The sequence below is a fragment of the Lactuca sativa genome, chromosome 4 (assembly GCF_002870075.4).
Source record: "Lactuca sativa cultivar Salinas chromosome 4, Lsat_Salinas_v11, whole genome shotgun sequence".
NCBI lineage: Eukaryota > Viridiplantae > Streptophyta > Magnoliopsida > Asterales > Asteraceae > Lactuca > Lactuca sativa.
Window position 1 is genome coordinate 19,267,541 of NC_056626.2, and position 72,089 is coordinate 19,339,629.

General features: G+C 35.9%; 3 protein-coding genes and 1 long non-coding RNA gene across 4 annotated transcripts; 2 read left to right on the forward strand and 2 right to left on the reverse strand.

Annotated features, from left to right (window-relative positions):
- The first annotated feature begins 35,273 nt into the window (after positions 1 to 35,273).
- Positions 35,274 to 36,158, forward strand: LOC111880667 (uncharacterized). Its single transcript, XM_023877084.1, has 2 exons — positions 35,274 to 35,422; positions 35,612 to 36,158. Exons 1-2 carry the CDS (start codon positions 35,274 to 35,276, stop codon positions 36,156 to 36,158), a joined length of 696 nt encoding a protein of 231 aa, XP_023732852.1.
- A 1,701-nt stretch (positions 36,159 to 37,859) lies between these two features.
- Positions 37,860 to 38,712, reverse strand: LOC111880273 (uncharacterized). The gene is made up of 2 exons (XR_002846434.3): positions 38,427 to 38,712; positions 37,860 to 38,204 (listed from the first exon to the last, which is right to left on the reverse strand). It is a non-coding gene; the product is annotated as an uncharacterized LOC111880273 (long non-coding RNA).
- A 23,325-nt stretch (positions 38,713 to 62,037) lies between these two features.
- On the forward strand, positions 62,038 to 62,696 carry LOC111880281 (nodulin-related protein 2). Its single transcript, XM_023876698.2, has one exon. The coding sequence runs from the start codon at positions 62,105 to 62,107 to the stop codon at positions 62,564 to 62,566; it is 462 nt and encodes a 153-aa protein (XP_023732466.1). The 5' UTR covers positions 62,038 to 62,104; the 3' UTR covers positions 62,567 to 62,696.
- A 2,572-nt stretch (positions 62,697 to 65,268) lies between these two features.
- On the reverse strand, positions 65,269 to 68,649 carry LOC111880291 (uncharacterized). Its single transcript, XM_023876708.3, has 6 exons — positions 68,528 to 68,649; positions 68,186 to 68,283; positions 67,857 to 68,042; positions 66,869 to 67,127; positions 65,827 to 65,908; positions 65,269 to 65,732 (listed from the first exon to the last, which is right to left on the reverse strand). The coding sequence occupies exons 1-6, from the start codon at positions 68,551 to 68,553 to the stop codon at positions 65,532 to 65,534; spliced, it is 852 nt and encodes a 283-aa protein (XP_023732476.1). The 5' UTR covers positions 68,554 to 68,649; the 3' UTR covers positions 65,269 to 65,531.
- Positions 68,650 to 72,089: the final 3,440 nt, after the last annotated feature.

Below are 72,089 nucleotides of genomic sequence, written 5' to 3' on the forward strand. Positions count from 1 at the left end.
TCGCCCCCCTTCGCTTCACGCCTAGCTGCATTAGGGACCGAACCTCGGCCTAGGACCGAGAGGTCTCGCTGGAATGGCCTTTTTCTCCCGGTTTTCGACTAATTTCGCGTTTTAGGCCCGTTTTTAATTGTTTTAACATGGGGTTTTCACCCAAAACTTTATTTTAACATATAAGGACCTATAATTATTAAATTATCATTTTTTTTAAGGATAAAACCTTATCCAAAAGTGTGGGTGAAGTACAAAGGTGGAGTGTTGACTTTCCTTTATTCTATGACACAAGCAACCACTCCCATACCCACTTCATGTCACTATTCACCACCAGCCCATCCCTAGTCACTTCATAAGTCATTTCTCATTATTTTTAGCCATCCCCACGTTTTTAGGGCTGGTCACTCAACCTCTCACCTCATTTTTCTTTCAATTACTCTCATTTCACCAAAGATCCAACTCCAACTTTTTCCTCAAACTTTTCTCTCTAATTCGAGATCCCAAGGCTGATCATCAAGTGTTCTTCCACTCTTGGTAAGTATAATTCATCCTCCTTGTGATTATTGCACTTCATTCTACTCAAATCATTGATTGCTTACACAAACTCCATAACTATGATGCTAGATTCTCGAAAATCTTCAAGGCATCTCCAAGTGCTCTTGAGTTAAACACTTCCATTCTTCAACAATAATCTACTGAAATCACTTAAGGTGAGTTCATACCCCTACATTTTCATGTTTTCTCAAGTTTTTAAGAGGGGAATACAAGTAAAACACCAAGAACAAAACTAAACTTTTCTAACAACCTTCATCAGAAAAGTTCAACTCCATTCACGGACTGTTTTGGACAACTTAAACATTTTTGTTTGAAAAACTGTTTTAGGTGTAAGTAGTTCCAGTTATTATCTTTAAAATGACTACTTGCACATCTCCATACGATTTTTCTACAATTTATGGTGATTTTTACAAAACTGCCTATCATTTCAAACACCAATCCGGACCAGTCTGTGATTATGGACTATTTCAACCAAGTTGGAGGTTATTAAAAATCATGATAAAAACTATGAGTAAACTAGACACATTTTGGGAACTCTCAGAATTTACGGATTTAGTTTTCGACTTCGTATGATTTTTCTATGACTTTTCTAAAACAGTGCAGAAAGGTTTAATTTAGTTAACATCATATAACTTTCATAACACTTTGTATTATGTTGAGCAAAGTGTATAATAACAAGTTCTAAGTATTGAATGTGTTTCTTTGTTAATTTTATCATCATAAGCTGAAATTTTGTCATTCATAATAAGAACATTCATTCATTTGGAACATATATATTAAGCTATAACAAGCATAGTTTATGGATTCATAGCACAAATGCGTTTCATAAAAGAGTTCTTTTACATTACAAACGTTTTAGATCAAGTATAATAGGTATAGTTTATGTATCATTTACTTCTCAAACTTTTTACCAAAGGTTTTCAGTTTAGATCACGTAAATCTGTTAATGAATAAATTTGTGAGTCATTCGCTTCGGGTTACTTCCAAAGTAACCAAATCAAAAAGTCCTGTAAATTGTAACCAGAGTCTCTTGTAGGGAGAACGTGATAGTTGTGTATAGATCTATATTGGGTTTGACAAACCCACACCAGAGCTGCTTGCAACAGCTAGACCGACAGGTCTGTGGTGACAAGTGTCATTTTAGTTTCGCGACGCCTGAAGAACGTCGCAATTACGAGGCCGTCTAAGTCAAGTATGGTTATGATAGCTCACATGTGGTATTAACAAATCATAAGATTTACGGGTTCTAACTTTAAATTAGTGAGTTATGTCGATTTAGCTCTCAGAAATTACTTTAAGTATGAAAAAAAAATACTTGTACGTCTTCATATTAAAAAGGGTTTTATGTTCATTTAAAATCACTTTTTATATCAATTACAAATATCGCTGTATATTTTCAGTCTTAGTATTTAAGACTACACACCATTCATTACGAGAGTTTTTCTCAAATCAGAAAGGGTTTTACGCCAATTTGAAACCACTTTTATATCTTTAAGTATGACAAATACTAGTTCGATTTTGGTCCTGGTATTTAGGACCACATAACTTATGTAAGGAAAATATTGGTTTTTTTTGGTAACATACATCTCTTTACAAAGATCGATTTTCAAACTCTTACCTTCAAAAGCTTATGAACTCACCAACCTTTGTGTTGACACTTTTCAAAACTACTTGTATTCTCAGGAATTCAGTGAAACAGGAAATCAACCACGTTTTGAGGATGGGACGATAAATCGTCAAACAGTTCATTTTGTATCGTAATGTAATTGATTTGAAATCATGTAAACATATACTTTGGTGTAATTTTTTTTCAATTATATTTATGATGGTTGTATTTACTTTGAGCACTATTATACTCATTGGTGTGATACTCTACATGAAGTCCCCCACCCCCGGACGTTTCCGTCATCCTTGGTTTGGGGGTGTGACAGATTGGTATCAGAGCATTGTTTATAGTGAACTCAGTATATCGAACCACATAAGATATACAAACTATAAATGCATTGGGACTAAGGTCTCTGATTAAAGTTTTTAAAACAACTATACTTTTAGAAATAAATAATTACTTATTAAAAGTATACATGCATGCATACATACTAAGGTCAGCATCATTCTAGAACAAAACAAAAGTAATGATTGTTGGATATCACAGGTAAGCTTGGGGATGTATGGTCAGTCTTGGGAGTGGCATAGCCTGATCAACTATGCTAGTCCGAGGAGTGATTAGCACATGCCTAAGAATGGTTGTGATATGGCAACAAGTCTAAAAACTTACCAACACTACCACAATGAAATACCATAGGGGTATTTTGTGTTATTATAATTACTTATATGAAAACTAAATAGATCCTTAATAATAGATCTATAGTCCCTAAGTGGATACCCTAAGATATTATATAACTTAGAAATCAGAGACTTAGAATTTGTGGTCATTGCCTTACTTCCTTTTCCTTGTTTGGATGTGGATCTAGGGTAGGATCACTTATTCGAAGGTCTATCATATCTTGTTATATGTAATTAGTATGAACTATGTCATTATAGAAGTAACTAATAAGGATCACCCCTAGAAGTAATTAATTATAGAGTTAGACACCTAGTAATTATCTCTTCCACTCTTATTCTCGCAAGTACAACATAGCAAGATCCTACTTACCGGACGACCCCTACTTTCCCAATCCGAACCCGAGAAATGGTGAATGATTATGAGGAGAATCAGAAGCGGAACCGGAGGGAATCAATCCTCCATGCATAACAAGGGTTTCCGCGAACCGTTTCAACTACATCGAACCTGTGCCCCGTTGGGCAATCGTGATCGAGGGTTGAATGTCGACAGCAATGACAACAACCACCATGTGGAGATCAACGAGGGTGCTATGACCTCAACCACGGGGGACCGACTGAAAGAGCCCTCCCGCAAAGACCCGGCAGATCGCGAACATCGGGGATTAAAGCAGGTAGACTACAACCCGAGTTCGGAAACTACACACTACTACAGGCCCTACTGTCTCACGTACCCGAGACTCGGAAAAAGACTACTATTTCAGAGACCAACTCTCTGTTTAGGACCTTATCGCCACTCAGGCAGAGGCAAGAGAGTAATGGGGTAGACACACAACATTCAAAGAGAGGAGGATTGCAGCCAAGCATCGATTTGCAAGGTGCATCGACTTTGCCTCATGCATCGCAAGGGACAGATCGTCGTAAGTAGAGTTCATACCACTCACAAGACCTTGTAAACTAGGTTCGTGAGTATGCGTTGGTGCTACTCTATTCTAGGCGTAAGCATGACACTGTGATTTAAGCGGTTATACTAAACAAGAGATCTAGTTGCTATCAAAACTTTTCCATGCACAGATGTGAGGTAAACCTACATCTAGGTCAAAAATTTTCACCAAAACCCGAATTACTATAGTCATATTAACAAGATGGGCTTAGGACATACCTAACAGACTCGAAGGTCTACTTGGCCTTAATTATATAACTGAGCATACATCAATTGGTCATAATAAGGACCTAGCTTGGGTCAAGTATAAGGGTTCACTTGGATACATAACTACTAAAAATTCATGGGTTTACCATATAAAGACTCCCGTTATGAATTGTTTTCAGAACGCCCTTAACGACCGAATTACGTTACAAATCGATATAAGATAAAACTTAGTTAGAAACTCGCGACGTATAGCCATTCTAAAAACTCATTATCATCTCACCCTTAAACATTTTGTTGAGAAGTTCCTTCTTCATAGACTTATGGGTGCGATCATACCAACACTAATACACCGGGTCCCATCAAAACTCCTCAGCCAAGCGTGTTTGGACACACATGATTCTAAGATGAGTAAAGCTTAACGGCCGTATGAAACCTACTCCTACCCACTGCTGTAACTCCATTTCAAGAATGTTAGCGGAAACACTAGGAATAGTACAGTAATGTGCAAAAATTTATATGCGTAAATATAAATCGTAAGGATGCACTTAAAATAATCATTTCCACTAACGAAGACGTTTTTCATCGTGAAACAGAGCTATGTCTTCACCAAGAGGCAACCAACCAACTAGTAAGGCGCCAACTCTACAGATAGACGCTGCTACTTTTCAGGCTGCAGTCACGGCAGCCGTGACAGCCGTCATGGCGCAATTTGACGCTAACAACGCCAGCAGGAGTGGAAGCGGTACTGACAATAAAGATTGTGGTAACAATCAGGAACACCATGTAACGCTTGTGTTTCCGGGCTTGCCATTTTTAGCAATGTAATAGTCTAGGTTAACCTTTGTAACCCGTTTTGAAATAATAAGAGTGTATTATTTGAGTATTATGTGTTTTGTGCTTAATTGCTTAATTATGAGGTTTGATTAATTAAGAATAAAAATAAGCGTCAAAATTTAAGTGTAAAATAAACTTAATATCTTTGGTTAATGTTGTAGTAGTTGAAACGAGGTTTCCGAATATATATAGAACGCCCAAATCTGACTTCGTATGAGGAAGTTATGATTTATCGAAGTTTCGACTTAGCGGTATGCAACCTGAAATACTCGATTTGAGATCGAGCGGTTTTTAGCCGAAGCAATCTAAACGAGGATCGAAGGTCTCGTTTTTGGTATCGAAGCGATAAAAAGTTAGGCGAGAACGGACGTCAAACGAAGAAGTTATGAATTTATAACGAAAGTTTCTGTCCCGGCCTATTAATAATTAATAATAAAAATAAAGTTAAAATTAGCCGACGGAGTCTAAATGAAAGTTGTAGAGCGTAGTCTCACCTTCACGTGGATATAAAGAACGTCGAAAACGGAGTTCGTATGGAGAAGATATGAATTTCCGAAGTTTATTAAATATTGTGTATTTAAATTAAATCTTTAAATCCGGCATTATCCGAAGGGGAGTCAGCGATCCGATCCGAAGTACGTCCCGCGTACTCGTGTACGCCCCGCGTACTCCGAGGATGTCAACACTCGCACTCGAGGACTTCGGATACGTAAGCAATGACGAATTCGGACGCGTACGCCCCGCGTACGCCGAGGCTCCAGCCTCCTATAAATAGGATGCGAGGGAAGCCGATTCTTTTGTTCATTTTTCTCTTCTCTCTCCCGTTTTGCATCGTTTTGCGTGCCAAAAATACCCCGAAGCCCCGGTATTATTCTCGAGCCCCGAGGCAAGTCCCGAGATCCCGAGAAGTGCGGTTCCCGAGCCGAAGCTCTGCCCGCGAGAAGTTCGATTTTTGTAGAGATCTTCCAGATCTGCTGAGAATTACTACTTCTGCAAGTCGTAGTGCTGTCCGATCATCTTCTGATCAAGTGAGTGTATACTACCTTTCATAAACACGATAATAATACAAGTATGGTTCGAGTGTATTAAGTATATTGTTGTTTATATGTGTGAGTGTGTAGTTACTTTCTTCTAACGCATGATTATGAAGTATTTTATACGAAATACGTGTTATGTGTAGAATTTTTTGTTATGTGTGTGAATGTATGTTCACCCTCTTCCATCTCATAGATCTAAATTGCTTTCTGTGAAATACATGTTATGTGGGTATGCCTCATTTGTTATGTGGAATATATATTGAATGAAAATGCTATACAGGTTTTAAACTATGTATGAAAATATATATTTTATCTACTAATATGTTGGGTAGAACATGGGTAGATAGTTGGTGTGTAATAAACAGATGAGAGGCCTCGATGTTGTTGTTGTTGTTGATCTAGTTATTCAGCGGAGTATGGATAACGACCACAGACTCTTTCTAGACAGTCCAGTGGAACGCTAGCAGGTTCATAACCTGTAGGTGTTGTGAACGATGTGTTCACCGATGTACTCTATCCCCCTCATGGTTGCCTTTAGGATATCCATTGTTGAGGAAACCCCTTAGCAGTGATGTCCGTCCTGATGAAAATCCTAAATTAGGTCCCTTGAGATAGATGTTGTTTTAGGGACGTAAAGTGAGGATAACGGGAATGGGTAATCGGGATCGTGTTGGTTGGTGAAATTAAATATAACTTATTTGTTGTGGGTTGAAAACCCTATATGCTCACCAGGCTCCAAAGCCTGACCCACTCAGTTTTATTTGTATTACAGGTAGTGGCGCGAGGGCATAAGATGGTTGAATCATCAAGTTATTTTGTTTACAAGTCTGTATATGTACATATTTGTTGAATGACTTGTAATGTTATCGTTTATGCTTTATGGTCTGTATCTGAACATGACATCCCGAGTTTTGATTATATAATGAAAATGCATCTCTTGATGAAATGCTTTGATAAATATTATTTTATCATGTTTTGTTTTGGGAACAAATTCCGCAACTTTTTCAAATCAAAAGGATTTACTCTGAAATTATTTAAAAACGCAAATGAAAATCGGTCTTTTCTGGTCAAGATTTTGGGGATGTCACAGTTGGTATCAGAGCATTAGTTTAAGCGAACTAGGAATTTGTAGGATTTCTAGACTTAAACTTAGAATGCTAAGTGGAAATTGTGAGCTGTGTGTCTGTTGGATTTTAGACACGAGCACAAGTTTATTTTAGGAAAGTTGCCTAAAATGCTTTTATGTGCTAAATGTTATATGTTGCCATATATGATATTAATTGTTCGGATCAACGGTCTGTTGCCGACCGGATCTGGAAACCTTATGTGTGTAGGATTCTAAGCGTATGCCTACGTTATTAGAACTAGCATGTAAACGTTTCAAAGTAATAAGGATGAATTGAATATCTATCATGAATAAGGATCTAATTTCACCTTATTCTATGTGTAGATCAAAAATGGTGAGGACAAGGAGTGGTGTTGGAAACGCGGATGAAAACAGGAATCAACCGCCAGTTATTGAGTAAATACCTGTTGTAGCAGCAGCACCAGAACCAATAACAATGGCTGCGGCGCAAGCCATGATTCGAGCTATGTTAGCCGAACAAAGGGATGAGATGCGACATATGTTGCATGATAATAGGGATGAACCTATTATACCTATTGAGGAACCCGAATTGGTTCCCGAGCAATCGGAGGAAGGGAACAATAGTCGCATTATGAGTCAAGTTGGGACTCAAGGAGAACGAAGGAACGATCCGGAAAGGAGAAACAACAAGGATGGGCGAATGTACAAGAACTTCTTGGGCGCCAAACCGCCAAGTCTTTCTGGGAGCCCAAAGCCTGTTGAGATAATGGATTAGATCTCCGAGATGGAGATGGTATTTGAAAGTTGCGACTGTAGCAATAAACAGAAGACCGTCTTTGCAGTTAGACAACTGAAGACTGGAGTCTTGAGTTGGTGGAAGTTGTTGGCAGATACTATGCCATGAGGAGAAGCCCTGAAAATGTCATGGGAGGAGTTCTTGGAACAACTAAGGGTGCAGTATTGTTCAGAAATAGAGACCAAGAATAAGAGACCAAATTCCTCTGGAAGCCTCACTCTGGGCAGGCTTACTACGCTTTGGAAGGCATGGAAAGCCAAAACCCCAGATAATTATGCCTTTCGAGATTCTAGTAAGAATCAGCCCTGTAATCGCAACTTCAATCTACTCCGGCGAGCTTAGTAAAGTACATTCTACCTGACACATCCCGAACTTACAGAAGTATCTATCCGACGAGACTCTTGTAATTCCCCTCGACGAGATCGAGTTCCACAAGAGCCTCACCTTCGTGAAAGAACCATAGTGACCACGGACTGAGAGGTTAAGCAAACGCAGCAACGCTGGTTCCCATTAGCAGAAGTTCGTTGGAATACTAACCAAGGACATGGAGTCACTTGGGAGCGCGAGAATCAGTCGATTAGGAAGTATCCCCACTTCATGGCTCGATTGTTCATGCCCACTCCTTGCCTAAATTCAAAATTTCGGGACGAAATTCCTTCTAACGGGGGGATGATGTGACAACCGTCAATTTTCGGTCAAGTCAAAGTCAACTAAAGTCAACAAGTCAAACCGGTCAACTCGATTTTCCCATAGGTACTAGAGTTTACGTTATGTAATTTCTAAACAACTCGCTATTCTAATGAGAGATCATAAATCGAAAAGTGTGTACATCTAGATCTCCTTAACCTAAAACTGTGGTACGAGGCGAGCCAAACCGATAAAACAATGTTGCATACTCATCGGGAGTATGCAAGATCCTTAAACAACGCTTAACGGGGTTTACGAACCTTGCATTGCGAAGCCGGACACTCACATTCGTCACACACAGAACCGCTCTCAATCGTTTTCACTCCATCTCTTCTTATCGAGAATCTCTCCCAAATCTCTCCAAGAATGTCAAATCTCTCCCAAATCTCTCTAAGTATGTGAAATCTCTCCCAAATATCTCTTCGTATGAGAAATCTCTCCAAGAATGTCAAATCTCTCCCAAATCTCTCTAAGTATGTGAAATCTCTCCCAAATATCTCTTTGTATGAGAAAAATCTCCAAGAATGTCAAATCTCTCCCAAATATCTCTAAGTATGTGAAATCTCTCCCAAATATCTCTTTGTATGAGAAATCTCTCCAAGAATGTCAATTCTCTCCCAAATATCTCTTTGTATGAGAAATCTCTCCAAGAATGTCAAATCTCTCCCAAATCTCTCTAAGTATGTGAAATCTTTCCCAAATATCTCTTTATATGAGAAATCTCTCCAAGAATGTCAAATCTCTCCCAAATCTCTCTCGAAATCTCTCTCAACTTTCTATAATCATTCGGGGCATTCCGACCCTCGAATTTGGCGAAAACAGCCCAAAAACGGAAGTCTACGCGAAAAACGGACTTAAGAAGCCGAAACCCCTCTTAGGACCCGAAAGTCCTTTTAGGACCCGAACCCTTCTGAGTCAAAGGCTGCTGAAACGAACCTCACTTAGAGAACCGAACCCGAAGGTCCTCTCGGGCCCGAACCTCTCATGTCACACCCGAACCCGAACCTTCGGTCCATTTCGGATCATGGTACCCTCGGTCTAGTTCGCTTCTGACCCTTTGGACCGAGCCTTCGGACTGACCCTTCGCCTCTCGCTTCCTCGCCCTCCTTCGCTTCGCGCCTAGCTGCATTAGGGACCGAACCTCGGCCTAGGACCGAGAGGTCTCGCTGGAATGGCCATTTTCTCCCGGTTTTCGACTAATTTCGCGTTTTAGGCCCGTTTTTAATTGTTTTAACACGGGGTTTTCACCCAAAACTTTATTTTAACATATAAGGACCCATAATTATTAAATTATCATTTTTTTTAAGGATAAAACCTTATCCAAAAGAGTGGGTGAAGTACAAAGGTGGAGAGTTGACTTTCCTTTATTCTATGACACAAGCAACCACTCCCATACCCACTCCATGTCACTATTCACCACCAGTCCATCCCTAGTCACTTCATAAGTCATTTCTCATTATTTTCAGCCATCCCCACGTTTTTAGGGCTGGTCACTCAACCTCTCACCTCATTTTTCTTTCAATTACTCTCATTTCACCAAAGATCCAACTCCAACTTTTTCCTCAAACTTTTCTCTCTAATTCGAGATCCCAAGGCTGATCATCAAGTGTTCTTCCACTCTTGGTAAGTATAATTCATCCTCCTTGTGATTATTGCACTTCATTCTACTCAAATCATTGATTGCTTACACAAACTCCATAACTATGATGCTAGATTCTCGAAAATCTTCAAGGCATCTCCAAGTGTTCTTGAGTTAAACACTTCCATTCTTCAACAATAATCTACTGAAATCACTTAAGGTGAGTTCATACCCCTACATTTTCATGTTTTCTCAAGTTTTTAAGAGGGGAATACAAGTAAAACACCAAGAAGAAAACTAAACTTTTCTAACAACCTTCATCAGAAAAGTTCAACTCCATTCACGGACTGTTTTGGACAACTTAAACATTTTTGTTTGAAAAACTGTTTTAGGTGTAAGTAGTTCCAGTTATTATCTTTAAAATGACTACTTGCACATCTCCATACGATTTTTCTACAATTTATGGTGATTTTTACAAAACTGCCTATCATTTCAAACACCAATCCGGACCAGTCTGTGATTATGGACTATTTCAACCAAGTTGGAGGTTATTAAAAATCATGATAAAAACTATGAGTAAACTAGACACATTTTGGGAACTCTCAGAATTTACGGATTTAGTTTTCGACTTCGTATGATTTTTCTATGACTTTTCTAAAACAGTGCAGAAAGGTTTAATTTAGTTAACATCATATAACTTTCATAACACTTTGTATTATGTTGAGCAAAGTGTATAATAATAAGTTCTAAGTATTGAATGTGTTTCTTTGTTAATTTTATCATCTTAAACTGAAAATTTGTCATTTATAATAAGAACATTCATTCATTTGGAACACGTATATTAAGCTATAACAAGCATAGTTTATGGATTCATAGCACAAATGCGTTTCATAAAAGAGTTCTTATACATTACAAACGTTTTGGATAAAGTATAATAGGTATAGTTTATGTATCATTTACTTCTCAAACTTTTTACCAAAGGTTTTCAGTTTAGATCACGTAAATTTGTTAATGAATAAATTTGTGAGTCATTCGCTTCGGGTTACTTCCAAAGTAACCAAATCAAAAAGTCCTGTAAATTGTAACCAGAGTCTCTTGTAGGGAGAACGTGATAGTTGTGTATAGATCTATATTGGGTTTGACAAACCCACACCAGAGCTGCTTGCAACAGCTAGACCGGCAGGTCTGTGGTGACAAGTGTCATTTCAGTTTCGCGACGCCTGAAGAACGTCGCAATTACGAGGCCGTCTAAGTCAAGTATGGTTATGATAGCTCACATGTGGTATTAAAAAATCATAAGATTTACGGGTTCTAACTTTAAATTAGTGATTTATGTCGATTTAGCTCTCAGAAATTACTTTAAGTATGGAAAAAAAATACTTGTACGTCTTCATATTAAAAAGGGTTTTATGTTCATTTAAAATCACTTTTTATATCAATTACAAATATCGCTGTATATTTTCAGTCTTAGTATTTAAGACTACACACCATTCATTACGAGAGTTTTTCTCAAATCTGAAAGGGTTTTATGCCAATTTGAAACCACCATTCGCCGAGTCCCGCACATGAAACTCCAGATACTGGTTAACAGATTCCTGAACTGCCAACATCAAACAATACCCAATTAATAAGGGGATCTGCTGGGTTCTCATCCGATGATACCCTCTTTGCCACGAGGATTCCTTCTTCTATGCGATGTTTGATAAAATGATATTTTCTGTCAATGGGCCTGGATCTCCCGTGATCCCTTGGTTCCTTGGCTAAGGCAACCGCACTATTGCTGTCACAGAAAATCTCCATTGGCTCCTTTATAGCTGGTAAAACTCCAAGTTCTCCGATGAAGTTCTTTATCCATATAGCCTCCTTTGCTGCCTCGCTTGCTGCTATATACTCTGATTCACAAGTGGAATAAGCCACTGTCTCCTGCTTGGAATTTTCCAAGTAATTGCCCCTCCGTTTAGGGTAAAGACCCAGCCCGACTAAGAGCGGAAATTATCCCTATCAGTCTGGAAGCTAGCATCACTGTACCCTACAACTCTCAAGTTATCACTCCCACCAAGGGTAAGGACCCAGTCCTTAGTCCTTCGCAGGTACTTGAGGATATTCTTTACCGCAGTCCAGTGTGCCTTGCCAGGGTTCCCCTGATACATGCTAACCATGCTCAAAGCAAAAGCTACATCAGGTCGAGTACACGTCATAGCATACATGATCGATCCTACAGCTGAAGCATAAGGTAGTCGACTCATTTCTGCTATCTCAGCCTCAGTACTAGGGCTTTGTGTCTTACTCAGTCTGGCGTTACTCTGAATGGGTAACTCACCTTTCTTGGAGTTATGCATGTTGAATCTTTTCAACACTTTTTCCACATAGGTGCTTTGACTAAGTCCAATTAGTCTTTTACTCCTGTTTCTCAAAATCCTTATACCTAGGATATAGGCAGCTTCGCCAAGGTCCTTCATAGCGAAACACTTCCCAAGCCAGGACTTTACTTCCTGCAGGGTTGGGATGTCATTTCCTATGAGTAGTATGTCATCCACATATAGTACCAAAAAGCTGAATATGCTCCCACTAGCCTTGATATAGACACACGATTCATCTTCACTCCTTGAAAAGCCACATTCCTTGACTTTCTCATCAAAGCAAAGATTCCATCTGCGAGGTGCCTGTTTCAATCCATAAATGGATTTCTCGAGTTTACACACTCTATTGGGGTACTCTGTACTGACAAAACCCTCTGGCTGAACCATGTAAACATCTTCAGCCAACTTTCCATTAAGGAAAGCGGTTTTGACATCCATTTGCCATATTTCATAGTCATGAAATGCAGCAATGGCTAACAAAACCCTAATAGACTTTATCTTGGTCACTGGTGAAAAGGTCTCATCATAATCAACTCCCAGAGTTTGAGAATAACCTTTTGCAACCAGTCGTGCCTTATAAGTGTGTACATTACCATCCATGTCGGTCTTCTTCTTGAAGATCCATTTGCACCCTACAGTCTTGCGACCTGGTACATTCTCAACCAAGTTCCAAACTTGATTGTCATACATGGATTGTATCTTGTGACAACTGTCAATTTTCGGTCAAGTCAAAGTCAACTAAAGTCAACAAGTCAAACCGGTCAACCCAATTTGCCCGTAGGTACTAGAGTTTACGTTATGTAATTTCTAAACAACTCTCTATTCTAATGAGAGATCATAAATCGAAAAATGCGTACATCTAGATCTCCTTAACCTAAAACGGTGGTACGTGGAGAGCCAAACTGATAAAACAATGTTACATACTCATCGGGAGTATGCAAGATCCTTAAACAAGGCTTAACGGGGTTTACGGACCTTGCATTACGAAGCCGGACACTCAAAAAGGTCACCAATGAAACCTTTCTCAATCGTTTTCACTCCATCTCTTCTTATCAAAAATCTCTCCTAAATCTCTCTAAGTATGAGAAATCTCTCCCAAATCTCTCTTTATATGAGAAACCTCTCCAAGAATGTCAAATCTCTCCCAAATCTCTCTAAGTATGTGAAATCTCTCCCAAATCTCTCTTTGTATGAGAAATCTCTCCAAGAATGTCAAATCTCTCCCAAATCTCTCTAAGTATGTGAAATCTCTCCCAAATCTCTCTTTGTATGAGAAATCTCTCCAAGAATGTCAAATCTCTCCCAAATCTCTCTAAGTATGTGAAATCTCTCCCAAATATCTCTTTGTTTGTAAAAAAAAATCTCCAAGAATGTCAAATCTCTCCCAAATATCTCTAAGTATGTGAAATCTCTCCCAAATATCTCTTTGTATGAGAAATCTCTCCAAGAATGTCAATTCTCTCCCAAATATCTCTTTGTATGAGAAATCTCTCCAAGAATGTCAAATCTCTCCCAAATCTCTCTAAGTATGTGAAATCTTTCCCAAATATCTCTTTATATGAGAAATCTCTCCAAGAATGTCAAATCTCTCCCAAATCTCTCTCGAAATCTCTCTCAACTTTCTATAATCATTCGGGGCATTCCGACCCTCGAATTTGGCGAAAACAGCCCAAAAGCAGAAGTCTACACGAAAAACGGGCTTGAGGAACCGAAACCCCTCTTAGGACCCGAAAGTCCTCTTAGGAACCGAAACCCCTCTTAGGAACCGAACCCTCCTGATGAAGAAGGCTGCTGAACCGAACCGAACCTCACTCAAAGAACCGAACTGAACCTCACTCAAAGAACCGAACCGAACCTCACTCAATGAACTGAACCGAACCTCACTCAAAGAACCGAACCGAACCTTCGCTTCTGACCCTTCGGACCGAGCCTTCGGACTGAGCCCCTCGCCTTCGCCTTCTTCTTCTGGTTCGCACTTCGCTTCCGGCTCAGCACCAGCAAGGACCGAACCTCGGCCTAGGACCGAGAGGTCTCGCTGGGAACGCTTTTTCTCCCGGTTTTCGACTAAATTCGCATTTTAGGCCCGTTTTTAATTGTTTTAACACGGGATTTTCACCCAAAACTTTATTTTAACATATAAGGACCCTTAACTATTAATTAATCATGTTTTTAAGGATAAAACCTTATCCAAAAGAGAGTGGGTGAAGTACAAAGGTAGAGTGTTGACTTTACTTATTTCTATGACACAAGCAACCACTCCCATACCCACTCCATGTCACTATTCCCCATCAGCCCTTACCTAGTCATTTCATTGTACTTTTCCCACCTTTTTCCAACCACACAATTGGTCAAAGGTTAGAAAAGTCTCCTCTCTCCTCACTTCCCTCATTTTCTTTCTTTTCACCAAAAAGATCAAACTCTTTTCTCTCTCACTTCCTCTCTCTAGAATTCGAGATTCAAGAGCTGATCTTGGGTTTTTCCTCCACATTTGGTAAGCAAAATTCATTCTCCTTATGATTATTTCACTTCTTTCTACTCAAATCATGGATATCTTACACAAACTCCATCATAATTGTGTTAGATCTTCGAATCTTCAAGTGATTCTTCAAGTGTTCTTGGGTTGAACACTTCTCTTCTCCAACACTCATCTTCTGAAATCACTCAAGGTGAGTTCATACCCCTACATTTTCATGTTTTCTCAAGTTTTTAGGGGGGAATACAAGTTAAAACACCAAGAACATAACTAAACTTTTCTAACAGCCTTCATCAGAAAAGTTCAACTCCATTCACGGACTGTTTTGGACAACTTAAACATTTTAGTTTTCAAACTGTTTTAGGTGCATGTAGTTCCACTTCTTAGCTTTAAAATGACTACTTGCACATCTCCATACGATTTTTCTACAATTTATGGTGATTTTTACAAAACTGCCTATCATTTCAAACATCAATCCGGACCAATCTGTGATTATGGACTTTTTCACACAAGTAAGAGGTCATTAAAATTATAATAAAAATTATGAACAAACTAGACTCATTTTCCAAACTCTCAAAAGTTACAGAACTTGATTTGGACATTTTATGATTTTTCTACAAATTTTCCAATAACAGTTACAGAAAATGTTAGTAACAGAAAAACACTATAAATTTCATTTCACCTTGTAACATGTTGAGCAAGGTATACATCATTATGTGATTATGTGTTGTTGCAATATATGACAATTTTTTATTCTTATATAGACATACATCAGAAAACAAATGGATTTTTACCTCCACAAGTATGGTAAATATATAAATGATATTACAAGGCTATATCCATTAAAATACAAACATTGGTAAATTATGACAAGTAAGGCTTATGCTCACTACCCACACAAATATTTAATAAACTATAATAGTTATAGTTTAGGGTTATTTTACATAACAAACACATTATTAAAGGTTTTACACATACAAAAGAGTTATTACCACTATGGATAATTATGATAAACTATAATAAGTATAGTTAAGCCATTATACCCCCACAAACGAACACGCTAGTTATAATCGGTATAGTTATGGCATATATATATATATATATATATATATATATATATATATATATATATATATATATATATATATATATATATATATTACAAACAAAGTGATAAACTATAATAGGTATAGTTTATGTTTCGTCTACACTATGAACTTAATTACAAGAAAGGAATTCACCATCACCACCACTTTTGATAAGCTATAATATGCATAGTTCATGTTCACTACCACTATCACTATTTGATGAACTATGATATGTATAGGTTATATTCACCATCACCACCACTTTTGATAAGCTATAATATGCATAGTTCATGTTCACTAGTCACTTCACTATCCGATGAACTATGATATGTATAGTTTATGTTCACAGTCACTATTACTATTTCGTACACTACACTAGGATTGGTTCCGGTTATTGGGCTTAAGTCCACATTCACTTTCGCATTGTTAGTTTTCAGCTATAATTTCTAAGTGTATATGCTAGAGTTATATAGAATCTAGTTGTGATTGGCTTAGAATTGGTGGGCCCGCCTCATCTCCTGTTCCTTGTTTGGTTGTGGACCTAGGGCAGGCCCATTATATTCAACGTTTTATCAACTTAAATCTTATATAACTTATATACGTTGGACGATTATAGGAGAAGTCTACGGGTCATTCTAGGGTTCATTAATGTATCATATAGGAATATTCTATTCACACTTAACTAAGAAAATATTGGATTTTCTGGAAATCAACTCTATCGATTTTATAAGGAAAACGGTTTCTACTCCAAACAAAACTCTTATGAACTCACCAACTTAATTGTTGACACTCTTTCAAAACTACTTGTGTTCTCAGGAAATCAGTGAAACAGGAAAACTTCAGCGCTTTGAGGATGGGACGTTAAACCGTCAACAATTTATTTTTGTCATCATAATGTAATTGATTTTGAAACATGTAACTTTTTCAATTATATTTATGATGGTTGTATTTACTTTGAGCACTATTATACACGTTGTTGTGATACTGTACATGAAGTCCTCCACCCTCGGACGTTTCCGCCATCCTTGGTTTGGGGGTGTGACATATCTCGCTATCCATAGCCTCTTTCCATTTCGCAGACTCGGGGCATGCCATGGCTTCCGCGTAACTGTTAGGTTCATCTAGACCTACTAGTGTCTCACCTTCCGCGGTAATATGAAAACCATAATAATGCTCAGGTGCATTCCTAACTTTGGTGGAACGCCTCAGAGGTATAGATTCTTCAGTTGGCTCAACAGGAGTTTCCTCCTCAGGTTGAGGGCTAGGGTTTGAAGTTCCTTCACCACTTGACTCTTGAAGTTCTTCAAGGTCAATTTGCCTCCCACTGTCTCCTTGGCTTATAAACTCTCTCTCTCTCTCTCTCTCAAGACTCCTCTTCTTGCTACAAAGACCACATTATCACTAGGTCTGTAGAAGAGGTAACCAAAGGATCTTTGTGGGTAGCCGATGAAAATACACCTCTCGCTTCGGGGTTCTAGCTTATCATGAGTCTCGCGCCTCACAAAAGCCTCGCAACCCCAAATCTTGATGTGGTCTAGTTTAGGTACTTTACCAGTCCACATCTCGTGAGGAGTTTTGGTAACTCTCTTTGTAGGGACTAGATTAAGAATATGGGCGGCAGTCTATAAGGCATACCCCCAAAATGAGATTGGTAGCGAATCTCGACTCATCATGGAACGAACCATATCCAACAAGGTTCGATTACGCCTCTCAGCTACACCATTCAACTGTGGTGTCCTAGGAGGTGTCAATTGTGAGACAATCCCACATTCCCTAAGATAGTCGAGGAACTCTGAACTAAGATACTCACCACCTCGATCGGATCGAAGCATCTTAATGTTCCTTCCCAATTGATTATCGACTTCCTGTTTAAATTCTTTAAACCTTTCGAAAGTCTCTGACTTATGCTTGATTAGGTAGACATATCCATATCTACTGTAATCATCAGTAAAAGTCAAATAATAACGATTAGCATCCCTTGTGGCATGTCTGAATGGTTCACACACATCCGTGTGTACAAGATCCAACAAACCTTCACCCCTCTCACAAGAACCTGTGAAGGGTGACTTTGTCATTTTTCCAAGTAAGCATGATTCGCAACTATCGTTTGACTTTAGGTCAAATGACTCCAAGACTCCATCTTTTTGGAGTTGGCCTATGCGTTTCTTGCTTATATGTCCAAGTCGACAATTCCATAATGATGCTTTATCCAAGTTATTATTATTAATATAATCAATACACATCACATTATTTCCTAAGTTGTCTACAACAGACACAACTTCATACACACCATCACAAGGTAATGCTTTAAAATAAAGAACATTATTAAAGAAAGCATCAATAGAACCAACTTCATTATTAAATTTAAAGGTAAACCCTTGTTTATACAATGCATGAAAGGAAATAATATTTCTTGCCATTTCTGGCGAATAACAACACTTATTCAAATCTAAACTAAACCCACTACTTAGCGATAAAGTATAAACTCCAATCTTGGTGACAGGTGTAACTTTCCTATTCCCCATGATTAAGTTTATCATTCCATGCTCCACATTCTCACTTCTTCTTAGTCCCTGCAAGTCACAAAAAATATGAATACCATAACCGGTATCAAGAACCCAAGAGTTAGAATTGGGTGAGTTATTAGAAATGATAGTGTAAGTACCTGCATGGTTGGGTTTAATTTTCCCATCCTTCACATCTTGCTGGTACTTTGGGCAGTTTCGCTTCCAATGTGCCTTTTCATGACAATAGAAGCATTCAACCTCTTTGGGGTCTGATGAAGGAGTGATGAAACCTTTCTTGGTTCCACTTGAAGAAGATCCATCAAGGGCCCTAACCTTGGTAACCTTCGAAGAACTCTTTCTCTTCTTCCCTCGTCCTTTCCCGATTGCCAAGACAGGGGTGAAGTTTGTAGGAGTAGGAGTAACAACCGCCTTACCCTTAAGACCACTTTCTGCAGTCTTTAAGAATCCTTGAAGTTTGCTGAGTGTGACCTCTTCCTTGTTCATGTGGTATGTCATACGGAATTGATCATAACATGAAGGTAAGGAGTGCAAAATGATATCTATTGCAAGCTCCTCGGGGAAGTTCACATTAAGCTTCAGCAAACGGTCCACAAATCTTTGTATTTTCTGCATGTGGCCCGTGATGGGTTCACCATCCTTCATGCGAGTTGTTATCATGGAGGAGATGATTTCATACCTCTCTTGACGAGCACTTTGATGGTATCTTTCCATCAAGTCTTGGTGCATCTCATAGGGGTAGAAATCTTCATAGGATTTTTGGAGATCCGCGGTCATAGTGGCCATCATGATGCATGCCACCTTGGTGGCATCCCTTTCATGTGCCCTAAACTCAGCAATCTCTTGAGGAGTAGCAACTGTCTCATCAATCTCCTTAAGCTCCTTATCGAGGACATATTCCTTGTCCTCGTAGCGAGTAATCATTCTGATGTTTCTGATCCATTCATTAAAGTTGGATCCATCAAAAGTGACTCTCCTACACAAGTTCATAAGAGAAAAGGAGCTACTAGGATTAGAGCCAGAAGCAGAGTTGTTTGCAGACATCTGAAGAGAAGAAAAGTTTAGTTTAGAAATAGAGATAGTCCTTAATAAAACACCCAAATGTAGTATCAAGGCTAGGACCCAATCACAATATATTATACTTAGAAGAGGTATGCCGTAATCTAAGTAATAACATATTTGAAAGGTAGGTGAATGACGATTCACCAATTTCCACCAAAGACGAAATATTAAAAAATATTTAATTTGGTTCTCAGAAATTCCTAGATCCTTTTGAGATTCAATGAACTTTTCAAAGGCATGTTTCAATCTCGAGTGTGCCCTCCAAGTTTTGTGACTGGGATGCCGAGGATCACAAAACGAGGTGTGAAGTAACCATGCAAATTACTTGGTACCCTTAATGTTTACCCCTCAATCGATGTGCCGGTTAACCACACACGCTCCATCGATACTATGATAAATATTAAGTCACCTTTTACCTACCTTTTTAAGTCCAAGTTAGTGTGCCGGTTAACCACACACGCTCCACCAACGACTTAAACAAAGTGTAAAGTGTAATTTCATGGATTAGCACCTTATTCACATTTTTCCTAAAGTAACTAAGATTGGGAATTTAATAAAACATTTAGTTACTTTATAATATTCATCATACTTTTAATGAGAATTTATAAGTCCTTGTCTTACCCGTTCGGCTAACGACCCTCCACCAGTTAAGCAAGCGGTGGGTGAGAGTGGACACCCATTAAGTTGCCATTTTATAGGCAACAACCTTATACCCACCTTATAGACCGACTTCGTGAATGAGGCGTACTAGCGGTAAGACGACTTTGATCTTATACATATATATATTATTATTAACTTATAATATTATAAGTATAAGGGTTGAATTTTAACTTTTAAAATTATAATGGTTGGAACTAAATTTTTAATCAAGACTTTACTCGTTCCAAAACTTCCAAAACTTGAGGGTAAGTTTTGTAAACGTTCAAAACTTTTCATTTCTTGTAACTTATGAGTTTATTAGGGTATTAAAAATGAAGACTCTTCATTTTTATAACCCATGTGTTCTTTTAATGGTTTTAAAACAAAGTGACTTTTGGTTTTCCATAACTTGAGGACAAGTTATGGACTCCATTAAAACACATAATGATCGTGAATTAATCTACCACATAGGTTACAAATAATTCCTATGACCATCTAAACATCATAAGATCAAGAACATGAATATGAACACTTTCATGAATCAAAAATTACACTTAAAACTTTGTAATTTTGATAACAAGTTGTTGTAAATGGATTAGAAAAGACATTACACCATCTAAAACAAGTTTTCAAGGACCAAAACAGTTTAGGGTAATGTTTCTAGTCCATTTCCAGCAACTAAAGTCGAAAATCTGCATTCTGAGGCTCCTACTCGCCGAGTGCACGAACCTACTCGCTGAGTAGGATGAAGATACACATGAACTCAGCGAGTCCCCCCATGGACTCGGCGAGTTCATCAGGCAGATAGCAAGTTTTTCGACTTTTTTCAATATTTTGCATCAAGTATCAAACAAACAAGACTAGGCTCTGATACCACTGATGGGTTTTGAGCATTCTAACACTTCCTAAGTGTACATGCAACCCTAATAAACATTGGATCTATGTTTGTCTAAGATACATGCAAATAATTATTTTTCCAAGGTTCATATCCTAACTAGCATGGCATGGGGAACTTGAATCAAATAAAGCTAGTAGAAATACTTACCTTGTAGTTGTAGTTGATTCCTTGGAGTTTTAGAGCCTAGCACCAATAGTGTGGATGCCTCAAATGGAAATCACAAATCACCACAAACTTGGAACTTTGAGAGAATAGTCACTACTATCTTGAAATCGGCCCTCTTGCTTTACTCACTTCAACTAGTGTGATTTCGAGAACCAAAGCCTCCTTTATATAGTGTGGTGGATTAGGGTTATATCCATGTAAACCCTCATACCCATTTCTCTTCATTTCCATGATATCCATGCGTTAAAGCTCCATGGACTTCTCATGCAAGCCTAGCCCATTCCAAATAAGCATTAGCCCACACTACATAAATATAGAAGCCCATATTTAATTAGTAATACCTTTGATCTCTAAATTAATCCTAGATTAATTATAGATCAATACTAATTAAATAATATGATCTTATATTAATATATTAGAACTTATAATATATTAATAAATCATAACTTTTACTATTCTCAAAAGCTTATCCATAAATTGTTCGGGTGAAGTGAAACCCAAATGGACCATGTCGGGTCGGGTCAAGTACATACCAAATATAGTAATGGACTTAGACACTATATCCAACAATTATATGTTAGTGGGCGAGGCCCTGTGACAGGCGAGGCCTAAGTGAAACAGATATGTATCCGAGCGGGGCTCGAATCCAGGCGGGGCCGTTGTAGCGGGCGAGGCCCGATGTAGGGGCGAGGCCCAAGATAGCGGGTGTGGCCCAGTATGTGTAGTATGTGATTATGCTTGGTATGTGGTATGGTGGGGAACTCACTAAGCTCCGTGTTTACGGTTTTCAGTTTTGGTTTCAGGTGCTTCCGGTAGCGGAGGGAAGAGTTCAGGGTGATCGCATGGCACACACCATAGATTAGACAGCCTGTGAATGTTTTACTCTGATAACGAACATGTGTTTTGGAAACTAATACTTTGATTATGTTTTGAACCAATGATTTTGCTTTAAGTAATGTTTATTTTAAAAGAAATTTTTAGTCTTGAATTTTGGGACGTTATACTTCTAAAATCCTTTGCAAAATAATTCCCGAAGTTACACTTTAACCCCTGGATATTCAAATCTTGTCATTTGGCGTCCCGAAACCAACTACCAGCTAATTATTATTTGATTTTGGGCTATAACAACATATAATAATAGTACCAATTGCTTCTCGGGTCCCAAGTTATTATTTAATTATTATATTTTAAATGGGATGTCACAAACAATATATTTAAAAAAAAGAAGGCTAGCTAGCAACTAGAAAAAACAAGATCAGTTAATACAGGATTGAGTTAGTTCTAAAATTGTTGTTGGTTTTTTTATCACCACGTGTGAATTGACCTGCGCCATGTATTAGAGTACATTGACCACCCCCAATGCATATAATCAAGCATACCAAGCATTCTAGGAAACTCATGCTTGTTTTCATGTGTCGTATACAATTGGTGGACGTCATTAATTGTAAAGACATTTATGTGTTGTTTTCTTTGGCATTCTCAAATACTCATCCCATGAATCCAATCACATGTCGAGTGCTAGTTAATGAATTGTCGTTGTATATTTTTGAATTGGAGAGAAACATTATCTGCCTCTAGCATCCTACTTCTATTGAAAATATGGAAATCAATTATTCATGTCATCAACAATGCGTAGGAATAATAATTTCCTTATCCAAAACCCACATCTAAGTTTTTCAGCGTAGACGACATCATTGATAAAGTAGTCTTGTACAAGATAGTTGTGCTCAACTACACGATTTCTCTATATAGGACCTTATTTGTTTTCGAACGTGAACCTTCGACTTTGTTTTATTGTAGATAAGCGAGTGTTATTCGTATAACATTCCCGATAAACTTTTATTCCTGCAAAGCTAACATATCCAACGAAGTCGAAGATAATGAAGACGTTTTGAATTTGATATATGAAGAATATAGACTTTTTGGGTGTTTGTGTTGTGGTTTAAAATAAAAGAGTTGATGTATATTTGTAGCGTGTGTTCGACATAACTAGCTGGTAGCTGATAGCGTTTTGTTAAATGCTACATGAAATAGTTTTTAGATTTAGAACATTTTGTTTAATCTTTACGATAAAAGCTTGTAGTGACAAACGAAGATTTTTGTTCAAAATGGAGCGTTTTGTCAAACGTTAGAAGCTAGAAGCTCTCTAACGTTCCTTGCCAAACACACCATATTGAAAAAAAAAATACTCATATTAACCTTAGGGTTTAAACTTTAAAGCTGTATTTTTTCACACCAAGCCTAGTTTATAAAATAGTTTCCTTTTTGTATTTTAAAAAATTACTCTCTGCGTCTCAAAATTATAGTCCATCTTTCCTTTTTGGTTTATCCCAAAATAATAGTCCACTTATAAAAATAAATAACATTTTTACCAAAATACTCTCTCATTATTATTTAACCAACTAAACATTTAATGGAACATTAAATGCAAAGTAGGGACAAAACTGTCATTTTATTATATAAAGTTAGTGATAATTAATGTTTTTTTTAATCTGTGTGTTTTTTGTCTGTAGACAATAATATTCGGACAGAAGAAATACCATATTTGATAGCTAACAGGTTACTTATAATCTCGTTTTTTTAAAATCCACATAGCTAGCTTTTAAATGACTTTATTGAGCCTTTTTATGTATATTTTTCTAAATATATATTTTATTAATTATTAAAAAGACACTATTCAGCCTAAAAATCCAAAGAGATAAAACGTAAGAACAATATTTATAAAATTAATCGATTATTATTATTATTATTATTATTATTATTATTGTTGTTGTTGTTGTTATTATTATTAAAAATACATAATTAGTTTTAATAAAATTATCGTTTATATTATTAATGTTCATATCATTATTATCAATTTATTTAAAATTTTAGAAAGTGGTGAAAACTAAAACAAAATGATAAAATGTGTGTTGTACTTTTAATTTTTGCTATTATAAGATGATGCAGTATGGACCAAACGAGAAACGACGCGGGTGACGTGACCGTTGACAACGGCGTCTTGACGGGGGAACACCGCCCCCCCTGCTCGTTGCAGCTCGTCGAGATTGGATCTCGTTGGCGTCACGACCGGATGAAACGCAGAAAATGGGACCGTTGCAAACGTTTTAATTGCAACGGTATAAAAAAATAATAATAACAATTAAAAAAACCATTTACCCTATAAATATCTATCATTTTTATAAAAAATTTCACACAATTTCTCTTCTTCTCTCTACATAGTTTCAATTATCTTCAAAAAAAATATGGAGTCTTTCGACTCGTCCGACGATTCAGATGACGATATTTTCTTCAAGCTGATGTACCAGTATTACACTACCGACTTGTTGCAACCAGACCCGGTGTCACACCCCCGAACCAGACGGCGGAAACGTCCGGGGGCTGTCGTGACTCAATTGAATACCATAACATTGAGTATATATGAAACATAACAACATTCGTCACCATGCATTAATATTGTACAACCAGTAGAGTTTACATTCATTACATTGTCTCAAAACATTACATTCTCGAAAGTGATAGTTCGATACTAGTTAAACGACAGCAAAACGTCATAGAGTTCAATTCATCCTTCACTTTATCTGTTACCTGAGAATACAAGTATTTTGAAAAACGTCAACATATGAAATGTTGGTGAGTTCATAAGTAGTGTTTGAAAATCCAATGTTTGTATTGTTCGAAAAACCACCAGAAAATCCGATATTTTCTGAAAAGAAAGGCTTTGGAAAACGTTTGTGAAGATCCATAGGTATGCTTGTTTGTTTCTATACCTAAAAAAAAATGTTCATTGAAGTTGTATGCATTTCAAATCCGTATGTATTGAAAACCCTAGGAAAACCCGATGTTCTCCTAGTTCCTTGAATTACGTGAAGTTACATTGAAACCATTGCATAGCGTATAGTGTCAATCCCAGGCGACGTTGGAAGGTTCTCGAGCAGGATTATTTACTACAAACCCGCGTTACACAAACGTCCAGTTTGTAGTTATACTAACGAAACCGAAGGCGTCGTCGGTACTAATCGCGTTATCCAATCGCCCTGACTAGGTGTAGTCCCACATCCGAAGAGAAAGAGGTCACGAAGACCCCGGTGACTCCATTAACCGGTTGGGGATAAAAATGTACGAGGGGTCCCAGACCCACCTCGCAAAAAGGCAGACTCCACTGGCGACACTAAAGGACCCTTGGGGACCAGTAGTCTACAGCCATTGGAAGTCCGGTTACGTCGTGTCGGATTGGTAAAACCCAACACTTCGTAAGATAGAGGTCTTCGGGCCTTAAGATCAGGTCATTGGGCTAGCTAGGCTCAACGAACAAGATTTTACACTTTTGGGGCCCAAAGATGGTGCGTAGACGTCTGTGCACACTCGTATGTATAGTGAATTCCAAATCGTTAGTTGTATGAATCGTAGTGTCGTAGTGTCATAGCGTCGTAGTGTTAGTAGTTTCGGATTTTATTGGTTCGAGACCGAACCAATTCGTTTAACAACGACTTTTGGTATTGTAGTGTATTGTATTTCGTCGATAGCCGCGATGCCATTATTTAATCAAATTGTGTATATTGAATTAGCCTTGACATATTCCTGTTTTCAGCCCCTCATTATTTGTAGAATTTACATTTTCAACCCTTTTTATTAAATACTTCCCGGTTTGGTCCTTAAACTATTTTTCTTGACATTTTAACACCAAAAATTATTGAAATTAATATTTTTCAGCATATTTTTCATAGAAAACAGTTTAAGTCCCTGAAAATGCTATTTTTCTCGGTTTTAACCCTTCTTTTCGCAATTTTGACAATTTTGGCCCAAATTGGAAAATTTTTGCAACTTTGGTCCTTTTTAAATTTAAAAAGCATTTTAAACCTTTGAAAAGGATTTGGGACACTTATAGTCCACTGTTTTACAGAAAATTACAGTTTTGGCCCTCCAAAACAGAAAAATTCGCATAATGGGCCTCATTGGGCCGAAAATGTCATTTTTAGCCCATTAAGCTTGAAATTTATGTTTTTAATCCTCTAATAGAGTATAATTCCAGAAATAATTTTATAGAAACTGTTTTGGCACACTTCATCCATCAGAATCTGTGAAATGTCAATTTGGGCCCTTAATTTTGTATTTTTCACCTTTTAGGCCTAAAATTTGTGTTTTTAATCCAAAGAAAATTATTACTAAACTACTTAGCCATTTTTCTTGAAGCACTTTGTATGTAGAAATATATTTGAAGCTAAGATCATAAAACATAAGTTATATCTCGGTTTTGAGGGGTTTTATGGTTAGATCCAACATTAAAACACATAAAAGCATACATATAAGCATGGAAATCATACAAGGCATACAAAACACATATAGATCTACACTTTCAATTGTATTCCCCCCCCCCCCCACAAAACTCATAAAAACAGAAAATAGGGGGTATGAAGCTCACCTTGGGTGTGGGGGCTCGGTTTTGCAAAGAAAATGGAAGGAAAATGAAGTGTTTTTGGCCTTAGCTCCCTTCCTTGGTAGATCTCGAGTTTGAGATGGTTCTAGGGTGCAAGATCACGATTTTTGCATGGATTAGGAAGAGATTTTTGATAAATAAGGAATACAAGTCATAGATCCAAGCAAAACCTTACCTTAGATGATGATTTTTGTGGAAGAACTTCCTTGAATGCTTCCTAATTTTCGAGATTTTGGATGGAGAAGAATGGAGTGTTCTTGAGAGAGAGTTGAGAGATTTTTGTGGTGTGTGCGTGTGTGTGTATGGCCGAGAGTGAGAGAGGAGAGAAGAAGAAATGACCTTGATATGATGCTTGCTTGGAAACATGAGTTATGTGCATGGAAAAATGAGAATAATGCATGGATATCCTATGGGTAAAGATGAGGTGTCATTTGAAAGTCAACTCTTTCTTGGATTTGGGCCTTGGGCCGAGAATGTGAAGGGAAAAAGGAAAAATTTGGGCTTTTGCCCCTAAGCCCACTATTAGAGGTAGTTTGGGTGCTTATTAGCCTTATAAAATAAAATTGTGATTTTTATGCTTTAATAAGCTAGGTTAGGTTAAATTATGGATCAAAGCTTGTGATTTATTTCATTCTAGGCCCAATATGACTCAAGATATTGAAATAAATAAGTGTGGGTCCAATTAGAGCCCAAAAAGTCGATTTGAAAGTCTATTGATCCATTAGGCCCAATAAGAGAATCCTTGTCCATAAAGAACTTTAGTCAGGATTTCTAGGGTTTCCAACCCTTATTTGAGCATATGAGATATATTTGAACGAGAATAGGGTATAGTATTCACTTAGAGTATATGCCTTTACAATTGATGATGTTTATGTGAGAAGAGAATTTCCTAGCTAAAAATGCTAGTTGTGACATCATCCCCCCGTTAGAGGGAATTTCGTCCCGAAATTCTTTCGAAGGGTAGGTTCACGAATGAGAGAGTAGGTACTTCCTCTGGTCTTTGCGGTTCCCTTGTGAATTTCGGTCCATGCGTAGCGTTCCACCGATCCTTCACAATGAAAATGTGGCTTTGCTTTGTATGCTCTACTTCCCTATCTCAAACACCTCGACTATTTGTTTGACGAACATGAGATTCTTGTTTATTTCGATCCCTTATAAAGGAATGATAAGAGTTCTGCCTGATAGGCACTTTTTCAGATTTCGAGACGCTGAACACAGGGTGTACGTTGCTGAGCTCTACTGGTAGCTGCAGCCTACAAGTCTTTGGACCAATCCGAGCAAAAATCTCGAACAGCCCGATGTATCGTGGGTTTAGTTTTCTCGTTTCCTAAAGCGAATCATTCCTTTCCAAGGAGATTCTTTTGATAATACGCGATCCCCGACTTGACATCCTAATGGCTTACGCCGCTTTTCATAATAGCTCTTCTGTCGGTCTCGTGATGCTTGAAGTCCAGCTTTGATTTGGATTATCTTCTCTGTTGTTTCGTTAGTGGTTTCTGGTCTCATGAGAGTACCACCAAGTGATATGCATTTATGACTATAAAGGGTTTTTGAAAGGAGCATGCTTGATGCTCGTGCGATAGTTGTTATTGTATGAGAATTTAGTCAAGGGAAACCGGGTATCCCCTGACTTGTTGAACTCACACACCTAGACTTGTAGCATGAATTTGAGTGGTCGAATGGTTCGTTCACTTTGGCTGTTGGTTTGAAGGTGGTAAGCAACGCTTATGTCTAGTTATGTTCTCATAGCCCTCTGAAATGACTGCTATAGTCTTGAAGAAAATCTGTTATCTCGATCTAAGATAGTAGATACCGATATTTCATGGAGTCTCACGACCTCCTGGATATAGATCCAAGCTAATTCTTCCATCTTGTTTGATTTCTGTATTGGCAGGAAATGGGCAGATTGGGTTAACCTATCGACGATCACCCAGATAACGCCCAACTCAACTCTTAAAAAAATTTCGTCTTTCGACTTCGAGAGTTTTATCCCTCCATGTAGTGCTTTCATCGCGACATTCCCAGCCTTGATGCTTTCTAGGCTGGTCGTAGATGATGGTAGTGTTTCGTTCTCGCTTTGCGAGCAGATGAGTATGTTATCGACGAAAATAGTGAAAGGGCTAACTAGGAATGGTTGGGAGACTTGGTTCGTAAGGTTCATGAAAACCATGGGAGCATTCGTTAGACCGAAGGGTTTCACAATGAATTTGAAATGGTCGTGACAAGTTCGGAGTGCAGATTTGGAATGTCGCCTTCTCGGACTCAGAGTTGATGATAACCGATTCTTAGATCTATTTTAAAGAAGTAACGAGCTTCTTGGAGCTGGCCAAATAGATCGTCAGTCCGTGGAAGTAGGTATCGACTTTTAATAGGGAGATTGTTCAATTTCCTAAAATCAGTGTACCCTTGGAAGGATCTGTCTTCTTGAAAAACAAGACCGGAGCTCTCTAGGATAAGAAGCTTGGTCTAATGAATCCCTTGCGCAACAATTCTACTCAGTTGACAGGATAACTTGTGAATTTTTTTTGGCGGGAGTCAACCTATAGGGTGAATTGGCAATTGATGTGGTTCCCGATATGAGGTTGATTCGAATTTCAACCCGTCTCTCTGGGGTATTCCCGAAAGTTCCTTAAGAAAACACATTTGGGAAAATCACAAGCTACTGGAATACCCTGCATGTCTACCTCTTCTTTGGTCTTGTCCACAACATGAGTGAGGAAAATGTAGTTCTTCTGGTGCAGGCACTTCTGTGCCTTGATGCACGAGATAGGAAGAGGATTAGCGCCAGGTTTATCACCATGGATTATTAGAGTTTTCGTGATTAGGAAGGTGAAGGCAAACGGCCTTCTTGCGGCACATAGTATCAGCACGGTGGGGGCTTACCCAACCATGACGATTATCACATTAAAACTCCTAATATTTCCTGGCATGAAATCTATTTGTAATGAATGGTCGTTCAGTGTTAAGGTGTACTCCACATGAGTACCCTAGATTAAATCATTTTTCCCCTTTGGCCATGTCCATTGAAAAGGCTTAGCTTAGCTGTGGGGATGTTGTTTTAGTAAGTGTTTGAAGTTGTTACTAACCAAAACTTCACTTGGATTTACCATTGAATAAAAGGTAAGCGAAAGAGTTGTCAAGTGGGAACGTACCAGTAACAATCGTTAGGTTTTGGGATTGTTTCGCCTTGACCCCAGGTTAGAACCATTTCTGATCCTTCTGCTCCTCGGTTGTTATCCCTAGGGCAATTGCTCCTGATGTGACCAGTTCCTCCACACCTAAAGCAGGTGCGACTGGTCTCATCATTGGTGTTGTTGTTAGGGTTGTTGCGATTGTTGTCATTTTCATTTGGCTGATGATTCTGGCATGGATAAGTTCTACAGAATTTGGCGATGTGATTCTTTCGGTTGCATTTGTTACAATGCATCTCCCTGCAGGCTCCATTATGATGGAATTTGCACTGGTTGCATTTTGGGAGGTTTCCAGCATATGGTCTCCTGATGGCTGGTGTAATAGGGGTCGTGGTCGCATGAACAGCAACAACACGTTGCTCCCTTGAGAACCCTTGAGTGTGTTGTCCCTTTCTCTTACCTCCAGACCTCAGCTTCCTGCTCTTAAGCTTGGGGTTTGGAGTTCCTTGACAGGTTGTCACTTGTTGGTTTCCATGTTTGTTCCTTTGCCTGGAGTTTTCAATGCTATTCCTGCCTCCATTAGGGTTGTTGGCATTGATCTGTGCCATGGCAGCGGTTACTGCTGCCATTACAGCAGCTTGGAATGTAGCAGAGTCCATCTGCAGGAGTGGTGTCTTGCGGGTGCGCTTGTTATTCTTGCGGGATGGCATTTTCCTGATGCACATTGATAACCCAGATCGTAAGTGATGATCGTCATTCCTGGTTGTACTCTACAAATTTTCGCATCTTGTTGTATAATTCTTACTGCCTCCATCTACATCCCTATGATGTATTTTGTGGTAATAGGTGGTCACAGATCTGGAACGATTGTTACGTCTATCCTTAGATTATGTGGGTTGTTTTAGTTTCGAGATCCTTAAGTATCTAGTGGTTCTGAGGGTTCGCTTGTGCATGTAATTGAGTCGTTGTAGCAATATGAAATAAATATAACACATAGTCGTTTCAGGGGTATGTAACATCTTAGCATACGAAAGAGAGTCATGTCGGATAGTAGGGGAAATTAGAAAAGGCTGATCCTAGTCGTGGCGAGAAGTGTCTGGTGGTGATGCTGATGAAGTGGATGCACCTCGGAGACGAGCTACTTGCTGCTTGGTATATCGTAGGCGTGCCTCCCAAACTAACTGTCTCGCTCGAGAGTCTCCATTCACTTCCCGTGTTTTCCTTTCATCCCTCTTAATAACAAACCACATTGGTTTCGTTTGATTTGGGGTGTCCTGAGCTTGGTTATCGATACCTCGAGTGCGTCGCACCACGACTGGGAGGGCCTGGTCAGCTGGTCCTCTGTGGCTAAAATTAGAGAGACCTCCGCTCTTACCGTGGTGTGGTTGTATTCCTTACTGGTGACTTTATCCCGAAATATCGGGTGCCCGAGGGGGCATGGGGTCACCGGGGCCCACACTATAAGTCGGTGCCCTGGATTTACATGGAGGATTGATGTCATTGGATTCTACATCCGTGTCGTCATCGTCACTGCCCTCCGGCTCTTCCTCTTCGAGGTCCACTATTGACTCAGCGGGTTCACCTGCGAGTTCTACTTCGTGTCCCTCCGGGGGTTCTTCCTCTGGGTCGAGCCACCCGACTATTCCTTGACTAGGGTGATAGGGTTTCCTGGCTAATGATACTCGTCTATAGCGTATTGCACGATGGGTTATGAATACTAGAAACAAATAGCATACCAATTACTCCTATAGCTCTACGACTATTGCATAGATTCAATTGAGGTTCTCTTCTTGGAAATTAAGGGGTATGATTTTAGGTTCATAGTTATCACGATCTCTTCACGACATGTGATGGTTGTACCTTGGAGGGAATGTAGTTGATCAGGCTACATCCGCTCCTTGATACAACTAAGAACAGTCCTGAATTAGCCGAGATACTAGCATTATATTGTTTGGTTCGGTGTTAGGTTCCTATTCCTAATGCAAGCAAGGGTGTTTTATTTATTTGTTTTGTTCAGAGTTATGTTAGTCCCTCTTTTGGTTTATAGTTGCATATCAATGTGTGGCTAGACATGCTAGTTCACTATAAACAAAGCTCTGATACCAACCTGTCACACCCCCGAACCAGACGGCGGAAACGTCCGGGGGCTGTCGTGACTCAATTGAATACCATAACATTGAGTATATATGAAACATAACAACATTCGTCACCATGCATTAATATTGTACAACCAGTAGAGTTTACATTCATTACATTGTCTCAAAACATTACATTCTCGAAAGTGATAGTTCGATACTAGTTAAACGACAGCAAAACGTCATAGAGTTCAATTCATCCTTCACTTTATCTGTTACCTGAGAATACAAGTATTTTGAAAAACGTCAACATATGAAATGTTGGTGAGTTCATAAGTAGTGTTTGAAAATCCAATGTTTGTATTGTTCGAAAAACCACCAGAAAATCCGATATTTTCTGAAAAGAAAGGCTTTGGAAAACGTTTGTGAAGATCCATAGGTATGCTTGTTTGTTTCTATACCTAAAAAAATGTTCATTGAAGTTGTATGCATTTCAAATCCGTATGTATTGAAAACCCTAGGAAAACCCGATGTTCTCCTAGTTCCTTGAATTACGTGAAGTTACATTGAAACCATTGCATAGCGTATAGTGTCAGTCCCAGGCGACGTTGGAAGGTTCTCGAGCAGGATTATTTACTACAAACCCGCGTTACACAAACGTCCAGTTTGTAGTTATACTAACGAACCCGAAGGCGTCGTCAGTACTAATCGCGTTATCCAATCGCCCTGACTAGGTGTAGTCCCACATCCGAAGAGAAAGAGGTCACGAAGACCCCGGTGACTCCATTAACCGGTTGGGGATAAAAATGTACGAGGGGTCCCAGACCCGCCTCGCAAAAAGGCAGACTCCACTGGCGACACTAAAGGACCCTTGGGGACCAGTAGTCTACAGCCATTGGAAGTCCGGTTACGTCGTGTCGGATTGGTAAAACCCAACACTTCGTAAGATAGAGGTCTTCGGGCCTTAAGATCAGGTCATTGGGCTAGCTAGGCTCAACGAACAAGATTTTACACTTTTGGGGCCCAAAGATGGTGCGTAGACGTCTGTGCACACTCGTATGTATAGTGAATTCCAAATCGTTAGTTGTATGAATCGTAGTGTCGTAGTGTCATAGCGTCGTAGTGTTAGTAGTTTCGGATTTTATTGGTTCGAGACCGAACCAATTCGTTTAACAACGACTTTTGGTATTGTAGTGTATTGTATTTCGTCGATAGCCGCGATGCCATTATTTAATCAAATTGTGTATATTGAATTAGCCTTGACATATTCCTGTTTTCAGCCCCTCATTATTTGTAGAATTTACATTTTCAACCCTTTTTATTAAATACTTCCCGGTTTGGTCCTTAAACTATTTTTCTTGACATTTTAACACCAAAAATTATTGAAATTAATATTTTTCAGCATATTTTTCATAGAAAACAGTTTAAGTCCCTGAAAATGCTATTTTTCTCGGTTTTAACCCTTCTTTTCGCAATTTTGACAATTTTGGCCCAAATTGGAAAATTTTTGCAACTTTGGTCCTTTTTAAATTTAAAAAGCATTTTAAACCTTTGAAAAGGATTTGGGACACTTATAGTCCACTGTTTTACAGAAAATTACAGTTTTGGCCCTCCAAAACAGAAAAGTTCGCATAATGGGCCTCATTGGGCCGAAAATGTCATTTTTAGCCCATTAAGCTTGAAATTTATGTTTTTAATCCTCTAATAGAGTATAATTCCAGAAATAATTTTATAGAAACTGTTTTGGCACACTTCATCCATCAGAATCTGTGAAATGTCAATTTGGGCCCTTAATTTTGTATTTTTCACATTTTAGGCCCAAAATTTGTGTTTTTAATCCAAAGAAAATTATTACTAAACTACTTAGCCATTTTTCTTGAAGCACTTTGTATGTAGAAATATATTTGAAGCTAAGATCATAAAACATAAGTTATATCTCGGTTTTGAGGGGTTTTATGGCTAGATCCAACATTAAAACACATAAAAGCATACATATAAGCATGGAAATCATACAAGGCATACAAAACACATATAGATCTACACTTTCACTTGTATTCCCCCCCCCCCCCCCCCCCCCACAAAACTCATAAAAACAGAAAATAGGGGGTATGAAGCTCACCTTGGGTGTGGGGGCTCGGTTTTGCAAAGAAAATGGAAGGAAAATGAAGTGTTTTTGGCCTTAGCTCCCTTCCTTGGTAGATCTCGAGTTTGAGATGGTTCTAGGGTGCAAGATCACGATTTTTGCATGGATTAGGAAGAGATTTTTGATAAATAAGGAATACAAGTCATAGATCCAAGCAAAACCTTACCTTAGATGATGATTTTTGTGGAAGAACTTCCTTGAATGCTTCCTAATTTTCGAGATTTTGGATGGAGAAGAAGGGAGTGTTCTTGAGAGAGAGTTGAGAGATTTTTGTGGTGTGTGTGTGTGTATGGCCGAGAGTGAGAGAGGAGAGAAGAAGAAATGACCTTGATATGATGCTTGCTTGGAAACATGAGTTATGTGCATGGAAAAATGAGAATAATGCATGGATATCCTATGGGTAAAGATGAGGTGTCATTTGAAAGTCAACTCTTTCTTGGATTTGGGCCTTGGGCCGAGAATGTGAAGGGAAAAAGGAAAAATTTGGGCTTTTGCCCCTAAGCCCACTATTAGAGGTAGTTTGGGTGCTTATTAGCCTTATAAAATAAAATTGTGATTTTTATGCTTTAATAAGCTAGGTTAGGTTAAATTATGGATCAAAGCTTGTGATTTATTTCATTCTAGGCCCAATATGACTCAAGATATTAAAATAAATAAGTGTGGGTCCAATTAGAGCCCAAAAAGTCGATTTGAAAGTCTATTGATCCATTAGGCCCAATAAGAGAATCCTTGTCCATAAAGAACTTTAGTCAGGATTTCTAGGGTTTCCAACCCTTATTTGAGCATATGAGATATATTTGAACGAGAATAGGGTATAGTATTCACTTAGAGTATATGCCTTTACAATTGATGATGTTTATGTGAGAAGAGAATTTCCTAGCTAAAAATGCTAGTTGTGACACTCGGTCCCGCTACTAACAAGACGTGCGATGTTAAACAGAAATCGCGAGGAAGGACACGAACATCTGTATCGCGCTTACTTTGCGGATAATTGTGTATACGGGGCGAAGGACTTCAAAAGAATATTTCGTTTGAGTAGGGATGTGTTCTTACGAATCGCCAACGCCTTAGAAAGTCGGTATCACTTATTTACTATACTTTTTTACAAAATAAATAAAAATGTACTACATGTTTCTTTAATTTTACAACATATGCAATATATTTTTAAACTATAGTTAATTTATGTTTTGGTATGAATTTTTTCAATTAAGATATGATGCTAGAGGTAGACGAGGGTTTACAACGTTGTAGAAATGTGTTGCGGCCATTCGTTTGATGGCTATGGGGGAGTCACCCGACACCATGGACGACTATATGAGAATGTCCGAAAGAACCGCAAGAGAGAGTTTGTATACATTGTCAAGGGGTGTTATTGAAACATTTGGAGAAGTGTATTTGCGGAAACCTTCGTTGCATGATTTGCAAGAATTGTATGCGGCGCATGAAGAACATCATGGGTTTCCCGGAATGATCGGAAGCATTGACTGCACACTATGGAAATGGAAAAATTGTCCGGTAGCTTGAAAAGGGCAATACGTAAGTGGTCATCACGGATCGCCTTCGCTGGTTCTAGAGGCTGTTGCTTCTCAAGATTTATGGATTTGACATGCATTTTTTAGAGTTGCGGATTCCAACAACGACGTCAACGTTCTTGATCAGTCGCCAATATTCGAAGATCTTTTGAATGGAAAGGCCCCGGATGCTCCTTTCACGTTGAATGGAAACGAATACAAATATAGGTATTACCTTACAGATGGAATATATCCTCAGTATTCCACATTCGTGAAGGCATTCCGCCACCCGGTTGAAGAACGAGACAATTTTTTTAAAAGACGACAAGAAGGAGCACGTAAGGATGTGGAACGTGCTTTTGGAGTGCTGAAGGCGAAGTGGCATATAGTCGAACATGAAGCACGACCATTGGATTTAGAAGTTCTACGATATATCATGTATGCATGTATCATAATGCATAACATGGTAGTAGAAGATAAAGGGCGAAATATTGCACACTATATCTCAACGGAGCCCAGACACGTTCAGTTTCAACCAGGAACAGCAGAATATTTGCATCGCGTTGTTGACATTCAGGACGCAAATAAACACAGACAACTTCGAGAAGACTTGGCGGATTATATTTTCTATGGTAACAATAACGATAACGAATAGCGTTGTATTTTTTTTTTTGAATTTGGATGTTATTTTTTTATTTTTTTGAATTTGGATGTTATGTGTAATTTAATATCTATGTTAATTTTAATCTTTAAAAATTATTATATGTTATTTATAATTTTTAAACATTATGTTTTATTTATTATGTTATATTTAAAAAATATTTGTCTAAATTAAAAATAAAAAAGAATTTCGAAAAAAATAAAAAATAAATTAAAAAATGAAAAAAAAAAAAAAGTTGGTGTCATAACAAGATACAACATGGTGACAATTTCCCCACTTGGTGTTATAACACCATTGATCCCTGTCTTACCTAAGAAAACTATTATTTAAATAGGAAAATTGGTGGGATAGGTAAGACAAGGTGAAGGGGACGTGGTTGAGGGTGTGTTTGTTTAAATAAATTAAAAAATCAAGGGAAAAATAATCTTGTTGTATAAAACAGTGACCAATCGCGTAACAAAAACAAACAGCAGGGATCTTCCGAGTTAAAAAAATAAGTTAGGGACCAAACACGCAAATTACCCTAAACCATAGGGACCATTCATGTAATTTACTCTAAATAAATATAACTAAAGTTTTAATTAAAAATCTCTTTAATAAAACTTGTCTATATAATAAAAATCAAAATGATAATTTCCATTATACCATGATAATCAAATGTGTAACCAAAAGTGGGTTTCTGGCATCGGCATTTGGTTGGTTGTAACTGGAACTCGTTTATTAAACTTGCTTGAGCCGAGATTTCATCAGTGAGATCATTTAGATGATCAAACAACTTTATAGAATAAATCAAATTATACATTCAGTGAGCTTGAGCTCCAATTTAGGCAAGTTGTTTACACACCTGCATGTGGCTATCATGAAAGTGACTTTGATTATCTCAATATATGATGTTGAACTCAGACCACATAAATGTAATCGGTCAGAATCATATAACATGATTGATTAAAACAAGCATAAACCAAGAATTCATCACAATCCTATTCACCTCTCATGTAATTCGTTGAGTTGTATTCAAAATAAGGGTGTTATTCATATTTTAGGTTATTGGTTTCATGCTAATCAAATTTAGTTATTTCTCCAATCCATCATTAAAATTTAACCATTTGTCGACAGTCATCAATGCGATCAAAGATAAACCAACAAAATTTAGGTATTAAGGTAAATCGGGTTGAATTCAAAAAGAGTCTGTTGTTAAACTATGTTTTTACTAAATTATTTTAGATTAAAGTTAAGAAAAAATTGAAAGCTTTGTAATTGTAAAGAATACTAAAACGACATTTATATATTAAGAACAAACAATATCATTTTTTGTTTGGTTGTTAGAATGAATGGAATTATCACACTTAATTTTTCCTAGATTTCAACTTTCAAGTCAACTGAATAGACATAGTTTATGTTACTTAACATGCAAATTAAGAAATAATATTCGACACACATTCACACAATATGTTGATCCAACTAGTTATTTTAGTTCTTATGTCTATTGGATTAGCCACAATTAACGGATTAGGTACATTTAGTGGTTTTGCATTATCATGTCTTAGAATTAGACCATTACAATGTTATGCATTCTATATTACACATTGCGAATATAATATGTTGATTCAACTAACAATCTAACTCCTACACTTATTGAACTTGTAACGATGAATGAATTAACAATACAATATCTTAGTTGAAATAGCAAACACAAAACACAATTTCAAATACCATAGCCGAATGATTAACGTCTAAAACATAAGAATACTATAAATTGTTTGGAATCATTGTAATAATCAAAATGTGTTCATCCTAACATCATATAACATTCACAAAAATAATCTTAAAGAATTTAGCCTTCCATCTTTTCAGAAAAACACATCTTGATCTGGGTTGAAATCTTCATGGTTGTGGTAAACTCGATGGATGATGATGGAATGTTGGTGATGAGTTATTGCTGATAATCATAACCTTTGATGACGTTATTGGGGATTGGAAGAGGTTTCTTGTTGTCAAGTTCACCAAAAATCGTGTTTTTCCTTTAATGTGACTTTGAAGCTGTAAAGAAGAGAAGTTAGAGTGGGATTAGGACACTACTCTCATGTGATTAGGGTGAAAAGCTTGGGTCTTTCACCATTTCAACGCATATCTAAACTACGTTTTTATAATAATGACATGATTAAAAAAAAAAATCTTTAACACCAATCCTAAGGTAAAAGAGTATTAGAAAAGAGAGCACAATAACATAGATAGTGAAGAGATTGATGATAAATTTACTACCCTTGATGAACAATAATCCCCATAACGTTTGTGCATCTTGGAGTTGTACATCGTGAAAGAAAGGAAACAGGGTGCTCCAAAGGGGTGACCTGAGAACACAAATGGATGGTTCACACAATGTCTCACAAACAACTGTATGTGCATCGAAAATTTGTACTGTACAACATATGAATATGCAGTGGAGATAGCAATTCAACCATATGTGTTCTTAGTGTCACTCCTATGGAGTTATGCCCTTGTTGGGTTCTTCGGTTTGCATTAATTTACAAAGCATGAAAGAGGGTCATTTATGGTTGTTGAGTTATCTTGCAAGATACCAATAATGTCCTCATCACTACACATAATGTTGTCATATTTTCTTGTATTTATTAAAATAATAATAATTTTTTTCGAACTTCAATAGTCACCTTACTATTATATATAATAATGTTGTTATGACTCATCTATACATAAATGAGTCAAATATATTGCATTTTATTTCTAATGGATTAATATACAAAATCAAAAACCTTTATCTAAGAAAAAGATCAACAAGTCATCTGAAGTGTATTTTAAATACATAGAATTTCTTCATTTATTTTATTCAAAGAAATATTATTATAATATAATTATTGAAATTTGTTGTTTTTAGGTATATATTTAACAAAAAAATACAATTTTTGAATTTTCACCATTATATCATTCAAGTGATTGTTGTTCAACTCTTGTCTTATATAACAAACTAGGTGTGAGACTCATGTATTACATGAGTTTATTTAAAAATAATTAAATATAAAATTTTAACAATTTGAATCTTACATATATATTACCATACATATTAAATGTGGAATTTTAATTTAATAAAATGAAAAATACAATAAAATGACAAGTGGAAAATAAAAAATTTAAAAATTTTAGAAAATGTCATATGTCCAAAAGAAGGAGAAGATGACATATGTCAAAAAAAACATTTATTTATTAAAGGAGATTCGACTCTTGTTTTATAAACAAATAAAGCATAAAATTAGACGCATTATTATTATTATTATTAAGAATCAATAAGTTCACAAATATTCTTGCTAATTGTTTACAACTTTTCCACTGGCCATTAGCATTTTTTGGTTAATAACCTAAAATTCTTGTCACCTACTTATTATTATTAATTTTAACAATTAATGAAATAACTTCTCTAAAATTTAACCTTTTCTAATAGCTTTTTCTTATAAGGGCTAATTATTCATTTATACGCCAATGTTTGGTATTTTTCCCAATTTATGAAACAATGTTGTTTTTTTATATAAAATATATAACGTCATTTTAACATAGGACAAATTCATATAGCCATTTAGGCTATGTTCGATGTACAAGCTGAAAAACTAGTTATAGCTAACAAACTAGATGCGAGTTTATAAACTAGCTGATAAAAATCACATTTAGTAAAAACTAGTTGATAAGTTAGCTGAAGTATATAAAATAACATAAAATAACATAAAATAACATTTATGATAATGAATTTTCTATTATTAATTAAGAGTATATTTGGAATATTTTAAAAAGCTTCTAAAAAACTAGTTTAAGTAGCTTTTTAAAAAGTTAGCATATAAACTACTTTTTGGTTTGCAAAATAAGACAACTTAAAAAAACTCGTAAAATAAGCTAGTTTATCAGTTAGTTGTAGCGTGTCAAACACAACCTTAACCAGAGATTCGTTAAGTGTATAATGTCATATTAGTTTTTATAAAGTGTAGTCTTTAGTTGCTTACATGACAAGCAAAACGTAAAAAGTATCTTGTTCCTCTAAAAAGGTTCATGTGTACAATGTTTAAGAATTTCTATTTATGTTCATTTTCTTAGAGCTTCTCCATCCACAAACACCAAAATAGTGATTGTTTAGCACCAAAATGGTGTTTTTAAGAATTTCCATTTATATTCATATTCTTCAATTTAATTCTTCATTTTCTTACAGCTGCCCTAACCACGAACACCAAAATGGTGATTGTTTAGTACCTTAATGGTGTTTGAATTTCAATCAACCTCTAACATGATGGGCGTAACATCCCAAAATTTTGCAATAAATTTGAACTTTTTAAATTAATATAAGTTAATTAAAAATCACATCTTTTATTTAAGAAAGTTTCAAAACCAATCACCCAAGATCAAATAATTCCAAAAGCCATATGAAAGTTATAAATTCTAGGACTACAAGAAAACATATTCACAATGTCATAAAACTCCATCCATACGACTCGAGTTAGTGTGTACTATCACGCCCTACCATCTTAAGTACTTGCTGATCATGAAACGGTAATTTTTAAGGGAAAAAGAGTAAGTACAGAGCTTAGTGAATTTCACACATACACAATATCATATCATACAAGCTCTACCCCTAACACACATGTGTCAACCAGGGGCGGAACACGGACATTAAAACTAGGGGGTCGAAGATATAAGAGTTGAGGCAAATTGGAATGCAACCCACATAATAAGAAAACAACCAAGTATAATGTCTTCATTACCCTTTACACAATTGAACATTTTATCAAAACTTGTCATTTCAATACAATCAGTTACATTTGTTTTATAATCTTGACAACCTTTCATTTAAATTATACAATGTTAACAAACGATTTTATATGAAAACATGTAACTAAATATTACTATACATGTCAACATATTATTCAAATTAGTGCAAAACTAATTTGCAATACATAAAATTCAAACGCATAACAAATTTGAAGTCACGTAGGTTGATGAATAAGTAAAAACATAGTTATATTTATATAGTTGTATTTATTATATATTAAAGTATCTAATAAAAATGAAAATAGTATAAAATAAATAAAATGATATAAAATTTGCTTATTATATATTAAAATATCTAATAAAAATGAAAATAGTATAAAATAAATAAAATGATATAAAATTTCATAGAGAGAAAGGAAAAAAGCTACCTGCATTATCACTACCACATCACTCATCACAATACCCTAGACAAATTCTCATAGGAAAAAAAATCTTCTTTTTACCCTAGAAAGATCTTATATTCTCATCTTTTTAGCCTATAACTATCATTCACAAGGCATTTATCCTACAATTTAAGAGTTTAGAGAGATGGAATCGAAGATTATAATCACACAAATTACAATTTAAATAAGAGAATAACTGAGATGAGAGACCCATAACAAGAATGAGTCGATGAGAGTGGAGTAATTAATTAAGTATGAGTACATACATCGAGATTGCGATAGCTCCAGACGGGAAGACCTTCGGGATTCTAAGATGTCGAGGTTGCGATAAGCGACAATCTGATTCCATTAGCGAGCACGGTGGTGACATAAAAGTTTTGATGGCGAACAAAGAAGCGCAAAGTGGTTAGGGTTTTGTTGTTTTTTTGAGTTTCAGATTTGTTTTTTTTAATATTTTTATGGGCTACATAAAAGTTTTGATGGAGTCCCTTTGAGCTTTGAGGTTTCATTTGAATTAACGATTTTAAAATTTTGATACTTGATAAGGTTTGATGGTAGGATTTGCAAGATTTTGATTTAGATTATTATTATTTGAGTTTTATTTCCATTAAAAGAATAAGAACATTATCTCCAAAAACAATTTGGTTGATTTAGATTTCAATTTATTAAATTTTGCACCGTAAAAGGAGAACATCCCAGGTTCCCAACTCTACCTTCTCTTTTCTTCTTAAAAAAATTGAGTTTTCCAAATCATATATATGTCCAGGTATTATAATGCATAAAAGCAGGGGGCCATGGCCCCTCCTGGCCCCTAAGAGCCTCCGCCACTGGTGTCAACAACATTATCCATAAAACCACATATGCATGTCAAAGAACAAATCGGAAACAAACATACACCTATTGGGACACATCAGCTAAACCCGATCCCCCTTGCTCAGTACGTCGAGCCTTTAGGACACATTAGCTAAACCCGGTCCCCCGAACCTAATCCAATTGGAACACATTGGCATCTCCCTTGATCTGTGCGTCAAGCCCTTGGGATACATTGGCTACGCCCGATCCACTACTAGACACTAACCCTGCCAAATTCTACCCACATATACATCCTATAAGCACAAACAAGTTAAAGTAAAGGATGCACAACATCACATAATGTAGTAAGAAACTCACCTCGAGTAGCAGAGTAAACCTCCAATTATAGCCCGGAAACCCAATCATACCAAATCACCTTGCAATGCTCTTATAATAGTAATCAAGATTAAGAATGGCTATTCTTTACCTTAAACATATAGACAAACTACTAGACCCAATTTCCAGATTTCAACCCGAAACAACAGTCTGTTCAAGGCCACTTTAACACCACCAAATCCTGCCAAAATTACAACATTTTTCCATATTCCTGTCACTCAGCCTTTTACATTTCCAATGACTACTTGTACAGGTCCATATGAATTTTCTCTAATTTTTTATGGATTTTACAAAATGGGATATCAATGCAGCTAACTTCTGACCAGTTAGTGAAAATGACAATTATCACCTTAGTTAGAGACCGGAACTTTGGGAACTGACAGATCCTAAATCTGAATCTCTGTGATTATTCTAGAATTTCTACAAAATAGAGACAACATAGGTAATTTCATATTATTTCTGAGCTTTGACTTTTTATGGTTAATTGACATCTTGACCCACTAAGTCATTATAAAAATGAATCCCAAGCTGGAAATTAATCTCTTAACAGTAAAAACATTTCATTAAATCAAAAAGAGAATTCCAACTTCATACCACGACTCAAAGTACAAAGCTTTAAAGGGAAAAACAAAAGTATGAATGTATGATGTTGTAACACCCGCTGATCCGGGCTAGTCAATTTAGAGGCAATAGGGGTCGAAAACGACTTTTTGGCAAAAGATTATTTATAATAAATAGTCTTAACCAAGTTGTATAATATGTCTCAAGGTTTCCGTACATATAAATAATGCCGAAATCCGAGTTATAACGAAGAAGTTATGGCCATCGAAGTTTTACGGCAAAACCGGCACGGCACTGGGAGATGTAAATAGTGAATTTACGATGGAGGACTTTTTAGCCTTAGTGATCTAAACGAAAGTCGTAGAATATGTTAAACCGATAAAATCCATAAAAAGAACGCCCAAATCTGACTTCATATGAAGAAGTTATGATTTTTCTAAGATTCGGCTTAGCAGTGTACAACCCGAAACTCGAATTTTAGTCCGAGCGGTTTTTGTCTTACGCGACCTAAATGAGAGTTGAAGATCTAATTAATAGGAACTCAACAATAAAAATATGGACGAAAACAGAGTTCGTATGAAGGACTTACGAATTCTTCGCGGTCATTTAACAGTCTAAACGCCTCCTACTGTTAAAGTTAAAATTGGTCAAGAGTTAGCCGACAGAGTCTAAACGAAAGTTGTAGATCTTGATTTTACCTACGCGTGGATATAAAGAACGTCGAAAACGGAGCTCGTATGCGAGAGTTATGATTTTTCTAAGTTTGAAAGCTGATACGCGATAGGGGGTGACGTGGCACCACCAGAAGGTTGCCACATGCACCAACTCGGCGAGTAGGTCAGTCAGCACCCCTATAAATAGAGGTGTCGGGTTCCCTTATTCTTCACACCTTCCCAAACTATTCTTTCTCTCTTTAGACTCTCTCTCTAGCCCCCTAACCCCTCTAAAAGCCTAGGTAAACCCCCTAGCACCCGAAGGAAGCCCCGAGGCTCCCGGAGTCCCGAGAAAAAGGGTCTTTCGTCTCGAAAACGCTGCTCCAGCGAAGCCCGGTTTTCAAGAAAAACCCGCTGTAAGTGAGCTATGCCTACCCTATCTTTAGTATAGCTTATGTTTTAATATAGTAACATTATTAGGAACTTATAATGAGTATTTGGGCTATAATTATGAGTTATATTGACTGTTATTTAACTCTTATATAATAATAATAATAATAGTCAGACTATTAGTTTGTCGCGGTTATCGTTAGACTAATCCCTGGTGGTATTGATACTAGGTTTTATCGAAGGAAATTGTTTTGAGAGTATCGAAGCGCTATCCGAGTGCTGAGTCACCACCTTTCAGGTGAGTGCATGGTCCCCTTCAACTTACACATAGATATGAAGTATTTACTGCGTGCTATGTGTGCATATTGTCTGTTTACTTGTTGTCTATGCTCGGTGAACAATTCTATATATGTTTTAAATGATTTAAACTGTATATATATTTTATATGTACGAAAATGTTTGGGTAAGACATGGGTAGATGTAATAGATGAAATATGAGTTGGATGATGAGTTGAGAGGTAAAATAGACCATGAGGTGAGCGTGAGAGGTGGACGATGTGAGAAGCCTTTTTCCCAAATGATGGCCCCGTCATTCAACAGAGTATCGATGACAACCACAGACTATTCTAGACAGTCCAGTGGAACACTAGCAAGCTCGCAACCTGTAGGTGTTGTGAATGACGTGTTCACTGGTGTACTCTAAAAACCCGTTGATATGTATTGCGAGTGGACTCTCGAAAACGATACTGTCAATAAAACCCGACAGAAGCGCCTAAAGGACTCTACCGGCAGAAGCGCCTAATAGAGAACCTCATAACCCCGGCAGATGCGCCTAAAGGACTATTTCGGCAGATGCGCCCCATAGAGAATGTCACAATTTTGGTAGCTGCGCCCTAGTGACAGAACTAGCAGACTATGCTTGACAGATGTGTCATTTACAATGATGAAATTCATACCTATTCCTTAGGATACTCCTTAGGAATGAATGAACAAGAAATAGTTGATTCTTAGGGTAGATCCTTAAGAATAAAGAAGATAATGGGGATGAATAATTGGGTTAACTGTTTGATGATTAAACATAATAATTATATTATTGTGGGATTGAAAACTCTATGTACTCACCAGGTTTCCCAACCTGACCCACTCAGTTTATTTATATCACAGGTGACGATATGAAGTGACATTACACTGAGAGATTTAAAGAGATGTAGATCACTAGTGTAAATAATTGTAAGTTCTGTTTATGCTTATGTTTCTATATTAACGATGACATCCCAAACGTTTTAAAATGAAATAAATATGTTTCTTCGAAAATGTTTTAATAATGTATTTATCATGTTTTTCTAGGAACAAATTCCGCAACATTTTATTAAAAGAAGTACTCTGATTTTTATAAAGCATAAACAAAATCGGTCTTTTCTGGCCGTGAAAATGGGGATGTCACAGATGTTAATAAGAGAATAAACACGATTAGGGTTATGTTATTCTCCCACTTCAAGGCTTGCAAAAATGGAAAGCTACACCATCCATTGCCACCATAGCATGGTGAAAGAAGGTGTTCGTGGATGAAATCCAAGGCCAATGGCCATGGTGGTCCTTGGTTGAAGGAGAAATCGAAAAAAGGAAGAAAATGGAAAGAACCGAGAAGCTGACATGTTGCCGATCCCACCACCAAACTCCTTCCACTTGCTCGACCACTCCTGTCCCTTTTACTCCTTGGATTGACACCCATAGTTGCTTCCCTATTCCTGCTCTCATTTCTCTTCTTTCACCCTCAGCTTAGACAAAAAAATGACACAAAGGTTTTAGGGCTAAGGAGGTTTTAGTAAATCCTAGGAAGGCTGAAACATAGAAGGCTTGGGCTTCAAATAAATAGAATCTCGTCCCTTTGAACGCCCACATGCAGGAATTTTGAACTTGGCAATATTAGCCCCTCAAATTCCCAAAGATGACACTTTTAGCCCAAAAGACAAAAAGTTTAGCACACAAGATTGAATTTAACAATATAACTTCCTATATTTTCCTCAACAATAAACATAATGAAGTTAAATAATTGATATTAAAAAAACATTAATATACCGAAAATCGGGGCATTAAAAGACCTTCACATTTGGCCTTCATATTTGTTGTTAACAATGAGTCAACACAAAAAGGGTGATAAATTTGAAGGCCAGTTGGAGTAATTTTGCCCTACAAAACTCAAAAATGGTGTAACTATTTTGGGTTGTAAACACCACATACTTAACGGACACTTAATGATTTAATATTAACCGATTGAATGATTTGGTTCCTATTGTTGCATAAATTGGGAAAATATGAAACTGTGTTGCGTAAATAAGTAGTTAACCATTTTTATAAATTTAGTTAATTTATCATCATCAATCTAAAATATTATATAAAACCTTCTCATTTAAATACTTATATTTTTAACGCAAATCATATTTTAATACAAAAATATAAAGTGGATCTTGCGACACTTGAAGCGAGAGTTTAATGATTGTCCGGTGTAAGGTATTAATGCACAACATATGGACTTTGTTGGACTAGTAGACTCAGACCATGAAGGTGATCTAGAGATAAGAAGATCATTGAAGGTCGGTCTCATTAAAAGTCTTGTTTTAAAGGTGGAGAAACATGCCATGTTATATGACAGGTTTTGCATTCAAAAGTCTGGTACTAAGGAAAATCTGAAAGACATGTAGACAAGGTTGTTCCCAAAGAAAAGTTCAAGCTTTTCTTGAACTTGGTTGATGTTCCTTTGTTACTGAATTTCGTTATACAAATCTTTATCTTGTAACCTAGAAAAATTGTTAGATGTGACTTGAGCATTTAAAGCTTTCTCATGTAGCATTTGATTCCAATGGAGCACTTGTAACTAAATTGAGCACTTGGGGTTCCTGGAACATGTGACAAAGGAACAGATCATCTAAAAAGGGATGGATCGTCAGACAAATAAACAAATCAATTGGCAATGGAACAAATCTTCTAAAAGGGGATATGGAGCACCTAGGAAAGGATGGAACGTCTTGTGATGCTCCATGATGATGATGTGTCATCTAGAAATGGATGCTCCAACTTTGGAGGTAGATGTGACACCCTATGATCAATGTGCGCCACATGTGTTCCTTCATGATCCACTTATGCTCATGAATGATGCTCATGGAAGATGCTCATGGATGATGCTCATGGACGACGCTCATCAATGATGCTCATGGACGATGATTATGAGGTTGGAGATTCCAGAAGCTACTGCATAGTGAATCACTGGATTGTGATCAGTTGATTCCATTCATAAGCCTATGGGTAAATGGGCTTTTCCCATTAAGGTTTTAAGTCTGATCCGTTCACTATAAATAGGGATGTTTTCTAGTCATTTGTTTATGTCTATTGTGTCCTTGGTGAGTATGTCGAATCTCTGTTGAGTTGTACATGTAATCTATATTTGAGAACTTTGTGAATAAAGAATACTCCCCTTCTACCCGTAGACATATGCCACCTTGATTGAACCACGTAAATATTGTGTCTTTGTATGCTTTTAGTTTTGTGTATTATCTGCATTACTTCCTAGCAAGGGTCATCAGAGCTTGGCAGGTGGCATCAGATCTATTATAATTCAAGTATCGTCTAGTTTCCCTAACAAAAACCTTCAGTGGTATTAGAGATTGGTTTTACTATTATATGTGGATATATGAAACTGGAATCAAAAACCTGATAAACCAAAAATCTGAGTCGTACTGCATTGCGGTGCGCTTTTTGCCACAACACGGCGCACCTCCAACTGATTTTCAAGATTTCTTGCCTTTTTTCTGAATTGTAGGATAATTTTTAGTTTTAATGATTATTTTAATTGTATAAAATTTGAATAATTAAATTAGGCAATTAGATAAACCCTAATTCGAAAATCGAGGAAAAAAATAAAGAATTAGTATTATTTAATTGATAATTTAGATAATTACTTGATTCTTAAAAGATTTGATTTTAATTAATTAATAGTTTAATTAAAGATAATTATTAAATCTTAAATGGTTTAAATATTGATTATATAAAAGTTAATTAAGTTAATCAATTTAAAGCTTGTATTATTAAAAGTATAATAATACACCCTTATATTATTTATAAGAGTATATAATACTATATGTAAAAGATTATTAATTTGTCAGTCAACCCAATATTATGCATCATTCATGAAGCTATGTTATAGGAGAGATATAAGGAAAATGACCGTTGAATGAGTCTTTTTTTCACCCACCGCTTCCATGTGTAGGGGATTGTCGTTAGCCGAAAGGATTCTGATAGGACATTAATCATGTTAAAAGTATAACATAAAAGTACTAGAACACAATGAAATTCCTAATATAGTTGCTTAGAAAAAAATGTGAACTTGTATGCTAATCCATGACACTACTAGAAAAACAGCCTTTTACGACATGCAATGCATGTCGTAAAACGCTCAAACGACACGCAAATGCGTATCAAGAAAGGCCTTGTCATAACAAGAGACGACACGCTTTTGCACGTCGCCTAGACGACGGCGCGTATTTACGACGCACATTTATGACACGCAATGCGTATCATTATTGCCGCTATCAAGAAAGGCCATGTCATAAATGAAGACGACACACATTTTTGCGTATTGTAATTTTAATTTTTTTTAAAAAAATTGTTTGTTGATTTACTGATTTTCAAATTAAATTTGCATTTCATGTCTCATAATAGAAAATAAAATACCATATACAAAAAATACAATACATTGCACAAAAGTAAATGTCATACAAATAATCATTCCAATAGTAGACATATGTAATACATCAAATAATCATTCCAGTAGTAGACAAATGTAACATTTCAACATTTTTATATAATTAACTAAATTAATAGCCAAATTTCCTAAAATACCAACATACTTTTCTATGAAGAGAATTAACACTATTCTTTTCCATCAAAAACTTCAAAACATGCATAATTAAATTAAATGTGTAATCAGCTACAGGTCACTAAGGTAGGTTTAAGCAAAAGAGTTTCATAATAATAATAGTAAGATTTTACTTACCACTGTTGTTAATGACATTGAAAGAAGCAGCCCAACAAACACCCCCTCGGAAGGATTACTACCACATAACTGTTGATATTTGATATTTTATTACTAAATGAAACCAAAAAAAAAGTTAAAAAGTCAAAAAAATCAGAAGGTTTTTAGTCAAGCATACAGAGGCTGTAATTCCAAATATTAATAAATGACATTGATTGAACCACCTGCAGATTTACCATTTTGTCCCTATGAGATTCACTACCGAACACATTCTACAGTTTGTAAGCTATAATATATATATATATATATATATATATATATATATATATATATATATATATATATATATATATATATATATATATATATATATATATAGATGAGTGATTTCTTCGGTGCTTGGCCAAACGTCTCTAAAGTAGGCATTCTTTCCGTCCTTTGTGGTCTCGTTGGTTCGTTTTCGAAGTCGATGTCGACCTAAAACACACAACATGCAAAACATGATATGAATTTGTGTTGTGTGTTTCTTTGAGGGTAGAAGAATAATTTTACACATACCGTGCCGACAAGTGAGTAAGCTACAACCAAGGGAGGTGAAGCTAGGTAGTTGGCTCTTATTAGTGGGTGAACACGCCCTTCAAAGTTTCTATTTCCAGAAAGCAAAGCTGCAGCAACAATATATGCAACAAATATGTTCTCAAGAGTTAAATAAATTACTTTATTACAAATATGATCCCTATGATTTCTGATTTTTACTTTGTTTCACTCCAAAATTGGAACTTGGAACATTGTTTTTCAATTTTGGTCCCTGGAACGTTGAAATAAGGACTAAAAATGAAAAAAAAAGTTTCATGTTATGGACTAAACAAGGAAAAAGCAGAAATTACAGGGACCATTTTTGTAATTTACTACATATAGTGTAGCCATAGCCCACTATGCTGAATCCCTGCTAGTCCAAGTACTTTTGCAGGCCACTGTATAAATGAGGAAAGTTATAAAAATGGAAGGCAATGAGATTAAAAGATAATCAAGGACAAAATCATAATTTTACCTCTGGAGCAAGTATTTTGTGACAACCCCTGAACCAGGGGCAAGGCTGTTTTTACCCATGGTTTGATCTAATACTCCACACTGTATTGCCAACAAGCTTGACACCAACACCTGAAAGCTGGAAAAAAAACAACAACACAAATAAATATAAATGTAAGATTTGAGATAACAGATGCATGTGTATGAAAGAACCAATAGATGATAGAATTAGTGAAAAGCATACCTTTAAGTCTTGGGGTAAACTGCAGAGCTTCAAATAAATGATCATAGCACCAAAATTATTATTTATACTCTCAAGTAACTGAATGATACTTGATAGATAAAACTTAAAAAGTGTGTAAAATAAAGGTAACAGACGGCTCCCACACTTTGACATCAAGTGTCAATGAACATACCTGCAATGCAATGTTAATATGTTGTTGTTATTATTATTATTATTATTATTATTATTATTATTATTATTATTATTTCAATGAATTAGCAATGATTAGTGAGCGTATCAAGCAACCTTTGATATGTGCACACCAGAACATTCAATGCAGACAACAACTCCTAGATTCAAGCATGCCCAATCGGGGTTAGAGGCAGCACAGTCTGCACACCTATCATTTCCAAAAACCCTATGCAACACTAAAGTAAAGTAGACTGCATGACCGCCTCTATCATTTTATGGTAGCTTCTCCCGATGGCTTGAATGCCATCCCCACCATTTGGAGATCCGTTGGAACCATTTGTATTTGTATTTGAGCACCACCTGCTCTCCCGATCAATCTGTATTTTGTACTCTTGCATTCTTTCGTTCAGAGCTGCTTGCTCATAATTTGATCTCTCTCGAGATTGTTGGCCATATGTCAACACCTGTCCAGTTTTTTTTTATATTAAAATTAAAAGAAAACACAACATACACTCTTCTTTTCTTTTCTGTGTGTCTAATCTCTAAACTAAAATAAATACCAAACCTGATTTATATACGACTCCATCTGATGCAAAATCTCGTATCCCTACAACAAGAATAATTCAGATTTAGATTTTAGAAAGCTCAACAAACACACACTGCTGCTATCGAATTGAATTGTCTACCTGTTTGAAGTAACAAAGATGGGCATCCATCATACCGCTCACTGCTTCTAGAAATTCAAATCTCTTTTTTTCTTCAACATTAGAAAGTGTGGTAACCTAAATAACAAACCAAGAATTCTTTCATTGTTTAATAAGTAGCAGAAACAAATAATAATAATTTAAGAGATTGTTGGCACAGTTTATAATTACAACATATGAAAACTGAAAAACAGTATTCTTCAAATTATGTTGATTTTGTTGTTATCTTGAATAAGGGTTTTGAAGTATTAGAGCTTATTGTTGATGTTGAGAACTGTCTTCAAGCCTTTGTTGGGGTTGCCACTGATTGTTTATGGACACAGGACTTGAAATCAATAATAAGGTTCCCTTACCACTTTACAATCACACACTCGCCACAATCAAAGACGCTTGAGATTTGAGAGTTGAGAGAGATATAAATTACGAGCAGACCATTGGTGCCATTTCTAATCGAGCAGCTGGCTCAGTAAGTAATGCTCGCTGCACAAATAGAAAAAAAGAAGCAACTATAAACTCACATCAACTGCAAAAAATGTGATACTTATTTTCTTAATTGAGAAGAAGATGCAAGAAAAAAATAAGAAGTTTGACATGCAAATGCAGGAAAAATATCAAAATTTTATTTATAGATGCAGGAAAAATGGGAGGCATAAAGGAGAAATCGATAATACCATGTGAAATCACAGCAGAGATGATGTAGATGCACGAAAAAAATTAGATTCCTTTTTGCTTGATTGAGAAGATGAACTTGAGGGATTAATGAGAAGTCGTGTTCCCCTAATTTGCTGAACGGATGAAGAAAAAGGACCAAGGCTAGAAGCACAACTGGACTAGGGTTTATGAATGTGAGGAGTCTTTGTAGATGGAGTAGGGTAGAGGTGAAGAGGAGTTCTTTTACCAATTTTATGTTGAGATTATTGTGTCTAATCGTCGCCATAAAGATACGATCGAGAGAGAATGGTCTTCGATTTCTGGAAGGAAGCGAGGGTGTTACAGAGAGGGGGGTCAGACTCGCGTGGAGATCTAAGGAGAGAGTGAGCGGTCTTTGATCCGATCGAGAGAGAATTGTCGCCATAAAGATACGATCGAGAGAATGGTCTTCATGTTTCTGGTGGTGGCGGCTGCTAGGTTTTACAGAGAGAAGGAGGGGAGAAAATGAAGGTCATCAGCAGGTGGAGAGGAAAGAATGAGCGGGTCTTCAAAAATTTTGGGGATTTTGTTTCCACCGTGTTTGCTAAGTCGAAGAGGGGGGTCACTTTTTGGGATCCAATAGGCGGCGTATCATTTCCCGCCTAAAAGGCGTGTTTCATTAAAAAATCATAAAGCGACGCACATTTTATGAAAGGAGCCCTCCGCATTACTTTTTTTTTCTTTTCTAGACACTAATTTTAGGGCACGTATAAATGCACGTCCTCTATCCTTAAAATTTTGGAAAACGGACATTAGTTTTTAGGGCACGTACAAAAGCGCGTCGTCTATCAGTGTGTGTCATTGTTTGCGCGTCATTAAAGGCCAGTTTTCTAGTAGTGTGAAATTGTACATCATTTCTTTATGAGACATCAGTGGAGCTACATGGTTAATCAAAATATTAATTTGGGAGTATAAAGTTGAAATGATGATACAACTCGAGTTTATGATTGTTGATGGAGCGTGTGTGGTTAACCGACACATCAACATGATATCATAAATGACATCAAGGGTATCATGTGGGTTTCCATGGTTATTCATATCTTGTTTGTGATCCTCAATATCCTAGTCACAAAATTAAGAGCATAATCTAAGATTGAACATGTCATTGATAAGATCCAATGAATCTCAAAAGATCTAGGAGTTTCACTGTTATTGAAACTGGTAAAGAGTTTTACCTATCTAAAATAGATTCACGATTTGATGGTGGCATCCATTTCTCATTTCGAATTGAAAATATGGATCCTAGCCTTATATATAAATTTTGGGTTAATATATATTAAGGATTGAAACCATCTAACTAAAACTTTCTCACTTATATTAGATGTTTGGGGATCGATGGTGATCTTCCTCGTCATCCTCCACCTGCTCAAAATTCAAACTTCACTATTTTGTCAATTTTGTCAAAGGAAAAGTTCATTGGTCTGAACTACATGGACAAGATGTACAAATTGAAGATGAGTCTTCGGTATGTGTGACATCCCTAATTTCACGGCCAGAAAAGACCGATTTATTTATGCTTATTTTGAAATCAGAGTATCCTTAAAAGAATAATATTGCAGAATTTGCTCCCAAAAACATGATAATGATATTATCAAAACATTTCCGAAGAAACGTATTTTATTTATATTAAAAACTTTGAAATTTCATTGTCGATACAGTGCATAAGAATAAACAAAATAATACATGCCTTCCACTAGTTTATCTAAACTACTGGCATATAAGCATCCATAAATCTCTCATCATATCATCACATTTGTGCTCTTGTGTCACTACCTATAATATAAGAAATTGAGTGGGTTAGGCTTGGGGGCCTGGTGAGCAAATAGGGTTTTCAACCCACAATAAAAATTTCTGTTTATTATTATCAAATCATCAACCCGATTACCCTTTCCCACTATCCTCACTTTATGTCCTTAACATCTAATTTCAAGGGACCTATCATAAGGATCATCTTCGGGATAGACAATAATGCTTTAGGGAGTCCATAACAATATATGTCTGTAAGGCAACCATGGGGGGATGGAGTACACCTGGTGAACACTAAGTTCAAAAACATCTACATGTTGCGAGTATGTTAGCGTTCCATTAGACTGTCTAGAATAGTATGTGGTTGTTATTTATACTCCGCTAGACAACTGGATCATCTTTAAATTCAAGGCTTCTAATCATCTATATCATCTTTCATCTCTCATCATCTATATCATCTTTCATCTCTCATCATCTATGTCATCTTATATCTACCCATCTTTACCCAACATATTTATAGGTAGTAAAATACATATACAATTTAAAATCGAGTAAAACATGTATAAATCGTTCATCTAACATAGATATCAGGAAACACATATAATAGGAACATATAACATGTAATTATCTTAAATACTTTATATTTATGTGTAAGATGAAAGTAACTATGCACTCACATGATAAATGGGTGATTGGTGATTTGGGCAGATCTTCGTCTAACACCTTAGATATTCCTTGACCTGACCTAAGTAATTACTATAAAGTTTTATTCTAATGATCCTGGAGACAAAGAATAGTCTAGATCCTTACTAATTTGAATGTCTACATCAAGATCTATCAAGTAAGGATCAGCCAGGTAGGAAAGTTGGGAGGCAAGATCATGTTGGCATAATAACTTTTTTGAAATCCAACAACTAAGCCAACATGACCATCTTAGACACCTCTCCCGTAAGTAGATCAATCAGTATAATGCCATGGAATTACTGATAAATCTTATTTATAGGTTCATAATGACGACTTATGACTATAAATATAAGTTACACAGAAAATACTTGAGTGTAGCTTAACTCAGATAGGTTCTTCCTGACAGAAGTTAGGAAATTGAACTGGCAGAGCTACTATTCGCTAGCTACTACTTCTTCAGGGATTGTAGGGCTTCGCCAAAGGCTAAAACTAAGGGAAATGGGATAAAATCGAGAGAATTTTGAGAGAGAGGAGGATGTGAAGTGAGGAAGCAAATGAGCAGTCGAAGTCTATTTATAGTGCAACTGCGCATTGCACACACCTGACACGTCGCTCCTCCTATTTTTCTACCACGTGTCGCAAATATGGTGGTACACTCCCCACCTTCTAGTAGGTGCGCGTCGTGCAACCAACCTGTGTGTGGCGCTTCTCGGAAAACTTCAGAAAACCGTATCTTCTTTATACGAGCTCCATTTTCGACTTTCTTTATGTTCCTGGAAAGCTCTCGACGAGATCTACAACTTTCGGTTAGACTCTGCCGGCTAATTTTGACTTTATTTATAAAGCTATATTTTTAACAGGATTAGACTGTTAAAGTCTGTTAAAAATGCATAAAATTTTTGATATGATATCCGTTCTCATTGTCTTATATCGACGGAACCATATGGACAAGATCTTCAACCCTCGTTTAGATTGCTTTTCTTAACAATCAACTGATTTCTACTTCGGTTTCTGAGTCGTATACTACTATGCTGAAACTTCTAAAAATCCTAACTTCCTCTTATGAATTCAATTTTGGGCGTTCTCTATATATACGCTCTCAGTATAACGACTATTACAACTTTCGTTTAGATTAATAAGGCTAATAATCGTCTTAAGTCTTATTTGTTATTTACGATATCGTAGCCGCACCGATTTGAACGAGAAACTTCAACGGGTCATAACTCATCTGTTATAAGTCTGTTTTGAGCACTCCTTATACCTATGGAATCCTTATTAGAACTACTTTGTCTCAATAATAGGCTATTCGTCCTAATCTTTAATCTATTTTAACGCGAATTATATCCCTAATTTATAACGTAGCTAAAAACACACAATGTATGTGTATATATATATATATATATATATATATATATATATATATATATATATATATATATATATATATACATACAAATACCATGTAATAATCAAATAACCCTTTTTCATTAACCTTAAAATATTACAATTATTGAACCTAACCACCTCATTATCTTTATTAATGTTTAGTGGGAAACGCGAGCGTTACAGTATGAGAACAAAGAGTATGTTCTTGATACTCCCATTCCTAAGATTGACATAGAAACTAATACTCTAAAAGAAATTACATCTAATGCCAAAAATGTTGACAATGCTACAAAGGTTGCTTACATCATGATTACTACTATGGCACCAGATCTGCAAAAGTCCTATTAGGACTACTAACCATATGAAATGAATCAAGAACTAGGTGAAATGTTTCACAAGAAAAGAAGGCAAGAAAATTATGAAGTCTTCAGAGCCCTAATGGCATGCAATCTTAAGGAAGAAGAATTTTTGTTTGCTCATGTGCAGAAAATATAAAGACATGTGGAGAAATTGGAGAAGCTCGATGTGAATTTCGACAAGGAGCTAGCCATTCATATGGTTCTTAACACTTTGCCTAGTTGTCATGATCAGTTCTTTCTAACTTATCATTTGAACAACACAAAAACGAAATTGATGCAACTTCATAATTGGTTGCAAACAGCTGAAGTGGGTATGAAGAAGTCTCATCCGACTATTATTGCTAATGCTCCTGTCCTGGCCATTCATCAAGGAAAAGGGAAGAAAAGGAAATTTATTACCCAACCCAGGTGGATGTGGCAATCCCACATTGGGGAGTCTAGTCGTGGGTTAAAGGGGAAAGCCAACTATGATGTCCCTCATGTTAGTGATCTGAAAGATTCTATTTGCTTTCATTGTGGAAAAAGGGGCTTCGAAAGAGAAGCAACCCTAAATACCTACAAGAGTTGAAAGAAGGAAAGGGAAAAGTGTTTGGTTCTTCATTTGGTATGTACATTATTAAAATCCTAACACACACCTTTCTAATTTTTGGGTCCTATATACAGGATGTCGTTTTCACATTTGTTTTGATATGCAGGGACTAAAGGAAAGTAAGAGAGTTGAGCAAGAGTAGTTGAACCTGATCATGGGGAATACACATTCTTCATTTGTTACTAGGAATAGGGTTTATGAGCTCGTGTTTAATAGTAGTGTTAGGTTTGATTTAGTTAATTGTTGTTATGCGTTAGATATGACAAGGAATATAATTTAATTTCATGCTTTTTTGGACAAAGATACCGTTACTCGTTTTGATAATGATAATGGTGCAATTTTAGTTTATAAGAATGGTGTTTTTATTTTCAAAGCTTAACCTTGTAATGGCTTGTATGAAATTGTTGTGTATGTTGAAAATAACGGCAATGGTCTATTCAATATTGATTCTTCTAATAGTTTATACAAAGCATGCTTATGGCATTATTGTCTTGGGCATATAAACATGAAACGCATCGCCCAACTCCAAAAGGATGGAGTGTTAGAATCATTTGACTTAAGGACAGATGATGAATGTGAATCTTGTTTATTAGGCAAGATGACTAAATCACTTTCACAGGGACTTGTCACATTCACATTGATGTGTGTGGACCCTTCAAAACTGCCACAAGGGATGTTAATCGTTACTACATGAAATTTACTGATGATTATAGTAGGTATGGATATATTTATTTGATTAAACCTAAATCGGAAAATTTTGAAAAGTTCAATGAGTTTAAGTACAAAGTAGAGAATCAACTAGCAAGAAGATAAAGATGTTCCGATATGATAGACGTGGACAATATCTTAGTATCGAGTTCAACGACTATCTTAAGGAATATGGAATAGTTTCATAACTGACCCCTTCTATGACACCACAACATAATGGTGTGACTGAGAAGAAAAATCAAAAATTTCTAGACATGGTTCGTTCCATGATAAGTCAAGCTTCACTTCCTATATTGTTATGGGGATATGCATTAGAGACTGCAACCCATATTCTAAATCTTATTCCTACCAAAAAGGTTTACAAGACACCATATGAGATGTGGAGTGGAAATCCTCCCTTACTCGGACATATCAAGGTTTGGAGTTGTGAGGCTCTCATTAGGACTTGAGAGTTGAGAAAAAACTAGAGACTAGAGTCGAAAGGTGTACTTTCATTAGTTACCCACAAAATTCATCTGGATACCTTTTCTACAAATCAAGTGAGAACGTGGTCTTTTGTAACTCAAAGGGGAGTATTTTGTGAGAGAGAGCTCGTATTCAAAGAAGACAGTGGGTGCACAATTGATCTTGAATAAATTTAAGAGTAAGATGATGAGCAAACTTTGGATAAGACTAGCATTCAACCTGAGGGTGAAACACTTGTTGTTCCCATTGATAACTCATTACCTATTTGTCGATTTGCTAAAGTTAGCCAACAACCCGAAGTTTATGGATTCCATATAACTGTGGATGGGGACACGTTTATTGGTGATAAAACACTAGTAAATTTGGATGAGCCAGCTAATTATAAGGAAGTGATGGCAGCCCTGAGGCTGCTAAGTAGAAAGAGGCCATGAATAGCAAGAATTAGTCCATGTACCATAACCAAGCCTGGTATTTGGTCGATCATATGTCCGAGCTAAAGAAAGTGGGTTATAAACGGATCTTCAAGAAAAATACCGACATGGAAGGGAATGTATACACATTCAAAGTTAGTTTGGTTGCGAAGGGCTTTACTCAAACCCAAAGGGATTGACTATGATGAGACCTTCTCGCCAATAGCTAAGATCATGTCAATTAGGATTATGCTTGCCATAACTGCCTTATATGATTATAAGGTATGGAAAATAGATGTTAAAACTACTTTCCTTAATGGGAAGCTTTTTGAGGATGTCTATATGACTCGGCCATAGGGTTTTGAACATGCCAAGTATCCTAATAAAGCGTGCAAGCTTGATAAGTCAATCTATAGACTTGAATAAGCATCTCGTAGTTGGAATCTTTTTTTTGTCCATGAGAAGGTCAAAGAGTTTGTATTTTCTAGAAGTGAAGATGAGTCTTGTGTGTATGTCAAAGCTAGTGGGAGTGTTGTGGCCTTTCTAGTTTTCTATGTTGATGACACACTCCTTATAGAAAACGATATTCCAACTTTGAAATATGTGAAATCTCAGCATGGGAAATGTTTTGCTATGAAGAATCTAGGAGCTGCAACATACATTCTGGGAATAAGGATTTACAGGGACAAAAAGAAACATTTAATTGGACCTTAGCTAGAGTGCATACTTGGATAAAATATTAAAGCGTTTCAATATGGAGAATTCCAAGAAAGGGGTTTCCTATACATCATACTGTTAAATTGAATAAGACTCAATGGCCCAGTAGTGATAAGAAAATAGATGCTACGAGTCAAGTTTCATATGTTTTGGTTATTGGATCGATCATATATGTTATGAATTGTACTCATTTGGATGTGTCTTATGCATTGAGCATGGTTAGTCGATATCAAGATAATCCTAGCGGATCCCATTGGACAATAGTAAAAAACATTCTTAAGTATTTGCAGAGAACAAAAGAAATGTTCTTAGTTTTCAGTGAAAAGACGAGTTATGAGTGAGTGGCTATAAATATGCCAGTTTTCAAATAGATCAAGATAATTTTTGTTCTCAATATGGTTAGGTATTCTTACTGAATGGTGGAGTGTTGACTTGGAAAAGCTCCAAGAAAAAAATGGTCGTTGATTCTACTTATGAGTCAGAGTACATCGCAGCAAGCGAGACAGCAAAGGAAGCGACATGGCTGGAGAATTTCATTGGTGATCTTGGAGTTTTTCCATCAATCCAAGAGCCTATAGAAATTTTTTGTGACAATGAAGATGCGATTGCTTTAACTAAAGAATCGAATGATTATGGGAGGTTAGGGCACATTCTAAGAAAATACCATTACGTCCAACATATAATAGAATATATCGACCTCATGATGAACCGGGTATCATCAAAGGATAATCTTACAGATCCTTTTACAAAGGAAGTAAGAGAAGTCAAGCACTTCAAGCATGCTAGGATCATTGGGTTAAGAGGTGATAGTAGTTAGTTTATAGCTTAATCATAGAGATTTATTTATAAGTATGTCGACTGCCTTCTTCAATTATTTATTCTTGTATTTCATTTAGCATGTTTACTTCCTAAGTATTAATTTATTCAAAATATCACAGTCGTTCATACTTTTGGGAGTAAGTATTGATTTAAGATTGTCATGGAGTTTTAGTAGATTGTTTATAGTGATTGGACATAGCGTAGAGATTAATGCTATACTCATGAGTGCTTAAATGGAGATTTTAAGTATTGGTTAAACCTGTGCTTAGATATTACTTCATGGATTCAATCACGAGTAATTCTAAGACGATAATATCTTTTATTCTTCAAGCGGAGATACATAAGTTGTAGTTTACGAATATATTGTGCATTGGTATCACATTAATGCACCCGTAACTGGATGTTATAAAATGTAGTTTCATGTATGAAATGGTGAGTAAAGTTATAATTATATAGTCAAAGTTTATTCGTTCCATTTTCCTATTAAAGGAAACCCAATATTTTTAGGCCCCTCGGTGATTTGATGTTGAAGTTATAGTGTTGGTCCCAACCTGGACAATATTGATGTGTTCATCTCATAGTCTAATAAGGTCATCATAAATTAGGAATCGGGAAACAGAATCTTGGACTATGAGATTGATGAGATTGATTTGTATCCATGTCTCGTATCTGTACGATATCTTATAGACATGTATAACCTTATGGAATAAAAGCAAAATCATTTTTGGGCTGCCCTCAAGAACTAGAAACAACTAAAAACAATTTTAGGAGAGTGAGGAATGATTTGTTAATTTATTATATGATTAATAAATTAATCAAAATTTGTTAAATATTAATTTAGAATTAATCAGAGTTAATTAGAAATAATTTTGAATTAATTAGGATTAATTAAATATGCAATTGTTGAATTGCAGTTATTCATTTGTTGAGCAACGGAGACAATTCTAGAACCTCCCTAGCTTGGATGGATTTAGGGAGGATCCATAAAGATTCTGGAAGTCTCCTATAACTTATAAGAAAACTGATTTGAATAAGTTTAAAATATTACTACTTTATTATTCAAACTAGGGTTTCCACCAACTATAAATAAGGACATTGGTTAGCCATTTTGAACCCTAGCCTTCAAGAGCAAGAAATCAAGATTCTCTTCTTCCTTCCTCTCTCTTATATTTCATTCCTTAGGTTACTATGTTTTAGGTGTGAGCTATTAGAGACATCCACATTATTGGTGTTTGCTTTCCAAATGAAGAATTGGAAGATCTAGCATGTTGTATTCGATTACAACAAAGGTATATGTTCTAAACCTTGTAAATTTCGATTATACATAGGTTAGTTGATTGTTTCATAAGTAAGTTGTTATAATGGAAAAACTCATAGATCTCTAGGTTACATGTACTCATAAGTTGTTTTATGTGAATTCCGTTGTTCAAATCTTTATCCTGTATCCTAGACAAATCATCAATGTCTAGTTCACATACAATAGACTAAACTCAACTAGAATGAGATGTCAAGTTGGCATATAACGAGTTTCGAGCTCAATGTTAACCGAATAGAAAAGTGATTGACAAAAAATATCATATGTTTTAAAAATATGTTCCGTCAAACTTTATATGACAAGTTGTATAGAAATTAAAATGATATGTCGATCCATTAAATTTTATAAAATTGAATGCACAGTGAATACCCTAACTATGTTATGACATCTTCAATCCAACATCAAAACCTATTAATTACATCAAATTTGGTGTAAAGTTGCTCTCTACCTAACATCAAAATTACATCAAAACTGATATCGATGAATACCGTGTATAGGGCAACCATTAAATCAAATGTTAAAGAGAGACGGGTGGAAGGTTTACAACACGGTTCTAACACAAATACACGACCAATAGGTGCGCAGTGCGCACTTTGAAGAGTCAAACTCAGGTCCCTGCCACCGTGCCACGTAGACAATCATCCAAACGGGGCCCCCATTATTGGTAACAGAGTGGCCGACACATAGTCATCAATTAGTTGGTTATTGACCTCTATACCCTCCGTCGTGTAATCCCCACCACCACTCAACGGCCTCTTCTCCCAAGGGCAAAATCGTAAACCATTCGTCTATTTATCCCCTTGCCTCTTGGTTGATGCCAAAAATATCCATTATCCGCTTTCTTCATTTTCCATCGTTCTTTTCTCACCGGCAAACATGAATTCATTTATGAACACCATCAAAACCGCTGTCTCCGACTCTACCACCGACGGCAACGAGAAGAGTACTAACACAGAGCAACCATCGTCCACGGAGCTATTGTCAAGTGCTAAGCAGGTGGCGGAGGCAGCTAAGTTAGCTGCAAGCAACCAAACAGACAAAATTGACAAGGTTAAGACCGCCGGCGCCGCCGCGGACGTCCTTGATGCCGCCAAGAAGTACGGAAAGTTTGATGAGACCCAAGGAGTGGGGCAGTATCTAAAGAAAGCAGATGACTATCTTCACGAGTATGAGAACTCCGGTGCTAGTGCTACAACACCGCCACCCACCAAGGAGGGCGAAGCTGAGGCACCAGCCGCCGCGCCGCCGGTGGAGGAGAAGAAAAGTGAAAAGGAAGAATCTGGAAGTGGGTTTGGAGCCGCTGATGCCCTGAAGGCCGCCGGAAGTTTCTTCAAGTAGAACTGTTGCTGCTACTATGTAAATCAAGCAACGACTTTGATCTTTTTCGCTGTGTGACTTGTACCTCTTGTTTTGAATGTTGTACGTCGTTTCTGTAATAATAATTGATTACATGATGTGTTCTAATTAACTACTTCACTAAAGTAGTTTAGACAATATGGATAATTGGTTACGAATGGTTTTTGTTATTAACCCAATTCTTTCTTTTTAAACTAAATAAATCAACACCCGATTGTTGTAGGGGGTGTTGAACGGATATTTTTTTCGGCTTTTGGGTGATTCGGGTTTTTCATGTTAGAAAAATTACCTGTTACTCTACCAAACTAAATTCGGGTTTGAGTAATTCGGGTATCGGGTTTGGGTAATTCAGGTATTACCCGAAATATATAATTTTTTTTTGAATTTCACCTGAAAATAAATTGAATGAAATAAATACGTCGTGCTTTATTAGTCTTGTTTATATAAACAAACGAGACATATACGAAGTTACTCAAGCTTTGAACATTAAGATTTTTTAGTCAATAATACATGAGATATCAAGTAATTTTTTAACAACTTAATCTAATCTAATAAGATGTTAAAAAAACAAAAACCTAAAAATCTTAATTTAAAAGTTTAAAATGTTTAAGATAAATGTAGCCATAAGTTTTGTCATGTTCTGAAGTTTCGTCAAGATAATGAGTTTGTTAGTTGCAATAAAAACTATAATCTAGAAACAGTTAAGTTTTAAAGAACGTGATAATATATAAAAATTACTTTTAATATTGTTAGTGTCGTATTGTCATAATAAATATATTTATGTTTTACAATATTGATAGTTAGTTTAAGCGTGATCAAATACCTGTTATATAGTATAAGCTCTACAAAAAAAAAAATTTAAAATAATTTGGGTAATTCGGGTATACCCGAAACCCAAAAAATGTACCATTTACCCGACCCGAAAAAAATCGGTTAACCCGATTATCCGAAAAATTTTACCCGATACCCGAAAAAATCGGACGGGTAATTTGGGTATCAGGTATTTTCGATAGGGCTAGATTGTTGGCATAAGTAAAATGAATGTCTTATAAATTTTTCTTAAATTAATTGATGAATGTTTCTTAAATTAATGAATATTAAGAAAATGTTATCAATGTAAGAGTAAAATGGTTATTACTTACTGACAAAACTGCAAATTTAGTCCTTGGTTTGCAAAAGTTTTTGGATTGGGTCCAAAATCAAGGTTTTTATTTTTAGTTCAAAAAAACTTGAAAAGATGATTATACCCTTTTAATTTCTTTTTTTTTTTTTTTTTATTTTTTACAATTATTGTAATACCATTTTGTCTTAAAAATAAAAAGAAAAGAAATATATTATATATTATCCCCCACACACCCATACGTTCTCTCTCTCTCTCTCTCTCTCTCTCTCTCTCTCTCTCTCTCTCTCCCCCTTCACCAGTTATGCATCTCTAGCGTAGGAGGAAACCTGTGGAACTAGGAGACCACCAATCGCCACCATGATAGTACTCCTCCTCTTCTTCATCTGCTCACCGGTCTCAGCCAAACACCCCCTTTCATCGTTACTGCTACTGCTCAAATCTACAGCCTACAACGAGAAGGGAAACAGTTGAGTGGAGCACCGAAGCTACCCCTTCCTCCGTGGCGATTGGTCGAGGAACACCACCTAAACACCCATGACTCCTTCACTACCGACGATGAGAAAGGAAGCCACGACGGGCCTGTCGGAGACGTCGACTGCAACCCCTCCTATTGAAGAAGAATCACCCAAATGCTTCCCATGCCCACTGATGTCGATGGATCGAAGAGAACAACCCCCGGTGAGGTTTTGTTGTTGGTTGATTTATGTTTGCTGGGTTTGTTGGTTGATTTATGTTTGCTTTGATGAGATTGAATCAATGAATAAATGTGTCTTAAATGAATCTGATTTCTCTAAAAAGGTTCTCGATCCAAATATTGAAAAAGGAATCCCGATTCATTTCTCCAAGAACAACATAACACCAACATATGTTTCCAATTCCTTCCCTATTAAATTCAAGAACTGGAAAGCTTTCAACTTTCAATGGTTAAGAGATGTGCGAGTCATTCAGCTGCGAATTGTGTTTTGGCTGAGAGATATATGGAGAGGGATTATTTTGATTTTATTGATGGTGATTCATTTGGGAGTGATTCCAGTTTCTTTAAGTGTGCATCTGATGTCGTATTCCAATCTCCTGATAATCGTTGAGCACCATCGATGACACATCAACAACTTCATATCCAAGCTTTGACGATTCCGGTGGTGGAGGATGATTCATCACTAATCAAGCTATCTTCAAAGCAGGTGAAGGGTGAAGAAGAAGAAGATGGGAGAGAGTGAAAGAGAAAGGAAAGGGTCGGGTGGAGTGAAAGGGAGAGGGGAGGGTCGGATAGAATGATAGGGTGGGACATGTTATTTTTTTAATTAAAAAAGGCATTAAATAAATATATAAAATACAAAAAAGAAAATAAAAAGGCATAGTCGTCTTTTCAAGTTTTTTTGGACTAAAATCGCGGAAAGGTTTTGATTTTGAACCTGTCATGCAAGTTAAAAACTTTTTAGACTCTATCCAAAGATTTTTGTAAACCACAAGGACTAAATTTGCAGTTTTGTCTTACTTATTCATTGTTATCCACCGTTTATCCACACCATATCTATAAATTTAACATACTATATTCGATACATCGGTTTATTTACTCATACATTTATTTAATCACTTTCACGTACAAGACTTAATAAGAAATTAAAAACATGTCTTAATCGACCAAAGCAATAAACAATACAGATCAAATAATATGTTTTCCAGTTGAATTCATAACACCTACAAGAATTTATCACTCAAAAGCAATCTGATATAATATATATGATCTTGATGGATATCAAACATTTAGCGACAATACCAAATATTTTGTTGGATATCAACAATTTGTGGTGGAGAAGCGTTACGCTAGAACCAACAACATAAGTATATTGGTTTTTGGATTTTTCCAGTTGATCGAATCATATTTGCATTCTCTTTAACTCTATCTTCTTCATTTCTTCGGTTCTCCTCTGTCTGTGATATTGCTCCTCTGGAGATATTTTCAATCGTCTGCATCTTTCTCATGAAATCTTGCAGTTCTCGAGCTCTTTTCCACTCTAGCTTACCCTGCAAGCTTCAATGGTGGGTCTTTTGAACACTAAAGTTGTGAAAGTAATTGTTTTATGTTTTTATCGAGAAAAGAAAAGGTTAAAAACAAGACCTCTTTCTTTATCAATTTTTTCTTTGCTCTCAACTTCTTTTTATTCTCCCACTCGGATATTATCGCTTTCACTTTCGTAAACCTGATCAAATTTAAGAGCAAATTCTCAAATTTACAGGATTTTGAGTTAATTTGGAAGTTGACTTCACAAGGAGTGGACTTGTTTCATTCATTACGTGGAACCCATGTAATGTGATATGATATATTGATATTAATATTTTAAAGGGTTTATATATTGTTTATAAGTAAACGTATAACTTTTGTCTATCGAAAGCAAATAAAAGAATAAGAAACTAAAATTCAAACTCGACCTAAATTTTGATTTTGTATTCAATTTTATCGTCCAAAGTTACTTAAAACTTAACGATTTAGTTAAATATGTTAACTATTTCAAACTTAACAAGTTACTTAAAAATGGACAAAAGAGAATATTATCATTTAATTTCATGCGACGAAGAAAAGAAAATTATCATTTGTTTCATTTCATATTTGATGCTTTTTATTTTAAAGAAGCCAAATTTATTTCAAACTTAACAGGTTATTTAAAAACGGACAAAAGAGAATTATCATTCAATTTCATGCGACGAAGAAAAGAATATGATCATTTGTTTCATTTCATATTTGATGCTTTTTATTTTAAGCCAAAAGAAAAAGATGTTTTTTTACAAAAATCAAATTGGAAATTGTTTTTTTTCTGGTTAAAAGAAAAATATGTTTTTTTTAGAAGTCAAAAATTCAAATGATTAAATTGAAAAGAAAATTTTCTTCAAGTGGTTAAACTGAAAAAAAAAAAATAAATAAAATAATCTAAACTATAATGTTTTTTATAAAATTCAAAATTTTATATAGTGGTTTACTTGAGGAAAAAGAAAAACTCACAGTTAAACATGAAAAAAGAAAAATCAATAAAACCAAAAAAAAAAAAAATCATAACTTATCGTTTGAAATTGTATTTTTATTCTAGCATTTTGTAAAAAAAAATGATTGGTTACAAAATTAAATATGATGGCTATTTCTCCAAGACTTTGATAGTAACACATACCGTTCTTTGATCTTTTGCAATTCAGTTTTTTCCCAAATATCTCCAAGTCTCTTCTCAAGATCTAACTGACTAGTTTCTTCGTCCAATTGTTTATCTACAAAAAAATTAGGAGTTTTGTCGATTGACATGGTGGAACCAATACTCTTTTTTGACACATTGTTGTCGGGTTTCATCTTAATCATTGTTGTTGTTGGATGATTATTAGCTTCACCTTGGAGATCTTCGTTAGTTTGCGGTCTTGGTGATACCTCTTGGATTTCTAGATTTCAGGTCCAAATAAATTATAGTTAGTTTAACAAGTTTTCACAAATGTAATTGATTTTTTAAAACGTCTTTTTTATTTTGTTATAAAAAAAGTTGTCACAAATTAAATATGTAGCTTAATATAGAGACACAAAATACGAATGAGCAAACATGATTTTTCAGACCAGAACGGTCTTTGGTTGGTAATCCTGGTCATGAAAACGGATTATAGCGTGTATTTTAATTTTATTTCTTGTTTTTTTTTTTGTTCATTAACAATATTAATATGATAAATAAGAAAAAACATATTAGTTCAAATTGACCGGTCTATCGTTCATTTATGAGTTTGGCATGTGTTGGGACTATGCGGATCATGACCAAACTTTTTTAGACCAATTTTGATCATGTTTTGACTAGAGCTTTTTTTTTTCAATCAACATGGTCTGTAATTTGTATCCACCTTTTGATTTTTTTAAGGACTAACTACAATGTTAATCAGGGGCGGAGCTTCAACATTTTATTTGGGGGCCGAAAATATAATATGTATAAAAATCGATGAGCAGGGGGGGCCACAACCAAAATTTTATGTTTTGGACCTAATATGTATAAAATTAAAGTATAAGGACTAATTGTGATAAAAAAATCGGGGGGGGGGGGGGGGGGGGGGGTATAGCCCCCCTAGCCCTAATAAAGATCCGCCCTTGATGTTAATCCAATCAAGATAAAAACAAATAAAATATTTTACCAGAGGATTTCCTAGAATTTGAACCCGAGTCTTGTTTCATTTCATCTTCTTTGTTTTCGATAGAATTAACTGCAAATGCAGCAGCTGCGACAGCAGTTCGAAACTCCTCACCCTCCATTTTATCGTAGTCACGACTTGTTTCGCGAGAAGGTTGTCTTTGGTGCCAATTTTGGCCTTTTCGACGGTCTAGAAATTAACAAAATGTGCCGATTCGTAACAGATATAAATAAATGTTATCAACATCTAACTTGATAGTATTCTAATAATAAGTTTAAATCATTTGTAGATAAAAAACGAGTTATTCAAAAGTTTGTTTTGGGCTACTTTACCTTCTTTGGAACTTCGGGTTCTTCGAGATGAAATCTTTCGATCTCTAATCACGCGTGAAGTTTGTGCTTCATTTTCCTTCTCACGAAAAATTATCGTGCTACCGATAATTGTAATAGTTAGATTCCAAACAATTTATTTTTCTTATAAAAATTATTAGAAAGAGGATTATATATTGTAAGAACGAAGTACTTGGTGAACTATAGAAACTAAATGCAAAAAGCATCCATACCTCACATTTTTGTCCAAAATTATCAAATATAATGTTCTTTTTATTGTAGAAAGAACATTGGTTTATTTATAGCAAAAACTAAATATGATGATTCAAAAAGTTAATAATTTACCTGATCTGCTTGAGCAAACCCTCCATGAATAAAAGCTTTGGAGGTTTGAGATTTGCTCAAATTGTACGGTATTATAAGTTGCTTTGCATTTGGTTCTTGATGTATAATGAAAGTATTCTTTTCTTTTGCTTGATGCTCTAGGCGTTCTTTCTTTGACAAGATGGCATGGATGGATCTGATTGGTCTAAGTGATCTTCCATGGGTCCCACCTATTTGATCTCACCAATCAAAACATTCCACGTCATCCACAGTCTTTTCCTAACAAATTTATTGCTTAGTTTGTTTACCATTTTCCTTGGGTGCATAGGCAAGAAGTTAACCAAGAATCGTGGGAGACTGTTTGTCATTTGCATCAAACTTTTTCTTTTTCCAAAGATCTGTTTATTAATTTCTTAATTTTATTCCTGGGGCAAGTCTATACGGACAATGTTACCGGCGGTAAACAGCATCCGTGACTAGCTTTTTTTGCCGGCTGTAATTTTCATCTACCGATCATTTTTGTCATTCAATAACTAATGAAGAGTGCATGATAAGTTTGTATAGCTAGCATAACATAAAATACATTACATGGATTAAGTAGTATTATATTTTTCTAATTAGAAAAAGAAGAAATCTTAAGAAAAGTTCTAATATTTTAGCCTAATTTACGAAAAAAATAGTCTCAAACTAAATTTTGTTTACGAAAAATCATAAATTACTATTAATAATCACGATCTGACCCCATTTTTCTCGGTTTGTCGGTTTCATTACTAATTTGGTTCCATTAAAGTCTCATTATTTTTTGGAATAAATCACAAACTAAAATTAAGTGATGATACCATTTTCTCTTTGTAATATACATTTTACCGGTTTCAATGCTAACATGGACGTCTAGTCATTGAATGAGCTGATGAGATTCATATGTTAGATTATATAATGTTATGTTTACCATAAAACTTGATATCCTATTATATTATACATTTTTTGGAATATAAAATGTATCCAACGAATACTGCAATAATTACATTAACTAGCAACAACTTCGTCATTTTTAAATTTATAAGAAATTCAAATTGTCTATATAATATTATGTAACCCAACATATCTATCTCATCAGCTCATTTTCCATCATTTTTTCTAGAAACACATATTTTACCAGTTTCATTATTGACCCGGATATATACTCATAAATAAGCCGATGAAATGGATATCAAGTTTTAAACTAAACGTAGAATTACATAACTCATCGTATCCATCTTATTAGCTTATTTAATAAGCAAGCGTCCAAATCAGCAATAAAACCGAAAAAATATATGTTATATGGAGAAAATGGTCAAATCATCACTTAGTTTTAGGTTGTGTTTGGCGCTCCACGGCTAGCTGATAAGCTAGCTTATTTTTCGAGCTTTTTTATGTTATCGTGTTTGGTAAGCCAAAAAGTAGCTTATAAGCTTGCTTTTTGAAAAACTACTTAGACTAGCTTTTTAAGAGCTTCTTAAAAATTTTCCAAATACACCCCTTAATTAATTATAGAAACACATATTTTTACATGTCCTTTTATGTAATTTTATATATTTCAGCTAGTTTTACCAAACGTTATCTTTTATCAGCTATCAGCTAGCTTTTTATTTAACAGCTAGCTTTTCGGCCATCAGCTAGCTTTTCAGCTAACAGTTAGTTTTTCAACTAGTCCGCCAAACATAGTCTTAGTTTGAGACTTACTCGTAAATTATGTAAAATAATGAGACTTTAATGGAACCAGATTAGTAATGAAATGGGTAAAGCAGAAAAAAATAGTCAAATTGTTATTTTTATTGGTAATTTATGTGTTTTTGAAAACAAGTTTTAGTTCGTGACTTTTTTACAAATTAGGATAAAATATTACTATTTTTCTAGATATTTCCTTTAAAGAAAGTTGGTAGACAAAGATAACACACCATACTAATAGGCAAAAAATAATAAGGATTGCAAAAGTTTATATTGTGCTTATTTGACATCAAAATTTTGGTAGACAAATACATCATCAAACCGAAAACCGTATAGCTTTATACAACTCTCCATTCATTTTCTTTTGTTTTCAAAAAGTATTTTTCCCTTTATAGTTAGGTACCATAATTTTGATTTATTCATAAAAGGTTAGGTTAGGTTAAGTTAAGCTAAACTATATTTTATCTTAAGGTAGATAAACTAGTAAATTCGTCTTAAGTCAAAAGTATATTATATATTTAGGAGTTGTTTGGCGAAACAACTTATTAATTTATTAGCGGTTCTACGCCGCTATAAACTTAAAAAGTGTTTGGATAAAAAATAGTTTATAACGGTGATTAGACCTGACAAAATATGACACGGTACGAAATTAGTGGGTTAGGGTCAGAGATTTCGACACGTTTTTGTAAACGGGTTGACACGACACGAAATGATAAGTAAACAGGTAGGGTTAGGGTCAAGACTTTCAACTCGAAAATGACACGAATATAATCCGGTTAATTATATATTATTTATTATAAATTTCATACTTTTATAACTATATTATATGTTATAGACTTGTAGTGGGTCAAACTCAATAATTAGAAGTAATATTCAAATTTTCAAAGTTATTTAATTTTGGTCATCCTCACCACCTATCCATTTTGCTTCCCAACTTTAACTCTTTTCATTTTTCCTTTTAAACTTAGTATAAATTTGTCATTTTATCTAATAACTCCAGTGTTTTATTTTTTTCTTCTTGCCTCCATAACTCCTACTTTCCAACATTTAAAATATTTTAATCCAACATGACACAACATATTTACAAGGTCTAAACCTTAACCCGAAATCTGACACAAAATCAACACGAAAATAAACAGGTTGACACGGCACGACACGATAATTAAACGGTTCGGGTTAGGGTCAAGTCATTTCAACCCGTTTAATGTGTTGACATGACACGAACCTGACACGACACGACACGTTTGTCAGGTTCTAACGGTGATAAAATGCCAATAAATCATTTTTTATAAATTAATTTCCTCTAACTTATTAGTTTATAAGTCCGTGAGCTAATAATTAATAAAAAAAATTCCTGCCGGATATCTCCTTGTAACAATCAAAATCGTGTTTACACAAATAATTAAGTTATTATTTAATTATATTATTTTGCAATCATAATAGATACAATGAGTTATACAATTAAATGAATTAATAGAAAAAGTTGACGTGTTATGCTGTTAACTAGCCCAAGTGCCCGACCTATTTTGACTCATATTAAAATATTAGTATTATTTTTATTGCCTTTAGGTGCTCATTTCTTAGGTGCTCATTTTATATGTGATTTTAGTCTATATGTGATGATTTTTGTTTAATGTATAGATGTGGACGGATGTACTTATATTGATAACAACGTACTAAATATGGATGTGGTCGGAATGACATCTTAAAAGAACTCTTCTTTCCAATGAATTTAATTTTCAAAATTTTATTCAAATAATATTTTCTTTAAATATACTTTATAAATTATATGTATGACTTTTTGTACATAAGTTGGAGGTGTGATATTATATTTCTGAAATTGAGATCTAATGTTTTATCAAAAAATATATTGCAA

Excerpts from the sequence above, each read along its gene's own strand:
- LOC111880667 (XM_023877084.1), top strand. The coding sequence starts at position 35,274 with ATGGGGGAGTCACCCGACACCATGGACGACTATATGAGAATGTCCGAA. Across the intron at positions 35,423-35,611 it reads TTGCATGATTTGCAAGAATT|AGTTGCGGATTCCAACAACG; the intron begins GTATGCGGCGCA and ends TGCATTTTTTAG.
- LOC111880281 (XM_023876698.2), top strand. The coding sequence starts at position 62,105 with ATGAATTCATTTATGAACACCATCAAAACCGCTGTCTCCGACTCTACC.
- LOC111880291 (XM_023876708.3), bottom strand. The coding sequence starts at position 68,553 with ATGGAGGGTTTGCTCAAGCAGATCAG. Across the intron at positions 68,284-68,527 it reads GGTTTGCTCAAGCAGATCAG|CACGATAATTTTTCGTGAGA; the intron begins GTAAATTATTAA and ends AATTATCGGTAG. Across the intron at positions 65,909-66,868 it reads TTGCAAAAGATCAAAGAACG|GTTTACGAAAGTGAAAGCGA; the intron begins GTATGTGTTACT and ends AAATTTGATCAG.